This window comes from Carcharhinus amblyrhynchos, chromosome 17 (genome assembly GCF_965287045.1).
Source record: "Carcharhinus amblyrhynchos chromosome 17, sCarAmb.v2.hapA, whole genome shotgun sequence".
NCBI lineage: Eukaryota > Metazoa > Chordata > Chondrichthyes > Carcharhiniformes > Carcharhinidae > Carcharhinus > Carcharhinus amblyrhynchos.
This window is the reverse complement of record NC_137340.1, coordinates 30353466-30425554: the sequence shown is the minus strand read 5'-3', so window position 1 is coordinate 30425554 and position 72089 is coordinate 30353466.

Sequence of the window (72089 nt, the reverse complement as noted above, 5' to 3'; positions counted from 1 at the left end):
TAGTGGAGATGCTTCAGCAAACCCGGGGAATTGTGGATGGGCTTTCAGCAACTATGCTGCAACTGCAAAGCTGTTTAGAAGAGTCAAAGAGAGCACTGTCGTAGGAGGTGGTGTCAGCAGAGCGTGGTGACCAGGTCAACATTGCAAGGGTGGCATCCATAGTTGAAAATTTGGCTCAGAGATTTGTCCTCATGGGTGACAACGTGCAGGTCACCCTACAGACATAGCGGGCCATAGCAGAGACACGGTGGGCCACACGGACGGTGTCGCATAGGTCCGTGGCCACGGGAGCCGGGGGCACATTGGAGACACACTGACCATGGCTGAGGCTCGATCTTGGCTGTGGCCCTTATCAACTTAACAGTCACAGAGGCTGTAGGACTGCAAAGTTTATTTCACTCTCAATATGCTGTAGCAGAGGGGCTCCAGAGCTTGGTCTGGTCTCAGAGGGCCAGTGCTTCGGAATCACAGACCATGGACAGACGTATCTAAGCCTCCAGGACTAGTAGAGCCAGGTAATGTTGGAGCTTCTAGAGCTCAATCGAGCTGTCCTGGCATCCATTGGAATGTTCCCGAGGCCTATGCGCACCTTTGGGGAGGAGGAAGGGCTAGAGCACATACTGGGCCTTCCACCCAGTGGACATCCCCGGACCTTCTGATTCCCCCCTTCCTCACACCAGGACATCTCAGGGCCAGCTGGATGAACAGATTGGCACAGAAACATCAATGTCATCTGCAAGCTGGCAGGGGCCCTCCATGTCTTGTTTGCAGGGAATGTGCCTCAAGGGCATCACAGGCAACGGGACGCAGATCGCAATGGGGCGCAGATTATAGCTGGCACCTCCAATGTGCATCCTGCGGAAGCGCCTAGCCAAAGCAGTAGGCCACATAAGATTAGAAAGTTGTAGGGTCACTGAGAGGGCATGGATGAAGATCAGCAGTAGTCAGGGTGAGGGTTTTTGTCACCATTAAGGTTACAATTAAATGTTATTTGTACCTCACAGCTGTGACTAATCTGTGTCCGATCCTCCTCACAGAGCAAAATGTACACTAATTCCATGCATCACAGCACAGACTGCTGTGCAGCACAATGCTGATGCCTTGGCCAAAAGTTATAGACGCTCTGCCTACTTTCCTTCCCCCAGCATCCACTGGACCCTTGGTCAAACATCCCCTGGCATCGGCCCCCCACACCAACACAACACACCCCACCCCCCTCCATCCCCACCCATTGCCCCACATGCTTCTGTTCAAAACCTTGCAAGTATGTGGGCCCAGGTGCCAGTATGCAGTCAGAGAACAGGTCAGACTTAACTGGCACCAGGGGCATGATCCCAGTGTACATTGAGTCATCATCACCCTCCAGCCTTGACCAAAGACTCGCTACCATGGCCAGCCCAGGCCCATTACCCTGTTGTGACGTTACTCAGGCCTGGAGGTGGGGTGTGACAGAGGACGTGGCGGGTTAATGTGAAAGGGGGTGGGGGAGGTAAATCATGGAACTGTTGAATCTACAGTGCAGATAAACGCCATTTGGCCTATCGAGTCTGCACCGACCACAATCCCACCAAGGCCCAATCCTATAATCCTTCATATTTACCCCGCTAATCCCCCTGACACTAGGGTTAAATTTAGCACGGCCAATCAACCTAACCTGCTCATCTTTAGACTTTGGGATGAAACTGGATCATCAGGAGGAAACCATGCAGACATGGGAAGAATGTGCAAACTCCACACACTGACCCATGGCTGGAATTGAACCCAGGTCCCTGGTGTTGTGAGGCAGCACAGTTAACCACTATGCCACCATATGTACCTCCCCCATATCCTGCAGATGCCAATCCTCCTCATCCTGCTGTGAGATATTGTGCAGAAGGCAACACACAATTATGATGCGGGAGGCCTGTACAAGGCCATATTGGAGGGCACTCCACAGAGCAGTCCAGGCACCGGAACAGCATTTTCAAACAGGCCTCTACACCACTCAACAACTGACCAGTGGTAGCAGTCACTATAATGGGTCTCCACCTTGGTCTCAGGCCTCCACTATCCCAGCATCCCCTCCTCCCCAACCTCAATCGCTCTCTGGGACCAGTGCTTCCACTTCTGGATTCTGACAACAAACACAATCTGGGGTGCCATATGTTACCTGATTAGGTTGCCTGCCAACGACATCATGAACTTGGCAGGGAGGGCATATAGGTTGGTGTGCGGCCATTGTGCACCCTTAAGCCATTACCATGGGTACTACCACAGCATTCCCTTCCAGGCATGTGTTGCAGGTTAGGGACACAAGACAAGGACAGCCTCCTAAATATCAAAAGAATGGTTCTCATTCACTGCAGAATACATGCAGTGTAAGTTACTGTGTTAGCATTAGTGCCTCTGCTTGGAGAACCAGCTGCTTGAATTGATGAGCCCATCTCCATCCCTCCCTAAAACCCCAGCACTCAGTGCAGTCCCTCACCACACCTCAAAGCCAGAACAATGGGACATCCTTGTGCCTGGAAACAGCAGCCCCACCACTACTCAGTTAAATCCCCGACTCAATGGAACATCGCACTGCCTGGAAACAGCAACCCCAACAGTACTCAGCAGAGTCCACCGCCGCAACCCACAGCAATGAAACATCCCTAGAGACAACATTTCCAGAACTCCACCCCATCCCATCCAGAAAGTTTCCAGCCCCTGCCCCCATCTTTGATTTGATTTGCTTTGATATGAACCATCCTCCCCTGCATTATGGGGGCTGTACTCCATATAACTTACCTCCTTGTTTCTCTTCAGTGCTACCACGTTAGGTCCTGACTATTATAGCAAAGTTGTAAACACTGCCAGCGTGATGTCACATAGGAGAGGAGAGGGATGTTACTGGGGGAGGGGGGGTGGGGAAGGGGGGAACTTATTAGTGGACCCCCACTGTCAAATACGTCAAAAGTATGGTAGTGCACGTAAATTGCCGCCACGCTGATTTTCAGCACAAATCGGTAGGCGCCAAAAAACTTAGGCTGGGAGACATGTCCAGCAGGAATCCCATGAAATGGCTGCCGCTGATGTGTCCTAGCCTGCTGCACTACTCGAGCATCACAGCAGGCTGGGAAAATTGCCTCCAACATTCAAACATGAATTCAATGATCTTTACCATTCGTATGAGATCAATAAGCTTCTGTTTGCACTACATTCGGATCCTTAGGGTTACACTGAAGGTGTTGACAGCACTGGCTCTCTGCTCCCACTGCCTCCTTAGTGTCTGTCTTGAGAGTCTTCAGGCCTCTGTAGGAAAACAAATTCTCTTCTCATGTCCACCTCCTGCAGTGAATCTAGAGTGAGGCAGCGCAGAACCTTGGAACACATACTCTGCCCTGTTACACCATTTGCACTCATTTTCTTGGTCAAATCCTCCTCCAGTTCCACTGGCAGATGGAGGCAAAGTGCACTGTTTCTTTATGTAATGCACGCATGTTTCCATAGAAATCCACAGAATCCCTACAATGCAGAAGGAGGCCATTGGGCCCCATCAAGTCTGCAGCCACTCTCTGAAAGAGGATCTTCCCAGGCCCACACCCTGCCCTATCTCCATAACCCCACACATCTACCATGGCTGATTCACTTAACCTGCACATCTTTGGACTGTGGGAAGAAATCAAAGAACCCAGAGGAAACCCACATAGACGTGGGGAGAAAGTGCAAATTCCATTCAGTCACCCAAGGCTGAAATCAAACTCAGGCCCCTCGTGCTTTGAGGCAGCAGTGCTAACCATTATGCCACCGTGTCTCCCATGTGCAGGTTAGCTTTGATTGGTATTAACCTCCCATGTACTTGGGCTGTCAGGTTCAGTAACTGAAGTGTCTTCAGTGCTCAGCTATGAAACATTATTTTTATGTTCTGAAGGCAGCGCAAGATTCACACGCAGGCAACATGACAAAATGCAGGGATGGTTAATTGCACAATGCAGTTCCTGTGTTCATTATCAGACCTTATTCAATGTTTTATCCCTATGATTTCTATGTGATTCTATGATACAGTGAGAACTTGACAGCTGGCCAAAGAACTGAGCAGATTCATCACTCAAGTAATTGTTTTCCATTCTGAAATGTCTACATAAGGCAGATCATCATGACAATCATTTTTTATTAACAAAACCTCTTTTCTGTGGGGTAGACATCAATTTAGAAGTTCTCATCTGGAGTTTTGATGCCCCTTCAATAAATCCATTGGGAATATTTATTAGGCAATTAATACCTCTGACATTGTCCACAGTTGCCAAGATTATGTGGAAGCATAGAAACATAGAAGATAGGAGGAAGAGGAGGAGGCCATTTGAGCTTGCTCCATCATTCATCACGATCATAGCAGATCATCCAATTCAACAGCCTAATCCTGCTTTCTCCCCCTAACCTTTGATCCTATTTGCCCCAAGTGCTATGTCTAGCTGCGTGCTGAATACATTTAATGTTTTGACATTCACTACTTCCTATGGTAATGAGTTCCAAAGGCTCATCACTCTTTGGGTGGAAAAAACATCTCCTCATCGCCGTCCTAAATGGTTTACCCCAAATCCTCAGATTGTGATCCCTGGTTCTGGACTCCGCCACCATTGGAAACGTCCTCCTTGCATCTAGCCTGTCTAGTCCAGTTAGAACTTTATAAGTCTCTATAAGATTCCTCTCTCATTTGTCTGAACTCCACTGAAAACAATCCTAACCTAGTCGATCTCTCTTTACACATCAGTCCTGCCATCCTCAGAATCAGCCTGGTGAACATTTGCTGCACTGCCTCGAGTGCAAGAACATCCTTTTTCAGAAAAGGAGACCAAAACTGCATACAATATTCTAGGTGCGGCCTCAACAAGGCCCTGTATAATTGCAACAATACATCCCTGCTCCTGTACTCGAAACCTCTCGCAATGAAGGCCAAAATACCATTTGCCTTCTTTACTGCTTGCTGCACCTGCATGCTTACCTTCAGCAACTGGTGCACAAGGACACCCAGGTCCCACTGCACACTCCCCTCTCCCAATTTACAGCCATTCAGGTAGTAATCTGCCTTATTGTTTTTTATGTTTCTTACTGAATATTAATTAAATTCTGTTACTTACTGAATATGAATGAAATTCAACTTTATTTTTTCATCATTGTCCACAGATATATACCAGGTACATTTCAAATCATTTGGATACTCCTGTTGATAATTGGGGCTGGCTAAAGATCCACTATCATCATCAAGTTTTCCTCCACACTGTGCAACTAGTAACAATGATAAAATGAGTAGATGAGTAACATAAAATAAGCAGTATTTTTTACCCTCCAATATTACTGAAACGCCCCGTTACCACTGAGGACATTACAGCTATGTTTGTTCTTTTCTACCATTCACACTTCTGCAGTCCCAGTGGTTTGATTGGAGTGAGATCAGAAGAGGAAATTCTCGTTGGTTGCAATGTTCTTTTCTATCACTCACAAGAATGTGTAAACACACAAATAAATATTACAAATCCAACTGAACAAGCAAAATTGTTTGTCATATGACTAATGTAGAATGAGGTGTTTTGCAAGGAGAGAACAAAGTTATGTGCTGCTTTAACAGGCATCACATCAGTTCTTTCTATTTTGGTATAATAATCATTTAAATTGGGAAAATAGGGTAAACCATTGTCAATCGCAAAGTCACTGTTCGTGTGTAAAATACATCCGCTATTTTGGATAGAAGCAAATATTCAGTGGCTAAGATGTAAGATCACACCTTATTCAAATATAATCACCTATTATTCTTCATCATTTCTGATTGTGTTATAAGAAATTGTGAACACAAGGTCATACAACAATGCCTTTTATGTCAGAAGAAAGAAAACTTAATATTTATACTAAGTTTAAAAAATCCCTTATGCAATTGACCCAATTTGAGAACTGGTTACCTCCACCATGACCAGGACAATGAAGACAGTTCAGAAGTTAGACTAAATTCAATCCTGTGAGAGGCAAAATGGAAAGATGTTGATGTAGCCCTGTTCCTTACAATGTTCGTGTATTAAAATGAAGACATTAAATTCTATATCTATATATATTTAAGTAATGTAGGAATGGTTTGTAATATTAATATAATTTTAAATCAACATTAGTCTTCCTTTAATAGCTCATCTACCACTGTCTGTTATCTGCTGAATTTGTTCATTTATGTTTGGTTACAACTTTGCATATTTTTACTTCATTATTTAATCTGCATTTAATTTCTTGATTTAAGTCATTCTGCAATTCAGCCATCAGGCTGCGAATCTGTTCTTTCTTAAATACAATACCATCATTATTATTTTTATCTTTACAGACCCTCAGAATTGAAGATGACTTGCTTCCACTCTGGTTCAATGGGTCCTGAAATGTCTGATGAGTCCAATGATGATCTGCATACTGGGTCACATTTGGTGGTGATAGAGCTTATTCTTATTTCAATGACTGATGAACAGCTGCACCCTTTAAGCATTATTAAGGAGCTGATTATGCAGGGCCTCACATGCAAGATTGATCACCAGCAGTCATGTTCATTAACAGTGCAGCCTTATTTGAATAATTATATGTCAAGAGTTTAGCTATTGGCAGCAGTTTGCAATTAAAAGTGTTCCATCCTTTTATGTAAAGCCAAGATTTGTAAACAACAAATTAATAATTAGTAATTGTAATCCTTAACTTAATGTTTACTTTTGTTAGGTGATACCAGAAATAAAATCGATGAGCAAGTTCACCTATAGTACTTTACAGGGTTATAAAAAAAAAGCAATGGTCGGAATTCTCCAACCTCACCTGAGGCTGGAATTATCTGGTCCTGCTGCTATGAACGGAGATTTGGCCAAATTCTCCATTCTTGCTAGTGGCTGGAGCAGGGCATAGGAGACAGGGGAATTCCGGCTAATATGGGCCAAAATGTTATGCTCCACCATCTTGAAAACACAGGCCATGGATTCATATAAATTATTAAACATGTACTGCAGGGACATCATTTTTGCACCAACAAATTTGCCATACACAGTGAGAACAGCGGACAAACTTGTCAGCATATACTCTTTCTTCAAACATTTGCACGAAGTGTAATATTTTCATCTTTCATTAACATGATCTGATGGAGGAATTTTAACTCAGATTAATGAGCGAGTTTGGATGCGGATTTGGGGAGGATAAGCATGAGTAGGTCACAAAACCGATTCTCATTGCCCAATATAATTAAACGTTTAAACCGCTTGTGCACTGCTTGGGCGAGATGGGCTACCTGTTAAATTAGGGTAATGAATGAATTAGAGTAAACTTTCAAATCACTTTTAAATTTAATGGTTCATCCACAGGCTAGCAAAAATCTGCCAGTATAGCAAGGTTCAAGCACATTGGCAAGGGGGTTGATTCAAACTCATGGAAATACTGTAATAAATGCTCACTACCCACAAACATTTAATTTCCTGCCACTGTATAAGGATTTGTTCACAGGACTTTTACTGAGAACTTACTTTGTATGCTTAGGAGGTTTCCTGATTCACAGTCGAATGGCACACTGGCTGCCTGAGTTTAGACTAGTCTGTGTACTAATTTGACCAACACAAGCAGAAGCAACAACAGCAGCCTGTCCTGAGAGAGGTGTAACTACGCAGCAAACAGAGAACTAGCAAAGAGCGCGGCAACAGCCAGATGCAGCTCACGAGACACTATCCTCAACACAGTCTACACGCAAAAGATTCTCCCTGATCTGTCTGTAAAACACTCGCTTTTTTAAAGCAGCTCCTCAAGACCAACGGGAAAAGATAGGAACTGCTTCTTCCTGAAGGAAGCATCAGATGGTCCTTCCACTTGATCAAGGCAGCCTGGACATAAATGGCAGAGTGGGCACAAGTGGAATGCCTTTTGCAAGGGTAAGAGCCAGCACTGCATCTTCAACAAGGATTTCTCATGTAGTCATCAATGATGCGTATGTGAGAGTGGGCAGCAATGTTAGAAAAGCATGTACGTAATGACTGTGATATAAGAGTGTGTTAGACTCTCGCCGGAAACTTCCGACCTCACTCACGGATGTGATTCTCCAGTCCGCAGCAGTGAATGGAACTTTGGCTGTACGTCAAATTCTCCGTTCTCCCTGGCAGCAGTGATGGAGCGAATGAGACTGCAGAATTCCACCCTATATCTAACAAAGTTTAAACTGTAATAATTTCTGATGGCATAGAAGTAGGTGACATAGACTCATGATTGGGGAAGCTAGATGAAAATAACATGGAAAAAAGCTAGTGTAAGGAAGTGTTCTCATTACTCTAAATATGTTATAGTAAAACTAGAGTGTGTTGCAACAGACAATCTTCAAGGGTAATTGAAAATACTGCCAAATTCGGTTGAACGGAAGTTTCTTGTTCATGTTACAGATTGTTATGGTAGACAAGGGAATAGAAAGTTGTGAATCAAAGACAGATAAATGGAACTGAAGAAAAAAAAATCAACCATAGTCTAACTGAATAGTGGAAAGATTCAAGGGATTGATTCCTGTTGCTATGAAACATTTCTATATTGAATCATACATGTTGTTCCAGGGTTGAGTGTAGGGCCAGGAAGATGGCATCAGCTGTGGACCTGTTGAAGCAATAGACAAACTGTACTGGGTCCAGGCAATTTGGGAGTTGATGCGTGCCATGACTAACATTTCAAAGCACTTCATAATAATTGATGTCAGAGCCATCAGACAATAGTCATTAAGGCACGCTGCCTGGCTTTTCTTTGGTACAGGGATGATATTCGTCTTCGTGAAACAGGTAGGAACCTCAGATCGGAGTGAGGAGAGGGTAAGGATGTCTGTGAATACCCCAGCCAAGATCTGAATGCTTGTTTAGGTACCCCATCTGGGCTAGTCACTTTCTGTGGGTTAACTTTCCAGATGGTTGATCTGACGTCCGCAATGGTGACCTCAGATACTGATTTGACTGGGGCCGATGATGTCTTCTTGCTGACCTCATGCTCAAAACGAGCATAGGATGTGTTGAGCTCATTGGGAAGAGGTGCATTATTGCCGGCACTTCTACACATCTCCACCTTGTAGCAGAGGGGTTTATTTGGGGGTAAGAGTGGTGGGAGAGTGTGGGGGCATGTTGGCTGGTGGGGAATACGACACCCTGTAAAATCCAGTTCTTATTGTTTTTGCTAAGATCAGATAGAAACTGTGTCAATAAGATATTTTCTAAAGTCCTGTATGTTGTACTTGCTTTCACATTTTCTCCTCCTCCTCCTCTGAGGTTGCAGGAAAATCAGGTTCATGAGGTCCACAGTAATGGGAGCAACTGTGTAGACAGGGCAGGCATACATACGAAAACATACTCATTCGTGATTCTCATTCATTTAACAAATTAAGAAATTCCTTTAATCGGTGAGTTGTGCACAACATGAACTCCACCAATCCACAAATGTCCTTCTCCCAATTCAGATTTTCAGAAAAGCTGCACTTGAAAATAGACATTAAATTTATGGTGTATGTGTTACATTCCAAACCCGATTAACTTCCTCTCTTCACTCTCATGCTTGTCCGCATCACCCTTGATTCAGCCAACATAACTTTTCATTTCCCCCTATTTACCTTTGAGCCCCCACCCATTACCCTTGACTCTGTTATCACATCCCTGCACATGCCACCTCTCACCATTGTGCCTATACTTGTGATTCCCCAGTACCCACTCTGACCCCAAGCCATTGCATTATCCTCCCCCATGCTCTTGCCTGGTCCTGTAACCCATCCACTGGACCTTCCAAGACCCAACCCTAACTCTGGCCCTCTCATGCACCAAATACAAGATTTGACTGTACTTTCTGCATCCATTATCACCTTTGACTATCAATACCTACCATTGATAGTGCTGATCCCACTCTTTAACCCATCATCTATCTTTCAGTCTCTGTCTTGACGCCCACCCACCTTCACCCATGCAGGCTACCACACTAAGGATGCAAGCCCTTCCCTGCACCCGAGCATCAAACTTATAACACCCACAACTTGTGCCACAATATAAGCCAGCTCCTAATAAACCCAATAGAAAAATTTGCAGATGATACAAAGTTGGGTGAGAGGCTGAGCTGTGAGGAGGATTCAGGGATGCTTGAGTGTGATTTGGACAGGCTGAGTGTGTGGGCAATTCCATGGCAATGCAGTATAATGTGAATAAATGAGAGGTCATCCCCACTTCAGTAGCAATAATAGGTAGACAGATTATTACTTGAATGGGACTAAATTGAGAGAGGCGGATACGCAATGAGATCTTAGAGTCCTCATGCATTAGTCACTGAAAGTAAATGTGCAGGTACAGCAGGCAGTAAAAAAGGCAAATGGTGTGTTAGGCTTCATAGCGAGAGGATTTGAGTGTAGGGATAGGAATGTTTTGCTGCAATTGTATGAGGCATTTGCGAGGCCTCATCTGGAGTATTGGGTTAGTTTTGGTGTCCTTATCTGAGGAAGGATTTCCTTGTTATATAGGAAGTACAGCGAAGGTTTACCAGGCTGATTCCTGGAGAGACTAAGTCAGTTAGGATTACATTCACTGGAGTTTAGAAGGGTGAGAGGGGAACTCATAGAAACTTATAAAATTCTAACAGGATAAATAGGGTAGATTCAGTAAGAACGTTCCCAGTGGTTGTGGAGTCCAGTACTAGGGATCATAGTTTGACGGTAAGGGGTGACCCTTTTGGAACTGAGGTGAGGAGAAATTTCTTCATCCAGAGGGTGGTGAATGTGTGGAATTCACTACCACAGAACGCAGTTGAGGCCAAAACGATGTCCAATTTCAAGAAGAAATTAGATATAGCTCTAGGGGCTAAAGGATCAAGGGACATGGGAGGAAGGAGGGTATTAGGACGTTGAATTCGATGATCAGCCATGATCAAAATGAACGGCAGAGCAGGTTTGAAGGGCTGAATGGCCTACTCTTGCTACTAGTTTCTATGTCTCGAAGGAAACATTTATTTACTCAGAGAATGGAACGCACTACCACAAGAGATGGTTGAGGGGAGTAGCTTAGATACATTCTAAGGAAAAATAAATGATTTTATGGGAGTAAATGGAATAGAAAAAATGGTGAAAGGCTGAGATGAGGAAAATTTTCATGTTGAATATAAACAGAAACACAGGTTAGTAATGGCTGATTTCTATGTTGTATATTCAAAATAATTCTCTGTAAGAGCTTCACGACATGAAGCATAATGAATAGGGTCTTTAACAAATCCCTAGTGACTCCTTGAAAGTAGTCACACATGTTAAATTATTTTTATACTGCACTGATCAAGAGAAGTAATTTAACACTTACTTTGATTGGGAGCCACCTTGTTGTATTTTGCAGTAAAGCCAGGACCAGTATTTTGTGAATCAGATTGAAAACAAATAGTCATAGCATTGGACGATGATGTAAATTCACGGTTTGATCCAGCACATATTGTAGAAAGCTCTGGAGATTTTGTTGAAGGCCCGTCATATACTTTAACATAATCATTTGAGCAATATGGTGAATCTTCCAACCTGCAGAGAGAATGAATTTGCCTTTTCATATTTTTATTAATAATTTACTTTATAAATCATTAACTTTTTTAATTCTTAGATGTAAATATGTTACTGGCTAGGCTGCCACTATTACCCATCCCTAATTGCTCTCAAGAAGGTGGTGGTAAAGCTGTTTTCTTGAACCACTGCAGTCCATGTCGTGTCAGTATTCCCACAGTTCTGTTTGGGAGAGTGCCAGGATTTTGAGCCAGTGACAATGAAGGAATGGTGATGTATTTCTAAGTCAGGATGGTCTGTGACTTGGAGAGAACTTCTAGGTTATCCAATGCATCTACTGCTGTTGTTCTTCTAGATGGTAGTGGTCATGGGGTTATAAGGAGGTGCCTGAGAAATTGTGGTGAATATCCTGTAGCACATCTTGCAAATGATCAACACTGCTGCCAGTTTGTGTCGATGGAAGGAGTGAATGTTTTCGATGGATACTAATGAAGCTGTCTGCTCTTTTTGACATCAGAGATCAATTTAAAACCAATTATCCAGTCCCAATCTTTCCTCAAATCAAACACCAAATTGCCTTAAGATAAGTTACTTTAATTTATCTGAGCATCTAAGGGAGGAACAAGTGAAGCTAGTTTTCCTTAAAGCAGAGTAGTTTAAGGTAAGATTTGAAAGAGGTGCTCAAAATCATGAAGAGTTTTGATGGGGTAAATGTTGAGAAACTGTTTTCAAAAGGGAAATTAGTTTTAAGATAATTGGCAAAAGGAACTGAAGTGAAATGAGGAAAAATTATTTCTCAAGGTGAATTGTTATGATCTGGAATGCATGGCCTGAATGGATGGTGGGAGTAGATTCAATAATAAATGAGAAATTAATAGAGAGAAGTTACAGGCAGGTCGTCACATCAAGGCCACAGGAGGAAGACACGTGGGTCACGGTTAGAAAGGGTAAAGGTCACATACCAGAGAGTACCCCAGTGGCTGTCCCCCTTAATAGTAAGGGTAGGGTGACAGACAGGAGAGGGGAGGGGAGTGAGCAGTCAGTGGAGGGGTCCCATGTGGTTGTCCCCTCCAAAATAAGTGTACCATTTTGGATACTTTGGGGGGGGGAATGACCTTCCAGGGATAAGTCACTGGCACAGAGTCAGGCTCTGTGGCCCAGAAAGGAAAGGGGGGATTAGGAGAGCAATAGTGGTGGGGCACACAATAGTTAAAGGCACAGACTGGCAGCTCTGTGGGCACGAACGAAACTCCAGTGTGACAGTGTACAAATGAAGTAGTTGCCTGATGGGAAAAGTGGTCAAATATTTAGTATGAAGTAAGGTCAGCAGACCAAGCCATTTCAAAATGCCAGACCCCTGTAAAGCTGACTGACTCTGAACAAAGAAACGACTACAACCAGTGAAGGCCAAATGCTTGGTCTTCAGTCTATTTTGATGAGACTGACTTGCACAGCCTAGGTGAGACATGATTAACACCAGGAGAGCCAGCCTTTACACAGATGACTCCATATACCATGAGATAACATAAGACACATTAGATAAGGCCAGGAAGGAGGGAGTCACAGAATTTGTTCATTACAGAAAACAAGTCATAAAGGAGTTGCTGAACCAAGGTCGGGGATGAGGGAGTCACAGAATTTGTTTTGTTCAATGTACCACTGCTTGTATTGCTAACATCGTGTAAGCTGAGAAGAAAATGTATAATTATTGAATTGATCCTTGTAGTGGGCGCAGTCTTGGGATAGAAGCAGCAGTTAGTGTGGACTGCTCTCTATTTCCAAGATTTGGCTATATACTGCATGCAGTTTTGTGATAATATAAGCTAGTTGTTTTTTTGAAAGCAAACTTTGTTAAGTTTAATTATCACAACTCAAGAAACAAGAAATTCTCCAGTACAACACCAGGATGGTAGTCTGTCTCCCTGGTGCCGGGGTCCTGGATGTCTCTGAGAGGGTAGGAAGCATACTAAAAGGGGAGGGTAATCAGACAGATGTCATTGTCCACATTGGTGCAAATGACGTAGGTAGAAAGAGCAGGGGGAGGGGTTCCTACGAGAGCAATTCAGGGAGTTGGGTAGTAGACTAAAAAGTAGGGCCTCTAGGGTAGCAATCTCTGGACTACTCCCAATGCCTAGTGCTAGTGAGATTGTACAATTGAATGCATGGCTAAAGGACTGGTGCAGGAGGGAGGGTTTCAAATTCGTGGATCACTGAGAAGTCTTCAAGAGAGGATGGCACCTGTACAAGAAGGTCGGGTTACACCTAAACTAGAAAGGCATGAATATCCTGGCTGGGAGATTTGCTAGTGTGGTTTGGGTGGGTTTAAACTAATGTGGTGGGGGGGGGCGGAGAGATCAGAACAAAAGGTCGATAAGCATAGAGGCTGGGGACGAGCTTGGGAGCCAGGACAAGGCTATCTAAGAGGAACAGCATTCTGGGGGAGGATGACCTCAGTGGGCCTGGAGCTCTGGAGTGCATCTGCTTCAATACAAGGAGCGTAACGGGCAACACAGACAAACTTAGGGCCTTAGATGGATGTGGTTGCAGTGACGGAGACTTGGTTAAAAGAAGGACAGGACTGGCAGCTGAATATTCCAGGGTATAAGTGTTTTAGGCGAGACAGAAGAGAGGCTAGAAGAGGTGGGGGAGTAGCAATACTGGTTAGGGAGCATATTACAGCAGTGCAGAGGGTGGACAATTTAGAGGGGTCATGTAATGAGTCACTGTCGGTGGAGCTCAGAAACAGGAAGGGTGCAGTCACTATGCTGGGGGTATACTACAGGCCTCCCAACAGCCCACGGCAAGTGGAGCAACGGATATGTAAGGAGACTCTGGATAGGTGCAGAAAAAATAGGGTTGTTGTACTTTAATTTCCCTTGTATAGACTGGAAAGTGCTTAGGGCTGGGGGTCTGGACGGGGAGGAATTTATAAAATGCATATAGGAACTTTGGAACAATACGTTGATAGTCCAACTAGAGAGGGAGCTATATTGGACCTAGTACCGGGGAATGAGCCCAGTCAGGTCATCAAAGTTTCAGTAGGGGGCCTCGGGGTCCTTGTGCATGAGTCGCAAAAACCCAGCCTGCAGGTGCAGCAGGTGGTCAGGAAGGTGAATGGGATGCTGGCCTTCATAGCGAGGGGGATTGAATATAAAAGTAGGGAGGTCTTGCTGCAACTGTACAGGGCACTGGTGAGGCCGCAGCTGGAGTACTGTGTGCAGTTTTGGGCGCCGCACTTACGCAAGGATATTTTGGCCTTGGAGGGAGTGCAGAGGAGGTTTACTAGGCTGATACCGGAGTTGAGGGGGTTGAGCTATGAGGAGAGGCTGAATAAACTAGGCTTGTACTCGTTAGAGATCTCATTGAGACATATAAGATGATGAATGGGATGGATAGGATAGAGGTGGAGAGACTCTTCCCGCTCAGAAAGGACAGTAGGACTAGAGGGCACAGCCTCAAGATAAAGGGGAGGCGGTTTAGAACGGAGTTGAGGAGGAACTTCTTCACTCAAAGGGTGGTGAATCTCTGGAATTCTCTGCCCGTTGAAGTGGTGGAGGCTGCCTCACTAAATATATTTAAGACGCGGGTAGATAGGTTTTTGGTAGGCAAGGGGTTTAAGGGTTGTGGGGAGAAGGCGGGAAAGTGGAATTGAGCCACGATAGATGGGCCATGATCTTATTGAATGGCGGGGCAGGCTCGAAGGACTAGATGGCCTACTCCTGCTCCTATTTCTTATGTTCTTATATTAAAAGGAGAGCTAGCTAGATGGGTGGAGAACTGGCTTGGCCATAGAAGACAGAGGGCAGCATTGGAAGGGGCTTTGTTCGGCTGGAGGTCCGTGACTAGTGGTGTTCCGCAGGGCTCTGTATTGGGACCTCTGCTGTTTGTGATATATATGTATATCATATATATATATATATATATATATATATATATATCATATATATATGTTATATATATATATAAATGATTTGGAAGAAGGTATAACTGGTGTGATCAGTAAGCTTGCAGATGACACAAAGATGACTGGACTTGCAGATGGCGATGAACATTGTCAGAGAATACAGCAGGATATAGATAGGCTGGAAAATTGAAATGGCAGATGGAATTTAATCCAGATAAATGCAAAGTGATGCATTTTGGTAGAACTAATGTAGGGAGGAGCTATACAATAAATGGCAGAACCATTAAGAGTATAGGCACACAGAGGGACCTGGGTGTTCAGGTCCACAGATCCTTAAAGGTGGCAGCACAGGTGGAGAAGGTGGTGAAGAAGGCAGATGGCATGCTTGCCTTTATGGGACGGAGCACAGAGTATAAAAGTTGGCATATGATGTTGCAGCTATATAGAACGTTGGTTAGGCCACATTTGGAGTACTGTGTCCAGTTCTGGTCGCCACACTACCAGAAGGACGTGGAGGCTTTGGAGAGAGTACAGATAAGGTTTTCCAGGGTGTTGTCTGGTATAGAACACAAGGGGGCACAGGTTCAAGGTTTAACACAGATGTCAGAGGGACGTATTTTACACAGAGGGTGGTGGGGGCCTGAAATGCACTGCCAGGCAAGGTGGTAGAGGCGGACACGCTGGGATCGTTTAAGGCTTATCTGGATAGCCACATGAACAGACTGGGAATGGAGAGATACAAACAAATGGTTTAGTGGACGCATGAGCGGTGCAGGCTTGGAGGGCCGAAGGGCCTGTTTCCTGTGCTGTATTGTTCTTTGTCCTCTCTAAGATGACGGGAAGAGACAAGAAATAAATTCATTTTCTGACTAGGCTGTCCATGATTGTCCCATCTGAATATGATTACATTGTGTGTAACCCAAAATCCCCACTCTACTATAGTGGCATCCAGACCATCCCTTTGTCACTGATCACCTTTTGATCACAATGCTGGAATAAAAGTCACTCAATCAAATCAAGGGTCATATTATAGGGAAGGCAACCAGGCAAAATAATATGTGACATCTTCGCAGAGAAAGGGGTTAAGTGAACTGCAAGGCGATGGATGCCTGACTACTTTCAGCACTGGAACCATGTCTTCAGAAGGCCAATTGCCTGTTTGATGGGAAACCTCTTGAGCAGATGGTTGACTTTATAAGGCCTTGGTGCTTCCTTGTTGTGAAATTGTAAGGAGGTGAGTAGCCAATTCCTCACGGGACGCCTCCTGCTTCCCAGAATCTATCCACAGAATGGGGTGATGAACCTTTTGTTCTGGTCACAATCAAGCTGAATGCTGAGGAAATTAAGAATTTTTCTGTTGATGAATCTGACTAGTCAGCACTCATTGTCTTGAGGGCATCATGGGTGAAATTGATTCCTGCACCTGAATTCAGAGATTGTGGCAATTACCAATGCCCTTCGTGCTTGGGGGGCATTCTTTGTCTGGAATGGAATGCATTGCACAGGTCTTGCAAATAGGACATCTTTGACCTGTGTGACGCAGTGGTGTGCAGCTACTTGTGAGTCACCACTAAGATTTGCAGCAGATCTTTGGAAAGAACCAGAGATGAAAAAGTTGAAGATCACAGTGACTATGACAGTACTGATCGGGCACATTGAGCAGTGCTGTAAGGTGTGGGGTTTTCTGCAGCAAAGACACAAATCTCTATAATTATCTGCCCGGAGAATCACTGTTGCCTCCAGCAATGGTTCCCAATCATCTGCATACACTCTCCTGTGCATTTGGCTTTTTTGATTACGTATTCAGCCACTTAGCAACACATTTAGACCTTGGCTGTGCAAAACTACTCATATAATGAGCAGGCAGCACAAGTACACGCAGCCAGCATCACAAGAAACATGCAAGGGTTAACCGCACATTACAATCCATGTGTCCATTATCAGACCTTATTCAATGCTTCCCCCTATGATTCTTCTGTGATTCTATAATACAATCAGATGATGAGTGGTGGATGGCTAGTGTAAGTTTTAGGGTTTCTAGAGATTAAAATCTCTAAGTTATGATTTCAGAATTTTTAATAATGGGGTCCTCGGTTTACCTAACCCAACAAGATAGGAATAATTGGTATTTATGAAATCAAGTAGAATTTATTAATCAAGATTTACATATACTTAACAAAAACAGCGAGGACAACTTGAGAATTCCTCATCCTTCAAATTCCTAGGAATCCTCAAGCATTGCCAACACAGATACTGGGCTGAATTTTCTGTTTTTTGCACCGAGTGCTGACTGAGGTGAGAAAGCTGGCATACAGCTCACCGGCTGTACAGCTAAATTTCCAAACCACATTGTGCAGCACTCTCTACAAAAAATAATGAGGCATGGCCCACACCATCACGCTGGTGGAGTGGGATTGGAAAGATCCAGAAATGTTGGGAGGTCTAGGAGTACGCGTTCATAGCTGCTTGAAAGTGGAGTCACAAGTGGGTAGAATGTTGAAGACATTCAGTATACTTCGTTTCATTGGTCAGAACATTGAACACAGAAGTTGGAACGTCTTGCTGAAGTTGTACAAGACATTAGTAAGACCATATTTGGACTACTGTGTACAGTTCTGGTCACCCTATTATAGAAAGAATATTATTAAACTAGAAAGAGTGCAGAAAAGGTTTGCTAGGATGCTACCAAGGCTTGATTATTTGAATTATAAGGAGAGACTGAATAGACTGGGACTTTTTCCCTGGAACACAGGAGGATTAAGGGTAATCTTATCGAGTCTATAAAACAACGAGGGGCATAGGTAACGTAGAGAATCAACATCTTTTCCCAAAGGTAGGGGAGTCTAAAACTAGAGGGCACAGGTTTAAGGTGAAAGGGGAGAGATACGAAAGGGTCTAGAGGGGCAGATTTTTCACTTATAGGATGGTGAGTGTCTGGAACGAGCTCCAGAGGCAATAGTAGAGGCAAATACAATTTTGTCTTTTATAAAGCATTTAGACAGTTACATGGGTAAGATGGATATAGGGGGATATGGGCCAAATGCATTTAGGATATCAGTCATCTCTTATGGATCCACACATTGATGACCTTGGTGATCCTTAAGATGCCTTACTCTCTCCCTAGTTACCCTCTTGCCCTTTATGTATTTGTGGAAGCTCTTTGGATTCTCCTTTGCCTTATCGGCCAAAGCAATCTCGTGTTCCCTTTTTGCTCTCCTGATTTCTTTAACTCTACTCCTACACCCTCTACACTCTTCAATGGATCCACTTGATCTCAGTTGCCTATGCACATCATGTGCCCCCTTCTTCTTCTTGACCAGGGCCTCCATATCCTGAGTCATTCAGGGTTCCTTACATCTGCCAGCTGTGCCCTTCGCTCTAAAAAAAAGTGCTTACCCTGAGCCCTGGTAAACACCCTTTTGAAAGCCTCCCACTTACCAGTTGTCCCTCTGCCTGCCAACGGACTCCCCACTCAACTTTTGAAAGTTCCTGTCCAATACCATCAAAAATTGGCCTTGCTCCAATTTAGAATTTTAACTTTTGTGCCAGGCCTCTTGTTCTCCATAGCTATCTTCAAACTAATGGAATTAGTTTAACACTTCTGTCACCTGCCCTCCCTTATTTCCCAAGAGGAGATCAAGTTTTGGCCCCTGTCTAGTCAAGCCATCCACATACTGAATGAGAAATTCCTCCTGAACACACACAACAAATTTCTCTTCATCCAAGCTTCTAACACTAGGGTCTCCCAGTCAATGTTGAGAAAGTTAAAAGTCCCCTACTAATTCCACCCTATTTTTCTTGGCACTATTTGTAATCTCCTTACATATTTGCGCTTCAATTTCCCACTAACTATTTGGTGCCTATAGTACGATCCTATCAAAGTGACTTCCCCCTTTTTTCTCATAGTTCTACCCACTTAGACTCAATTCTACCCATATAGCATCTGTACCTTGGAACTTTGAGTTGCCAGTCCTGATCCATCCTCAGCCATGTTAGGGTAATAGCTACAATATCCTAGTCCCATGTACCCATCTGTGCCCTGAATTCATCTGCCTTGACCATCAGGCCTCCAGTTCTTTATTCCAGAATCATTTCTTCAGAAATAATCCAAATAAATCTCTTCCATTAGCTTGGCGTGTGATTCATTTGGTGTCACCCCAAGTAGAATTATAAAGACTAAAGACAAATGTCCATCCTTTGGGCCTCTAAAGTTTACATTCCATTGTGAACAAATTCTACATCCTTTAAATGCAAATTGCTAAAATATAAATAATGTCATATCCTCTTGATATTAGTACACCTATCACAAACATTCACATCAACATATTCCCATAAATATTAAAACCATTAAGAACAAATGTTGAAAAGAAATCTCTTCCCATAATGTCAAAAAAAGTCTTCCTCAAAAGGGTAAATTTTGGCTGACAAATTCAGCTAATCAGTTAAATCAATTTGTGACATTTGTTTAAAGATAGTGTCAGCCCACATTCAAGCTTAGCCATTTCTTCAAACATAGAGTTGCAAAATCCAGACTCTCAGGCATCTTCAAAGTCATAAACCATCTCACGAGCAGTCTCCCCGTTCCTCAACTAGCAGAAATTCAAACAGAACCATTTAAAAAGTGGTTAGGGCAACAAAATCCATCAATGTTATAGACCAATTACAAACCTTAACAATTGGTATGATCAAAATCTTACACCATAGAGAAAGTAATCAGATTCATCCCTCGAGTAATATTTTTCCATCCTAAAATGTTTATATAAAACAGATCACCATGATCATTTTTCAGTGAAAGAACATCTCTTCTGTGGAGTAGACATTAGTTTAGAAGTTCTCACCTGGAGCATCGATGCCTCTTCAATAATTCCACTGGCCATAGTTATTAGGCAATAGATACTTCTTACATTACCCACAGTTACAACGAATAAGTGGAAACACTTACTGAATATCAATGAAAATTAACTTTACTTTTTCATCATTGTCCATAAGTATAGTCCAAATACAAATCACATTATTTGGATAGTTCCATGGATAATTGGGACTGGTAAAAGATCCTCTATCATTGCCAAGTTTCCCTCCACATTGTGTACCTAGCAACAATGATAAAATGAGAAAATAAGTAACACTTAACAGACAGTTGGAATGATTCTCCCATCGCGACCTGCAAGTTTTCTGGTGGATCAGGTCAAGAGATGCATGTGCTGGCCATTTCGCAGGATTTACGCAAGTGTTCCCAATGGATGCATTCCCGGGAACACATACACGTCTCCCAGAGCTGGAGGACAGTAGCAGTCGGGACCGCACTGGAAACCGGCGGGAAGAGAGACAAGTGATTGAAATCTTTTTAAAATGTATTTTAAGTCTATATTAAATGTGATTATCGGGTCCAGCATGGAACTTGCCGGACCCGGTCGCATCTCCCACTCTTCCAGGACTGAAATACTCTGACAGGGTTTAGAGTAGCTCCTAACGTTCAGGGAACTAGTGGGAGACCCCATCAGACTGAAGGGGGTGCAATTAGGGCCCCCCAGGGAGTCAGGCAGTGGGGAGTGGTGCCCCTTGGGCATGGGCATGCTGACAGTGCCAACTTGTGCCCCACAAACTGCCCCAGGGGCAAAGTGTGCATGGCATTGTCCATCGGGCGATTGGTGGGAGTTGGGGGTGGGGGGGCGTTCTGCTGCCACTCTGCATGGGGATCAATCTGGGCTGGAGGGAGGCCAGCAATCGGGGCAGGCTGGGGGTGGCTGGTGGTCTGCTGGGTGAAGTGGGTTGGGGGGGGGGGGGAGCGGGGTGCTGCCTCCTGGGGCAGGTCTGCCTCTGGAGCGGTTTGCCGCGGTGAGGGGTTGGGGCGAATCACAACTGCTGGGTGCTGGACATCAGGGCGGAGGAGTGTTGGCCTGGGAATTGTTGTGGGGGCCACAATCAGGCCATGGCGTGGGCTGGAGAGGCAGCACTGTGGGGGTCTCAGGCTGGCCAACAAATGGGAGACTGACAGATCAGGCCACTACGCATGCACAGAGCTCTGGAGCTGTCAGACTCTGGCATGAATAGCCTCCCTCCCACCCTGCACCCCCCCCTCCCGCCCACCCCACCAGGTTTTTATTGGTATTCATGATGAAATGACCTCCGCATTGCACAGGGTGGGGAGATCCAGATCTAAAGTTGCACTGAGAAAACAGTTATGATCTAGACCAGTTTTCTTGCCAATTCAGCACTTTTGGGAGAATTGTCCCCAGTACTTTTGTTCTTCAATATTTCTCTCTTCACTCCTAACAATTTGTCCCTTCAGCTTCAAAATAATTTGACGACCAATAAACGTCATTTAATTCATTAATACTTATTTGCCAAGTGACAGTTGGTGCTGATGCACTGTTAGTGTTGGAGACACTGCAGCTAATTCTGGTGTTATTATTTTTTCCTTCCATATATCTGAAGGCCCAGCACCTTAAATGGATAGAGATCAGAAGAGGAAATCCTAATTGTTTTTCATCTAATACCCAGAAGCGTTGAATTATCTATTACTTCTTATGGAATAATTATTCAGGCCCATTTTAATAAGACAGATACAGGAAGCACCAATTTGTATCGCTCCATCAACGTGAGTATTGACACACTATTTCATTGCTGGGGACTTCACATCTGAACAGAAATGTTCCACTGAGATATCAAAGAACTCCAAAATGTCATGTTCATATTTTCTCTCCAATTAGACAAAAACGATCAGTTTTATCCTGGTTGAAGAAGAACTGTTTACAATGGAGTATGGATTAAATTTCAATTTCTGAAAAGCTGAAATACTGCATCAAGTGCCAAACCTGAACACAATCTAATGCTTATCTGTTCTCCTTGGCTTATTTCACTTTCATTATTCAAATCCATTTTCTAATTTACATTTGTAACAGTTACAATATCACCAGCACATGGAATAGGGGCATTTGTATAACATTTATAAATTTTCAATCTTCATTGTTTAATTATGTTTAAACTGTGTTCTGAGATTCCCTGTATTGAGCAGTTGAACAATGCTCAGTGTTCAGACTTACTTGCAAAGAAAGGCCACTTGTAAAAGTAGCAAACGATTGCTGTCAATATGGGATCATATTGTAAATCACTAGTTTCACGAAAGGAATCAAATGAGGAAAATGTTATATGAAGATTACATGAAAATGAGATGACTGCATTCAATTTCATAAAATTATATTGTTGCCTGTGGTTCATTACAATTGTTAAGTGTGGAAATTGAATACAGATGAGTGGCATTTAGTTTCTTTACTGAGTGTGATCTACTGAAAAAAATAAACATTTTCAAATATTCGAGTACAATGCTGGATGATCAAGAGCAAATTACTTTGCAGAGATATGCAATTAATTTGTATAACTAAGAAAATTTCAGTCGTGGCATCTTGATGTCATCAATCATTGCAAGGTTTTAGCCTATGTAAAAAGAAGACAATGTAAATTAGAGATACTATGAATATTTTTCTCCTCCTCTGGCATTTACTCCTTTGCAGGGTCTGAAGCTATTGAGGGTGGTTGATCTCAGAGCTCAGGTTAATCAACAAAGGATGTCCAAAACCTATCTTTCTTGTTGAATCATTATTTCTATAATGTCCCTAAACAACACAGATCATGTGATAATCAACATAACTACTATGTTGTCGGGTTCACAATGACCTTAAAGTTCCCACATAACCTCACTGATCTATTGGTCTTCGTGACTGAGACTATGGTGTGACCCCCTCACCCGTGGCCACTGGTTCCAATACCCCCAACTCTACCAATCTTTCCAGTTTGGCTTCCACCTTGGGTCTAATCGCACTCAAGGATCACTACACCATCCAGGACAATGCGTCCTACTTGATTAGCCTCCCATCCACAAAGATCCACCCCTCCATCACTAATGAGCAGTGGCAACAGTGTGTACCGAATACAAGATGCACTACAATAAATCACCAAAGCTCCTTAGTTAGCACTTTCTAAACTTCTGACTGCTACCATCTCGAGGCATTAGGTCAGCAGATGCATGGGAGCACCGACACTTGTAAGTTTCTCTCCATGCTATATCACTGTTCCTTCACTGTTGCTGGTTGAGCTGGTGACTCCTACATCCCATGAATGAATTCTTAAAAATGCATCTTTTGAATTACAGTATTCAAACTTTTCTGGTCAAACTATCAAACAAAAAATCCACCAAAACAACTTGCATCACAAGACCATGACTGGGACTATGGTGGGCCCATTCACTCGTGGCCACTGGTTTCAATACACTCAACTCTAACAATCTTTCCAGTTCAGCCTCCACCTTGGGTTTAATTGCAAGAGCTTTCACACTCCTGGGGCAAACTCCTGGTTTCTGGTTTCTCCTTCACTCCTTTCATCTCCCCAAGGGTTCCATTAAACACCTTCTGGTAGCTTCCCAATATCTCATTCAGGCCCGAATGAGCTTCTATTAGTCTGTTTAACATTTCCAATTAAGTCTCAATTGTTTCATCCAAGCTGTTGTGAACAATGCAGAGTAATTCCCTTTTATGAATTATCAGGTTGATGTGCACACTGGTCCCTCAGAAATATCATTGTAAAGACATAATCCTTTAAAGGAACCACCTGATCCATATATGTTCTCAGGGTGGTATTTAAGGGTTTCAAGGGGAGATGATTCACCTTATCTTATATATGGACTCAGGAATCAACAACACCACTGCCCCTGTGTCTACCTCCATCTTCACCATCTTCCCTTCTACTCCAAAACAGCTCTGCATCACCTTGGACCAACAGCACATTAGGCTTAAATTTCATTCTCTCTATCGGGTCTCTTTCATCCATGGATCCTGTTGACCACCTTGCCCCCTGAAGCAATGTACTTGCCATGGTCCCTCAATAATCCACGGTGAAGAAAGAAGAAATCCTTGTTCCTTTCTCACAGTCGTGGAATCACAGCACTAACTGTCGTTGCCAGTGTTAAAACAGGAACTACCGACGTGGGGGAAAACTCACACGAAAGCAAGCCACAGGAACAAACAAGGGATTATTTACCAAACTGCTCTCCTACCTGGCCTCTTAAAGGAGCTATGCCCTGCATACATAACAGGGATGTTCTTCTTTTAGAAATGGAACATGGAAAACCTGATAAAGATCTTTAGTATGATAAATAATTCGGGCAATGCAAATATTAGATAAAACAATAACAAGGACCTAAAATACAAGCCAGTTCCCAATAACTCCAATGGAAAATAAGGCAAAAATTCTTTACTCAGACTGCGATACGCAACAAGAGGAGATGGCAGAGGCACATACCTCAGATACATTCTAAAGAAAAGTAAGCAACTCCCTGGGAGAAAAGAGCATAAATATATACATTGAAAGGCTGAGATGAGAGAGATAGAAAAGGAGAAGCCTCAAGTAAACTATAAACACCAATACAAATTAGTTTTGGCCTATTTATATACTGTATATTGTATGCAATTCTCTGCAACATAATCATGGAGCATAATGAATGGGGATATTGGCAAACCCCGAGTAGTTATCTCAAAATAATTACACATGTTAAATCATTTTCCAACCATTCCAATTTCAACTGCATTGATCAAGAGAAGTAAGTTAACACTTACTTTGAGTTACAGGCACCTTGTTGTAATTTGCAGTAAAGCCAGGACCTGTATTTTGGAAATCAGATTGAAAATAAACGGTCATTGACTGAGACGTTGATGTAAATTTATGGTTTGTTCCAGTACATACTGTGGAAAGCTCTGGAGAGTTTGTTGAAGGCCCATCAAGTATTTTAACATAATCTTTTGAGCAATGTGGTGACACTTCCAACCTGCAGAGAGAATTATTTTTCCATTTAATTTTTTTCAGTAAGAATTTACTTCTTAAACCCTGCACCAACTATCAGATATCAATTCAAGCATAAGGGAGTATAGAATGAGTATCAACCAGTCAGTTATCCAGCCCCAATCTTTCCACAAATCAAACACAATTTGCTATAAGGTGAATGTAATGGAATTCATTTGATCAATCAAAAGAGAAACAAGAGAAGCCAGGCTGGTTCTCCTTAAAGCAGAGTGGTTTAAGGCAAAACTTGAAAGAGGTGCTCAAAATCCCGAAGGGTTTTGTTAGGGTAAATAATGGGAACCTTTTCTTCAGAAGGTCGTTGAGCTTTTTTCCAGCACTTGTTTCCATGTCAGTGCCCCCACACTAATAGACATGGCCACCACCTCCCAGGCTGCTTTACCATCCCTTCCCCCGGTGCAACTTCTCTCTGACGGGAATAGAATCACCCGTCTAACCTCCACCGCCTCCAGCGGTCTGGCTAGCTCAGCATCAGATAAAGGTGGGGCTGTCTTTCTGGAGGCCATCTTCCTTCACTGCCTGCCTGTCTGCCCGCCCCTCTTTGGGGCTTTTATGGAGCTCTCCCTTGTTAGGATAGATCAGTTGCAGGCAGTTTGGATGAGTCATGCACCCATTACAGCACTCCAGTGAGATTAATGCAATTTGCCTTGTTGTGATGGAGGGAAAGCCACTCAGCAATCAGAGGCCAGGGCTAATGAGAGTAGCTGTGTGTGAGGGGATCAGTAATGTGAAAGGGGTCCCCGGTGTCCGTGGGGGGGATGGGGAGGCTGCATCAGTTCTGGGTGTGAGGGTGGTATGTCAGGAGAAGTGGCATTTTGGTGCTTTTTTTGTGCACGTGCATTTTGTGGCTCCGATCGGAGCTGCAGGCTTGCTGGACAGTTAAGCCCCTGCCTCTTGTGGCTAGAAACAGTCTAAGTTGACATTGTCTAAGACATCACTCTGAATCTTATGAACTTAGACAAAGACTCATCCAGAAAACAGTTCTGAAACTCTCCCCTGTTCACGCTAGCTGGACACTTCAAATTTTTCTTGTAAATTTCGCCCTAGCTTTTTTATACAGATGGTCAGTATGTCTGGTGGGAATACAGCTCTGATGCTGGCAGAACAGAATATTTACTCATTTCAACCTTGCAAGTGGTTATTTTGAGTAGAGTTAAATTCCCCTGGGATTTCAGACTGGCTAATTGACAGGGTCATGTGATTTTGTGATTTATATGCAGTCCTGGATTTATGTGCGGTCGTGGATTAATGTACAGAAAGAAATGGGCTTTTGCAGGAAATGAGTTGGATTTGGCTGTTCAATTTAAAGTTACGAGAATTTTGCAGGCTTCTGCAGCGTCCAACAGAGGGCAGCAGAGCAGTGACACTGATTGGCTGTTGCAGGGAAGATTTGCATTGGCACAGTCACTGCTACCAGAAGTTGTCTGTGAAGGAACTGTTGTAAATGGACAGTTAAACGCCAAACACTATTTCAGTGCACAGGGCACGTGCAAAGGCCTGGAACTCTCGGCCTTTTGGCTAAGAACAAGTGTAGTATTGGCATCCTGCACTCGACAGAAGCCAATGAGATTACACTGGGGCTTCACCTGAAGAATTTTTTAAAACGGCATCTAGGTGTTTTGGCTAAGATGCAAATGAGATCAAGTACTGGAGGGGGTGCCATGTCTGCTCCTTTCAGCTTGGATCATGTAGATCAAGCCCAAGACAGAAAGAGGCTTGCTTGTCTTGGCAGCTTGGATTTATAATGTCTCTCGGTTGAGACTTTGATTGGATATAACTAAACAAAAACTGTCAATCCCCTGAGCTGTTGATTATATTGTGATCTCTGCATTGCACAAAGTGTGGTCGATTCGAGTGTAAAGTTGCACTGAAAAAAACTAATGTGATTTGCACCAATTTTCCTGTGAATTTGAACTTTTTTGGGAGAATTGCAGCCATAGTGTTCAATTCTGGTCGCTGCACTACCAGAAAGATGTGGAGACTTTGGATAGGGTACATAAAAATTTACCAAGATGTTGCCTGGTATGGAGGGTCATGAGGAGAGGTTGGAGAAACTTGGTTTGTTCTCACTGGAACGATGGAAGTTGAGGAATGATCTGATAGAAGTGTACAAGATTATGAGGGGCACGGACAGAGTATAGTCAGAAGATTTTTCCCAGGGTGAAAGAGTTAATTAGAAGGGGGAATAGGTTTAAGGTACAAGGGGCAAGGTTTTAAGGAGATGTACAAGGCAAGTTTGTTTACACACGGGGTATGGGTGCCCTGAACTTGCTGCTAGGAGAGGTAATGGAAGTAGATACAATAGTACTTTTAAGGGGTGTCTGGATAAATACATGAATAGGATGGGAATAAAAGGATATGGTCCCCAAAAGTGTGGGGTTTGAGTGCAGACAGGCAGCATGGTCGATGAAGCTTGGAGGGCAAAAGGGCCTGTTTCTGTGCTGTAATTTTCTGTTCTTATTTACAGTGGGTTCTAAGTCTGAAAAGAATGCTGTTTATTTGGAACCAGAATAGTGATATGTTAGAGATTAGAGTTTTTATTTACGTGTTTAAAAACTGCTCAATTGATACGAGTTAAGCTGTTTCATTTTGTTAAAGTTATACTTAAACTCTGCTATGAATAAAGCTTGTTTTGATAAAAAAATCTTTAATTAGTCAGTGGAATTACTCCTGGAATGAAGCATCAGTTTCTTACATTTATGCCAAAGTAGAAAAATTGTTGGTGTCTAGTTGGACTTCATAATATACCTTGGGATTCGCATCCTGGACCCAAACATATAAAAGCTCATCATTTTTGAACAGTAAAGGAATTAAGGTTATGGTGAGCAAGTGGGTAAATGGACCTGAGTCCACAAAAAGAAGAGCCATGATTTTATTGAATGGTGGATCAGGCTCGTGGGGCCAAATGGCCTACTCCTGCTCTGAGTTCTTATGTTCTTATTTAAATGGTGAGAGGTTGTAGAGTGTTGAGAGAATGCTGAGGGATTTGAGTGTCCTAGTGCATGAATCACAAAAGGCTAGTATACAGGTACAGCAAGTAATTAGGAAAGATGATAGAATATTTCTGTTTATTGTGAGGGAAACTGACCACACAGTGGGGATTTTATGCTTCAGTTGTACAAAGTGAGACCATGTTTGGTGTATTGTGTACGGTATTGGTCACCTTAATTAATGAAAGATGTAAATGTGTTAGAAATAGTTCAGAGAAGGTTTACTAAATAAATGCCAGTTACTATATGGGGATAGGTCAGAAAGGTTATCTTTGAATCCACTGGAGTTTAGAAGAGCAAGAGGTGACGTGATCAAAACCTTTTAGATCCTGAGAGGTATTGACAAGGTGGATGTGGAGAGGACATTGCCTCTATTCAGAGAGCCTAGAACAAGCAGTTATGTTTCAAAAATAGGGGCCACTCATTGAAGCTGGAGATTAGGGTAATTTTATTCTCTCAGATGGTCATGAGTCTTTGAAATTCTCTTCCTGAAAAGACTATGGAAGCAGAATCTTTCAAAAATGTTAAGGTAGAGCTAGATAGATTCTTGGTTGACAAGGGGATGAAAGGTTATCAGGGGTAGGGAGGAATTTGGGATTGAGGTTACAATCAGATCTTGCAGCTTATTGAACAGTAGAGCAAGCTCGAGAGCTTGAATGGCCTACTCACGCTTCTAATATGTTTATAATCTGAGGGAACAAACTTGAAGAAAATTGGCAAAAGAACTTGAGGTGGGATGAAAAAAATGATTGTCTTCTTCTTGACCAGATGTTTGTAGAAAGATCCTATAATGTGGCTTTTCCAGGATAGTAGCTTTACACTTGATGCACAGCGCCACTAATTACATGCATGTGACTTTAAGGGCACTTCTAAATGCTGAGAAGTGCTGTAACTTTCAAAAAATGGAATCTTCTAAAGTACTGTTGGTGTGTAAAGGTGACTGTTATTCTTGCAGCAGACATGATGCAATTATACTGCACAAGTCTGTTGTTTGTTCAGTATTTATGACATCAAACTAGAGATTGGTTGCTGGGCTACAAGGACTTGATTCTTGACTCCCAACATGCAACCCAAGCACACATGCTTACAACGAGAGCTACAAAAAGTTGGGATGTTCAAGTATTGGCTCAGTTTCCTGGATCACAATGCAGGAGCCCTACTGTACTCCCTCAAATGTGTGTTCTGATTCATTGTGGTCTGCTGTGACTTGGATAACATTGTCATATTAGGTAAAATTAAAACAGAAAATGCTGGAAAATCTCAGCAGGCCTAGCAGCATCTGTAAGGACAGAAAAGAGCTGACGTTTCAAGTCCTATGTTAAAGCTACAAAGTATAGAAAGTGGAAGATATTTATACTGCAGGGTGAAGGAATGGAAGGTGAGTCATAGCCACAAAAATAAGGGGAAAGACTTAATGACAGTCCATAGAGAGAATAAAAGGTGTGAATGGTCAAATGGCAGAGAAGCTGAAATCAGAGGGTAAGCTGTGACAGATGATGTGGGGAGAGGGGCGGGATGGGTAGGAAAGAGATAAAATCGGGGGAAAGGGGAAGCAAAAGGGGAAAAAAGGAAAGGAGGGATTACATAAGGGGAAGAGTTGGAGAGAAAAGAAAAATAAAGAAAGACAATAAAATAGTAAAAGGTAGAGAACAGTTAAAAAGAAAATGAAATTAAAACAAAGGTATCAAGGTGGGGTAGAGCTAATTATCTGAAGTTGTTGAATTTGATGTTGAGACTGGAAGGCTGTAACATGCCTAGCTGGAAGATGAAGTTTTGTTTCTCCAGTTTGTGTTGAGCTTCACTGGAACATTGCAGGAAGCCGAGGACAGGCATGTGAGTATGGGAGAAGGATCATGTGTTGATATTGCAGGAAGGTCAGGTCCTGATTGCACATAGGTTGGAGGTGCTCAGCAAAGTGATCACCCAGTCTATGTTTAGTCTCTCCAATATAGAGGAGACCACATTGGGAGCAGCGAATGTAGTACACCAAATTGGAAGAGGTGCGAGGATTGCTTATCCTGGAATGAGTTTTTTGGACCTTGGATGGTAAGCATGGAAGAGCTAAAGGGGCAGGTGTTACACCTTCTGCGTTTACCTGGGGAGGTGCCATGAGTAATGGGAGAGCTATTGGGTATAGTGGAGGAGTGGACTTGGTTATTCCTGAGGGAACGGTCTGTGTGAAATGCTGACAGAGGGAATGAAGGGAAGATCTGTTTAGTGGTGGCATCACGCTAGAAAGGCACTAATGTTGTCATATTAGCATCTTTCATCTTTCCACCAGGAACAAGCAGCTGAGAGGAGGAGCAAGGAGGGGGGAGAAATCAACAAACAAATCCCCTTTCAGACTGACTGCCCATGATTGTCTCATTTGACTATGACTCCATTGTGCATAACCCAAGATTCCCATTCTATGATCATCCCATCCTTACCTTCCCTCTGTCACTGATCAGCTCTTGGTCTCAATGCCGAAATAAAAGTCACTCCATTATATCAAAACAAACTGAGATCCATATTATAGAGAGTACTGCAGACCAACACAATACTTAAAACCTTTTCGGGGTGTACTGCAAGGCACCATATGATCACTCCAGCTCTGAAATCACATCTTCAGAGGTCCAATGTCCTGCTCATCAGCAGATAACCCTCATGAGAACTGTTATACAAGATACAAGCTTGAAGGATTCAGAACGTTTAACGGGGAAGCCAAATAAAGTAAATCCTAAATTAACGAACTGAAGAATAAACTAAAAGGCAACCCCATGAGTGACACTGCAAAGTAAACAGAATTGCAAAGGAAACTTGAAACATCAAAACAAAATATAATTAAAATAGTTGATAAAACACACAAGTCCTTGTTGTGCCCATTGGCATGGAAAGACTCAATCATGCTAGAAAACACTGCATGTTCCCTTGCCAGGAAACCCAGCAGCAAACATAGCCGCAGTAGAGGGACAGACAGTGAAGATGGAAAACACGTTCGACACTCTCTGAGTGGACCTATTAATAGCCAGCTTGGCCAAGCCCAGAAGCAAACCCATGAGGTGGCTTTCCTTCCTGCTCAGTCCCCACTACACTGCATGCCTGAAGATCAGGAGTGTGGGACTGAAGTGCAACCAACAGATTTTTCTAAAAAACATTAAGGGGGTGTAGCCTAGGACAACATATACATGCGTGGTCAACTCATTTGGGCATCTTGGGAGTCCATGAAACAATGCAACTAATGGATGTATGGGAGTACTCCATGCAACACACACGCTCTCTCTCAGGTCACTTCTTCAAAGACTCTGGGGAGCGTATAGAGTCACCATTGAAGTGATGTGCTCGCCAAACAGTGATGTGCATTAATCTCCCTGGCACAGGCTCCTTGACCCTTAAGATCTCCTGGCTGAAAATGTGGGGCCAACAAGATAGCCATCCTGCTGAAATTTGAGGCCATAAGACATAGAAGCAGAATTAGGCCACTCGACCCATCAAGACTGCTCCACCATTCAATCATGGCTGATATTTTTCTCATCCCAATTCTCCTGTTTTTTCCCCATAACCCTTGATCCCCTTATTAATTGAGAACCTATCTATCTTTGTCTTAAAGAACTCAATGACCTGGCCTCTACAGCCCTCTGCGGCAAAGAATTCCACAGATTGCGGACTGAAAAAAATTCTTCCTCATCTCTGTTTTAAAGGATCTTACTTACAGCCTGAGATTGTGCCATCTGGTTGTAGTTTTTCCTACAAGGGGAAACATCTTCTCCATGTCCACTCTATTCAGGCCTCGCAGTACCCTGTAAGTTTCAATAAGATGCCCCCTCATTCTTCTAAACTCCAACGAGTACAGACCCAGAGTCCTCAACCATCCCTCATACGACAAGCTCTTCATTAGTTTTGTGAAGCTTCTCTGGTGCCTTTCCAAGGCCAGCACATCCTTCCTCAGATACGGGGCCCAAACTGCTCACATTACTCCAAATGGGGTCTGACCAGAGCTACGTACAGCCTCAGAAGTACATGTCTACTCTTGTATTCTAGCCCTCGTGACATGAATGCCAACATTGCATTTGCCTTCCTAACTGCCAGTTGAACCTGCACGTTAACCTTAAGAGAATCTTGAACAAGGGCTCCCAAGTCCATTTGTGCTTCTGATTCCTAAGCATTTTCCCATTCAGAAAATAGTCTATGCCTCCTTCCGAAGTGCATAACCTCACACTTTTCCACATTGTACTCTATCTGCCACTTCTTTGCCCATTGTCCTAACCTGTCCAAGTCCTTCTGTAGCTGCCCTGCTTCCTCAATGCAACCTGCCCCTCTACATTTCTTTGTATCATCTGCAAACTTAGCAACAGTGCCTTCAGTTCCTTCTTCCAAATTGTTAACGTATATTGTGAAAAGTTGTGGTCCCAGCACTGACCCTTGAGGCACACCTCTAGCCATTCTGAAAATGATCCCTTTTTCCTCACTCTCTGCCTTCTGCTGATCAGCTAATCCTCTAATCATGTCAGGATCTTACTCTTAACACCATGGGCTCTTGGCTTATTTAACAGTCTCTTATGCAGCACCTGTCAAAGACCTCTGGAAATCTAAATAAATCATGTCCACTGGTTCTCCTTTATCTAACTTCCTTGTTACCTCCTCAAAAAACTGTGAAGCCTCGTGGCTCATATGGATATCGCCTCCGCTCCACAAACGGAATGAATTTCCGGTAGGAAAGGAAGAACACCACAAATTCACAAATCAATATGCCTGGGTTAGGTGACTAGGCAAAAATTTGGCAGAAGGAATTTGAAATGGATAAGTAAGTGTGAAGCTATCCATTTTGAGCAGAGGAATAAAAGGGCAACTTTTATCTAAATAGAGAGAAACTTCAAAATGCTTCAGTGCAGTGGGATCTCTGCAGGGATTCCCTGGTAGAAGGATTTAGTTGTGCTTGTGCATGAATCGCAAAAAGCTAGTGTGCAAACGGAGCAGGTGATAAGGATTTGTTGCCAATGGATTTGAATATAAAAGTCAGGAAGTGCTGTTGTAACTGAAAGGATGTCCCGAAGCATGGTACACTGGGGAGACCATGCAGACGCTACGACAACGGATGAACGAACATTGCTCGACAATCACCAGGCAAGACTGTTCCCTTCCTGTTGGCGAACACTTCAGTGGTCACGGGCATTCAGCCTCTGACCTTCGGGTAAGCATTCTCCAAGGCAGCCTTCACGACACACGGCAGCGCAGAGTCGCTGAACAGAGACTGATAGCCAAGTTCTGCACACGAGGACGGTCTCAACAAGGATCTTGGGTTCATGTTGCACTATCGGTAACCCCCATGACTTGCCTGGGTTTGCAAAACCTCACTTACTGTACTGTCTGGAGACAATACACATTTCTTTAACCTGTGATCAGTGCTCCTTCCACTCACATTGTCGGCCACTTTAAGACTTGAACAGCAGGTTAGGTGTAAAGATTCGCATTCTAATCAGTAATCTGTAAACTGTCTGTGCTTTATATGCTCTGTCTGAGGCCAGAACTCTCCATTCACCTGACGAAGGGACTAACCCGAAAGCTCATGAGTGTACTATCAAATAAATCGGTTGGACTTAAACCTGGTATTGTCAGACTTTTTACTGTAACTGCACAGGGCAGTGGTGAGATGCATCTGGAGTACTGAGCACAGATTTGGTGCTTTTACTTGAGGAAGGGTATAAATGCATTAGAGACTGTTCAGCAAAGATTCACTACATTGATTACAAGGATAGAAGACTTATTATATGAAGTGAAGTTGAGAACTTTAGGCCTATACTCGCTGGAGTTTTGAAGAATGAGAGGAGATCTAATTGAGGGATATAAATATGCTAAAGGGGAGTGACAGCATAGGCGTAGCAAGGGTGTTTCCCCTTGTTGGGCATTCTGAAGCAAGTGACATAGTTTTAGTCCAAGGGGGCGACAGCTTTAAAGCAAAAATAAGGAGGAATTACTTCACTCAAAGGGTTGTGAATCTGTGGAATTCTCTACCTAGGAGTGCAACAGACGCAACACAAAACAAATTTGATAGATAAGTTTTTAATTAGTAGAGCAATGAAAGGTTATGGGAAGTGGAAGGTTGGGACAATATCAGCCACGTTCATATTGAATGGTGGAGCAGTCTTGAAGAGCTGAATTGCCTATTCCTGCTCATAGTTCTTATGGTCTAGGAAGGGCTGAACAAACTACTAATCCCACGTGGATGACTCTCATAGGCCCGTCCACTGGTGAAGGTGATGTCAGCATTGTTGGTTTTATGTGCTATGCCCACCCCAACTTAAGATAGATATATTGTTATATGTGGTAAGGGATTGTGAGTAAAAGGGGAGAGTAAGAAAAGAAAGAGAGAGCGAGAGGGGAACAGGTTTGGTAGGTACCTCTCAGGGGTTGCATTGGTGTTGAAAGGTGTCAGTGAGGGCGGGCAAGGCAGGGTAGGGATTTCTCCACAAGGCTATAGTTCTTCACAGCCTTCCCTCTGAAATGTACCAGCATCTGGCTTCAGCAGCTACTGAAACTGGAAGAGGACCTGAGCAAGAAAAAGAGTGAAAATAGTATAACAGGGCAGTGAATATGTTCCATGCCCCTCCCCCACCCACCCCCTTCAGCCTTGCAGCCTCAGGCCTCGCTCTGCGCAGTAGCAGCAACAGTGCAGGGACAGCAGCAGTAGCAGATTTCTACAGAGTAGTAAATCCAGCAGCAGAAATAGGCTCACTCAGAGCTGTTTCTCTGCTCAATTAGCAAAAGTCAAACTAAGACTGGATCACATGACAAATTTCCCTTCTAGTGATATAATGCTGCTCTCCATTAATATCATATTACAACATGTGTCAGCACTGTTTCTCTGCTTTCACTGTCTCTTTGCATCTGTCCAGCAGGCTTGCAGGTCCCTGTGGAAAGAAAACCTCTCTCTTCATGTCCACTTGCTACTATGAGTCCTTCGGTGAAGCAGCAGAAAACCTTGGAACATAGTCACTACCCTGTTATACTATTCTCACTCTTTTTCCTGCTCAGCTTCTCCTCCAGTTTCAGTAGCTGCTGAAGCCAGAAGGCACTGTCCCTTTAAGTAACATGGGCTGATTTTAACTGTAGTAATATATTTTTGGGCCCTCTATCTATGGGTACAACCACTAAGCAGTGTGCTCACTGATCGGCTTCATTACTCTTATCATGAGCAGGCAGCCCAGTTTCACATGCTGCCCGCATCACAAGAAACAGGCAAGAGTTAATTGCAAATTGCAATCCCGGTGTCCATTATCAGACCTTAGTCAGTGTTTCCCCTATGATTTTTCTGTGATTCTATGATACAGTAAGATGCTGAGTGACTGCTGGCCAGAGAAGAACTGACCATCACTCAAGTACCTTTTTTACTATCCTGATTACTTAAGGCAGATCACCATGACAATCATTTTTCACTGAAACATAATCTTTTCTGTGGGGTAGACATCAGTTTAGAAGATCTTACCTGGAGCATTGATGCCTATCCAATAAATCCATTGGGAATATTTATTAAACAATAGATACCGCTGATATCATCCACAGTTACAATGAATACGTAGAAACAATGTTACTTACTGAATATTAGTGAAATTCAAATTGATTCTTTCATTACTGTCCGCAGATATATACCAAATACAATTCACATTGTTCGGGTAATTCTGTGGATAATTTGGGCTGGTAAATGATCCACCACCATCATCAAGCCTCCCTCCACACTGTGTAGGTGGTAACAATCCTGAAATGAGTAAATGAGAAGCATAAAATAAACAATTTTTTGTCCTCCAAATTTCTGTCTTCACTCTTCCTAAGAATGTCCTCCCTTAGTTTTGGTGTAATTTGATGAACAATGTCCTTCACTTCAATAACTGGTAACATAACCCATACTAGAATAGTTGTGACATTAACAGTTAAGAACGGAGAGTTCTGGTTTTTCTTAAGATGAATTCGGGGTTGTGTAATTTCAGTCTGATTTGTATGTCTAAAAGTGTTTAGAAAAAATGCTTGAACTTGTGACTCAGAAAAAATGCTTGAACTTGTGACTCAGAAAAAATGCTTGAACTTGTGACTCAGCTGAGCCTTCCAGAAGCAAGAAGGTCATTAGCTTGCTATTGGAGAAAATTCCTAATGGCAGAGCTATGCTCTAAAAGAAAAGTTTTGTTTCCTTTATAAAAATAAGCAATTGTAAGATAACTGACCTAGAGAATGCAGGTTTCCCTTCTGTTATGTTTAACTAGAGAGCTCAGTTGCGTGTGTTCAGAGAGGATAAAATGGAATTCTAGGAAATTGGATGGGATCAAGCAGCTTAGTAAAGAGTGGAGAGGCGATGTTCTGGTGGCATTATCACTAGACTATTTTATTGCCCATCCCTTGTTACCCAAGGGCATATGAGAGTCAACCACATTGCTATAGCTCCAGAGTCACATGTAGGCAAAAGCAGATAAGAACAAGATTTCCTTCCCTAAAGGACATTAGTGAACCAGATGGATTTTTCCAACAATCGACAATAGTCTCATGGTCATCAGTAGATCTTTAAATTCAAGATATTTTTTATTGAATTCAAATTTTTAAGTCGGTCCACCTCGTGTCCAACAAGGGGCATACACACGATGGGTTGTACTGGGGCTGCCCTTGGTTGTTACTGTCCTGACTGGAGACAATACACATCTCTTTGATGTATGCTTAATGCTATCTCCACTCACATTGTCTGCACCTTTAAGACTTGGTCAGCTGTAAAGGCTCGCATTCTAATCAGTATTATGTAAACTGAGTTTGTTTCTTTATATGCCCTGTTTGTGATCAGAACTCCCCACTCACCTGATGAAGGTGCAGCACTCTGAAAGCCAGTGGCATTTGCTATCAAATAAACCTGTCGGACTTTAACTTGGTGTTGCGCGATATCTTATCATGTGACTACATACATCAGTCTGTAGATGACACCACTCTCCAGCCACACTGACCCTTGCTCTGGTGAGCATCTTACATTATAATGCATGCAGGCGTTTATGTTTTCGAATCGCTGATTATGCAGCTCATGTCAATGTTTTTACTTCTTCAGTTAACTTTTCATTGCCAAACTTTCTTTCTTCAAGATCTAATTCTCCCAATTCAACTCTTCATTGGACCTATTTTTTATACAGTGCTTTTCATAGAGTTCACCTTATTCAACACTGTCTCATTAATTTGTTCTTCTTCACCATTTTGTAATTTCTTCTGCAACTTCTTTATTCTCCAAGTTTGCTGTTAGTCATTTCATCTTGTTTTAATGTCTGCTCTAGAGCTTTAATTCTTTTTTGCTGATTCCTCTTTATAGTTCAAATAGTTCCTAGTTTCTATTGAAGTGTTTAATTTCTGTGTTTCTACCAAGGAGAATCCATCATGTTCTTAATGGACATGTACATCGCAGTGGGAGATGCACATCTGCGACCTTGAACAGAGATTTGCGCGTGCTCTCCCAAAGCCGGCAAGCAGTCACTGGCCAAACCACACTGGAAACCGGTGAGAAGGCAGGTAAGTAATTTAAATACGTTTTAATCTATTTTGGATACATATTTTTGGGACCTTTCAGGTCCCGATTCAATTTCCCAACACACCAAGAGTACTTCATTCTGGCAGGGTTCAGACGAGCTCCCCACTTTTGGGGAACTATTGGGAGATCCTGCAAGAATGAACAGTGGGATAATTAGGTCACCCAGCAGCCAGGCGATGGGGGCTGTTGCCCCCTGGCCATGGGAACACAGGCAGTGCCCAAGGTGCAAAGTGCCCATACCCAGAGGCACCTTGGTACTGCCCACAGGCATCAAGCAGTGCCAAGGGGGTGGGGCTAACTATCAGTGAGGGTGGGGGTCCCATTGCCATTCTCCATAGGGATCAGTCTGTGATGGAGGGAGGACACTGATTAGAGTAGGTTGGAGGGATAGTCTGCCGGGGAGATGAGGGTTGCCTCCAGGGGGGTTCTATCCCAGGGGGTGGGGTATCACCACTGCTTGTGGAGGGGGGGGGCTGTGCATCGGGGTATCAAACTCCAGCACGAATAGGCCCTGCCTCCCTGGGTTTTAATAAGATTCCCGACTGCGACCAGTGCGCAGAGTGCGGAGATTCAGATGAAAAGCTGAACTGACAAAACAATTGGGATTTGGAACAGTTCTCTCACCAATTCAGCACTTTTGGGAGAATTGCAGCCTTTGTTTCTACTTGGTCTTAAGTTCAACCAAACACTTTTGCTTTCACTGCTGCTCACTTATGTCTTCAATTGACTTGTTCCATTCTGCAATTCTCTTGTTGCCCTCCTTCTGGGTCTTCTTTTGCCCACTTTCTGTGATCTTCTATTTCCTCGTCTTTGTTGCCTCCTCTCTTGGAGGCCTTTTCCACATACAGATCTTCAAGAGTTGCCCTCTATCTGGGTCTTCTCTAGATTTCCTGTCCACAGTCATTTGTTCCTTCTTGTAGTTGCCAGTTAAAGTGGATTGCTGTTTAAACATATTACCTCTTTAAGGGTATTGCTCCTTTAAACCTGTATAGCAGTGCAGTTTCCCCATACAAGCTTGGGTCACTCATATACAGTTCAGTTATATTTCCATTTGCTGTTATATTTTACAACAAATATACAATGCAGGTACAGAGTGTCTCACTATTTCGCCTTCATCTTCCCTTTGTAATTTTTCTACAACATCTTTATTCTCCTAGTTTGCTGTATTTAATGTTTGCTCTAGAGCTATAATTCTTTTTTGCTGATTCCTCTTTATGCTCGATAGTTCCTTGTTTCTTTTGAAGTGTTTAAATTTTGTGTTTCTACCGAAGAGAATCCATTATGTTTTTACTGGACATATACATTTCACAAATGGAATCTTAGGGGAATTGTGGGATTCTCCCAAAAGTGCTGATTTGGTGGGAAAACTGTTCTAGATCACGAGTGTTTTTCCAGTGCAGCCTCTCACTCAAATCTCCCCACACTGTGCAACGCAGAGGTCCCAATCATGTATGTCATTAAAAATCCTGGGGACAGGAAGGAGGGCGCCTATTCACACTGGAGTCTGACAGCTCCAGGACTCTACACATGTGCAGTGGTCCTGATCTGTCAGTTTTCCCATTTGCTGGACAGTTCAATTGCTGGCCAGCCCGGGGCCCCTTTACCTCCCCTTCATGGCCTGATCACGATCCCCACAACAATTCCCGGGCCAGCCCTGACTCCCCTTACCCCAGAGCACCCCGATGTCCAGCCCAACCCTCCCCGCCAAGCAATGGCGATTCCCCCCCACGACCCTCACCCCAGTAGACCCTCCCACCCTGGGATTCCGACTGCCCTCCTTCATTCTGGTGAGGTCTCCCACTGGTTCCTCAATGTGGGGAGCTACTCTAAACCCCGCTGGAATGAAGTACTCCTGACTGGGTGTGAAATGCGATCAGGGCTGGCATGGAACGGTTCCAATTCCTAAATTTAGCAACGCAGGTACTCAGGCTTTTCTTTTTGTTTCCTCTTAAATCTGCAATACTACTTTCTAGTGCCATCTGGATTTTTTGAAGCTTTAGAACTTTTTTTAATGCAGCATTTTTTTGCCTTATATCCAAATTCCTTCTTTGAGAATTTCCCTGCTTGAGCAGCTCAATTTGGCTTTTTTTATACTTAAAGCACCACTTTCTGTATGCTCATTTAAAAAAAAACTTTGCAGCAACTCGTTTTTTAAACTTTTGTTCCATCTTTTAAAACTTGCCACAGCTCTTATTTTGCAGGGTTATTTTTTCCAGTTTTCTTTTTTCAGCCTTTGACTATGATGGCTAATTTCACATGTTTGTTTTTCTACGTCTGTCTTTCAGTTTCTTTAATGCACTGATCTACAGACTGCACTTGATCTACAATGTGAGTGGACATACATTTCTAGATTTCACTCACCCTTATTGTGGATTCTATTTCAGGCATCTTGCCATTTTCTCTCTGCTGCTCAGCAATCTTGAAACTGTCCATGTTTTCTGGTTTTATATTACTCAGGGTCTAGCAATATATCAAATGGGTAAATTCCCCCAAAGAGATTTCTTTTTCACAGACTTTCATTAAAACAGGATACTCACAAGTGTTGGGCCAGAGGCACTGTCATGATAATGCATCATTGTTATCAGATGTAAAGATGCATTTTCACAGATTTCAATTAACACAAAAAGGATTAATTAATAAGAATTGTTCAGCAGCCTCATGGCTAGAACTATTGACTACATGTCTCATTGCCTAAGAGACTATCTCAATACAGGTGATGCCAAACTCTGAATCCAGATTGGTCACACAGGCCTTAATCTGCTCGGCATTACGACAGCATAGCACAAGGAACCATGGTTAGATTCCGGCCTAGGCTGACTGTCTCTGTGGAGTTCACACATTCTCCCCGGGTTGGCGTTGGTTTTCTCCAGGTGCTCCAGTTTCCTCCCACAGTCCAAAGATGTGTAGGTTAGGTGGACTAGACATGGTATATGCATGGGGTTATAGGGACAGGGTTGGGGGTGTGGGCCTGGGTAATCCAGAGAGTCAGTGATGGACTGAATGACTTCCTTCTGCACCATAGAGATTCTATGGTTCTCATCCTGCCTCCATCAAAACCATTAGTGCTTGGGTTAGTTTCTCCTAAAATCCCAACCAACACAAACCCACCCAAATTTGGGGCATTAAAAGTACTCACCTGAGTTCTCTTCCTCAACTCCAAATTGCCCCTCATTCCATTTTTAATTTATCCTTTAAAATACTAGTGTTGTGATCATTTCATATAGGTTTTTGTCACATCTTTATCAGGGCCATTGCTTTGGTAAATTTGGCAAATTACAGTTTCTAGTGCACTAATTATAACAGCATTACAGTTACAAAAATTGAATCAAATCAAAATTTTGTCATCCAAGGTAGCACAATCCAGGGTAGAGGTAATAAAGGTACTAGTATTTTTTATTTATACATCGACATGGGCATTGGGGAATATGCAGATAAGATGTACAAAAGATGCCAGAACCTTGCTGTTGTAAAAACAAGAAATACTGTTCAAACAGGGACTCTTTCCAGCACCAGAAAACTTTAAGCTTATAATTGATTTTGATAGGCGAGGTACAGAGAAAGCGTTTTCACTTGTGGGGATACCAAAAATTAGAGCTATAAAAATAAGATAGTCATTAATGAATGAAATAAGAAATGAAGGTGTAACGCCTCTACCCAAAGATTGAGTAGAACATGAAAACTTCTGCCACATGAAGTTGCTGAAATGAATAACTGAAGTGATGTAGTTCAGGGAAAAATATTAGAATCTACACTACCGAAAGTGACAGAAGAACAGCTGGAGAAATAAACCATAATTGCAAATAATCACATAGATTCTGAATTGCTGTGTCCTGCTTTTCAAACATCTTCAAGAATGTACCACAGTTAACTCACAACAAAATTAAGCAGTCAGGGTGCAATTAGCTAGATGAAAATTAAATTAGCTAGAAAATAGAAAGTGAAGAGTGAAATAGAGGACTGTGCTTAAATTGGGGAATGATTGAAAGCAATGTTCCACAAAATTTTGTTTTTCCATAAAAATGAAATCTGGGATAACTGATGGAGGTCTTTAAAATGATAAATGTTTTGGGTGGAGTAAATAGAACCCAAAAACATGAACCCAAAATACCAGTCAGTTCCTAATAAATCCAATACTGAAATAAGAAGAAATTCCTTTACTCAGGGAATGGAACACATTGCCACAACAAATTGCTGAGGCACACAATTTTGATATTTTGTAAGGAAAAGAAGATAACTACATGAGAGAAAAGAAAATCAAAATACCCATGGTAAGACTGAGATGAGAGAGATGGAAAGGAAGAAGTCTTGAGTAGACTATCAACATTAATACAAATTAGTTTTGGCCCAGATCTATGCTGTATAATCTATACAATTCTCAGTAATAACATCATGATGTGAAGCATAGTGAATGGAGGTTTTAACAAATCTTTAGCGACTCTTTGAAGGTGGTCAGATATATCAAATCATTTGCCTCCCATTTTAATTTGAACTACACTGATCAAGAGAAATAATTTAGTAATTTAACACTCACTTATACGTGCAGGTACCTTGTAGTAATTTGCAGTAAAGCCAGGACCAGTATTTTGATTATCTGATTGGAAATAAATAATCATAACATTGGACGATGATGTAAATTCATGATTTGATCCGAAACATATTGTGGAAAGCACAGGAGAATTTGTTGAAGGTCCATCATATATTTTAATAAAATCTTCTGAGCAACGTGGTGACGCTTCCAACCTGCAGAGTGAATGAATTTTCCATTTCATTTCTTTCATTTAAACCCTGCGCTATTTCAGACATTAATTCAAAACATAAGGAAGCATGGAATAAGGATTGACCATTCAGTCTTCCAGCCCCTACTTTTCCTCAAATCAAACACAATTTACCTTAAAGTGATTGTTACATAATTTATTTGATCACCTGAGAAAGGCACAAAAGAAGCTGGGCTGGTTCTCCTGAAAGCAGATTTGATAGAGGTGCTCAAAATCATGATGGGTTTTGATGGGGTAAATAATGAGAAACCATTTGCAAAAGGATCAGCAACCAGAGGAAATAAATTTGAAGATAACTAGCAAAAGAACCGAAGATGAGATGAGGAAAAATGATTTACCATAACAAATTGTTATGATCTGGAATGCATAGCCTGTGGGGGTAGGTTTAATAATAACTTTTATAGACTAAGCAGAACATAATGAGGCAACTACCTAAGGGGTTGTGTGACTGAAGCATGAGAGTTTTCCCCGAGAGTGCAGGTGCAGTACAAGTATTGAAAGAGTGGATAAGCTCCTGAATAAAATTGAAAATCATTGGTGTCATTAATTCAGAAATCCACAACATCGACATGATGCCAGGAATTGGCAATTGGTTTTTGCTGCATTGACATATGGGTCCTGGAGAAAAATATTGCAGGTAATTGGGAAATGTTTCATAATCCTAGATAAACATGCATTCAATTCAATAAACCAAAGGGCAAATGAAGCAATACAATTTTAAGAACATAAGAAATAAGAAATAGGAGCAGGAGTAGGCCTTCTAGCCCCTCGAGCATTTTACGAATTTTACACAGTCACCCTGAAAATATTGGTAAATGTGCATTTAGAACTCTCACTGATGAACTAATCAGGGATCAAAGGTTTGTGGAATTCATAGCAACTCAGTCTGCAAACAGCTGCTGCAAAAGACGTGGGGGGGTGGGGTGGTGGATTCTCCCACCCCGCTGTGCTAATAGCGCAGCGGGTTGGGAGAATCTAGAACTCAGGAATGTGTGGGATTCACGCATGTGTTCCCGCCACGAGCACATCGTCCAGCGCCAGATTTCTGGTGTTGTCAGATCTGCACCGGAAGCCAGGAAGACCAAGTAAGTAATTTTAATCTATTTTTAATATAATTTAAACGTAATTAGCAGTCCCAGGATTGAATTCTCCAGGTCCATTAGCCTCCGCCAGCCCGCAAGAAAGTTTCACGTTAGCCAGGGTTATAGTAGGTCCCCACTTTCGGAGAACTATCAGGATGACCTTGCTGGAGCGAAGGGTGGGGGTCGGTTGGGGTCCCCCAGGGGATTGGGCTGCAGCGAGGTAGTGCCAGCCTGTGTCCCCTGGCTGGGGGCATTTTGGCACTGCCCATCAGGCATGGGGTAGTCCCAAAGGGTGGGGTCTGATGGGGCAGGGCCTGGTAAGGGAGGGATCCAGGGGCAATCGGCGGAGGGGTGGTGGACCTGCTGCCACCCTCATTGGGGATCTAGGGGCTGGAAGAAGGCCTGCGATCAGGGCTGGCTGGGGTCTGCCAGGGAGAGGGGGGGGATCAGCTGGGGATGGTCGGGGGGGGCCGTGTTGGTCTGCCACATGAGGGGCTCTGCATTGCATGGAGTATGGAAGATTCTAGTGTGAACTCCCACTGGAAAAAAAAGTGAAAATTACTTCCGTTTCTCTATGAATTCAACACTTAGAATATTTCTGGGAAAAGTCCATCCTTAATCTTAGTGGCAGCTATTAGTACTTATATGTTAAGCAATCAAAAAAAAGTAGCAGAGATCCTGGTCAGGAAACAGAAGTATTTGCAGTACAGGGCATGCCATGCTCCAACTGCAAAGCACAGCAACCTTCGAACTAAACAGTTTGCCCTGCATATGGTAAAAGATGCAACAAATGTGAAAATAGAATCACTCTGCTAAATGCTGCAAATCAAACCCACACCAGCCTTTCCCCACCACCAGTAACATGGAAATGGGTTGCTTCTCCACAGGTAAGGCAGTGAGGTGGATGAATTGGAGCTCAGCCAAAGCAGTGAAACTATAGAGCCTTTAACATTCCATGGCAAAAGTACTGACACCATCACAGAAAGAGGTGATATCTTTCCTACCCTCAACAAAACTATCTGCACCAAAGGCATAGTTATCCTCCACCCAAATTTCAAGTTGCAAATAGTTGACCAGAATGTAAAGCCACTAGATCTCTGGGGCAGCATTAAACTGAGGTTCTAATTGGTCATGACTGCCAAGGTAATATTCTCTTCTGCCTTTTCCCCATAACCCTTGATCCCCTTATTAATTGAGAACCTATCTTTGTCTTAAAGACACTCAATGACCTGGCCTCTACAGCCTTCTGCAGCAAAGAATTCCACAGATTCATCACTCTCAGGCTGAAAAAATTCTTCCTCATCTCTGTTTTAAAGGATCACCCCTTCAGCCTGAAATTGTGCCCTCTGGTTCTAGTTTTTCCTGCTAGGGGAAACATCTTCTCCACGTCCATTCTATCCAGGCCTCACAGTATCCTGTAAATTTCAATAAGATCCCCCCTCATCCTTCTAAACTCCAATGAGTACAGACCCAGAAACCTCAACCATTCCTCATACAACAAGCTCTTCATTATTCTTGTGAAGCTCCTCTGGTCCCTTTCCAAGGCCAGCACATCCTTCCTCAGATACGGGGCCCAAACCGCTCACATTACTCCAAATGGGGTCTGACCAGGGCCATGTACAGCCTCAGAAGTACACCTCTGCTCTTGCATTCTAGCCCTTGCGACATGAATGCCAACATTTTATTTGCCTTCCTAACTGCCAATTGAACCTGCATGTTAACCTTAAGAGAATCTTGAACAAGGACTCCCAAGTCCTTTTGTGCTTCTGACTTCCTAAGCATTTTCCCATTCAGAAAATACTCTATGTCACCTTCCAAAGTGCATAACTTCACACTTTTCCACATTGTATTTTATCTGTCACTTCTCTGCCCACTCTCCTAACCTGTCCAAGTCCTTCTTCCTCAATGTGACCTGCCCCTCTACATTTCTTTGTATCATCTGCAAACCTAGCAACAGTGCCTTCAGTTCCTTCTTCCAAATTGTTAACGTATATTGTGAAAAGTTCTAGTCCCAGCACCGACCTTGAGGCACACCTCAAGCCATTCTGAAAAAGACCCCTTTATCCTCACTCTCTGCCTTCTGCCGGTCAGCCAATTCTCTAATCATGTCAGGATCTTACTCTTAACACCATGGGCTCTTAACTTATGTAACCGTCTCCTATGCAGCATCTTGTCAAAGACTTCTGGAAACCTAAATAAATCATGTCCACTGGTTCTCCTTTATCTAACTTCCTTGTTACCTCCTCAAAAATCTGAAGCCAAGTGGCTCACATAGATATCGCCTCGGCTCCGCAAATGGAATGGATTTCTGGTAGGAAAGGAAGCACACCACAAATTTACAAATTGATACGCCTGGGTTAGGCGACTGGGCAAAAATTTGGCAGAAGGAATTTGAAATGGATAAGTAAGTGTGAAGCTATCCATTTTGATCAGAGGAATAAAAAGGCAGCTTTTATCTAAATGGAGAGAAACTTCAAAATGCTTCAGTGCAGTGGGATTTCTGCAGGGATTCCCTGATAGAAGGATTTAGTTGTGCTTGTGCATGAATCGCAAAAGACTAGCTTGGAGCAGGTGATCAGGAAAGCAAACTGAATTTTGGCATTTGTTGCTAATGGAATAGAGTATAAAAGTCAGGAAGTGCTGTTGCAACTGCACAGGGCATTGGTAAGACTGCATCTGGAGTACTGAGCACAGATTTAGTACTTTTACTTGACGAAGGATGTAAATGTATTAAGGAGTGTTCAGCAAAGGTTCACTACATTAAATCCAAGGATGAAAGACTTATTATGTGAAAACTGGTTGAGAAGTTTAGGTCTATACTTGGAGTTTTGAAGAATGAGAGGCGATCTAACTGAGGGATATAAAGATGCTAAAGGAGAGTGACAGCATCGGCATAGCACAGATGTTTCCCCTTCTTGGGCATCCTGAAGCAAGAGACCATAGTTTTAGGCCAATGGGAGACAGCTTTAAAGCAAAAATAAGGAGGAATTACTTCACTCAAAGGGTTGTGAATCTGTGGAATTCTCTACCTAGGAGTGCAATAGATGACAGAACACAAAACAAATTTGAGGAGGAGATAGACAAGCATTTAATTAGTAGATCAATGAAAGGTTATGGGAAGTGGAAGGTCGGGACAATATCAGCCACATTCATATTCAATGGCGGAGCAGTCTTGAAGGGCAGAATTGCCTATTCCTGCTCATAGTTCTTACGGGCTAGGAAAGACTGAACAAACTACTAATCCCATGTGGATGACTCTCATAGGCCCCTCCACTAGTGAAGGTGATGTTGTCATTGTTTGTTTTATGTGCTATGCCCACCCCAACTTCAGCAAGATAGATATATTGTTATATGTAGCAAGGCATTGTGAGTAAAAGGGGAGAGTAAGAAAAGAAAGAGTGAGTGAGAGGTTTGGCAGGTGCCTCTCAGAGGATGCACTGGTGTTGAAAGATGTCAGTGAGGGCGGGCAAGGCAGGGTAGGGATTTCTCCACAAAGCTTAGTTCTTCACAGCCTTCCCTCTGAAATGTACCAGCATCTGGCTTCAGTAGCTACTGAAACTGGAAGAGGACCTGAGCAAGAAAAAGAGTGAAAATAGTATAAGAGGGCAGTGAATATGTTCCATGCCCCTCCCCTCCCAGACTCTGCCCACCCCCTGCAGCCTCAGGCCTCGCTCTGCGCAGTAGCAGCAACAGTGTAGGGATAGCAGCAGTAGCAGATTTCTGCAGAGTAGTAAATCCAGCAGCAGAAATAGGCTCACTCAGAGCTATTTCTCTGCTCAATTAGCAAAAGTCTAACTAAGACTGGATCACATGACAAATTTCCCTTCTAGTGATATTATGCTGCTCTCCATTAATATCATATTACAATATCTGACAACACAGTTTCTCTGCTTTCACTGTCTTCTTCGCATCTGTCCAGCAGGCTTGTAGGTCCCTATGGAAAGAATAATGATCGGCTTCATTATTCTTATCATGAGCAGGCAGCCCAGTTTCACGTGCTGTCTGCATCACAAGAAACAGGCGAGAGTTAATTGCAAATGCAATCCCTGTGTCCATTATCAGACCTTAGTCAGTGTTTCCCCTATGATTTTTCTGTGATTCTATGATACAGTAAGATACTCAGTGGCTGCTGGCCAGAGAGGAACTGATCAAATTCATCACTCAAGTACCTTTTTCTCTATCCTGAAATGTTTACTTAAGGCAGATCACCATGACAATCATAAGAACATAAGAACATAAGAAATAGGAGCAGGAGTAGGCCATCTAGCCCTTCGAGCCTGCCCCGCCATTCAATAAGATCATGGCTGATCTGTTGTGGCTCAGTTCCACTTTCCCGCCCTCTCCCCATAACCCTTAATCCCCTCTCTTATCAAGAACCCATCAACCCGCTTCTTAAAAATATTTAGCGAGGCAGCCTCCACCACTTCAACGGGCAGAGAATTCCAGAGATTCACCACCCTTTGAGTGAAGAAGTTCCTCCTCAACTCCGTTCTAAACCGCCTCCCCTTTATCTTGAGGCTGTGCCCCCTAGTCCTACTGTCTTTTTTGAGCGGGAAGAGTCTCTCCACCTCTATCCTATCCATCCCATTCATCATCTTATACGTCTCAATGAGATCTCCCCTCATTCTTCTAAACTCTAACGAGTACAAGCCTAGTTTATTCAGCCTCTCCTCATAGCTCAATCCCCTCAACTCCGGTATCAGCCTAGTAAACCTCCTCTGCACTCCCTCCAGGGCCAAAATATCCTTGCGCAGGTGCGGCGCCCAAAACTGCACACAGTACTCCAGCTGCGGCCTCACCAATGCCCTATACAGCTGCAGCAAGACCTCCCTACTTTTATATTCAATCCCCCTCGCTATGAAGGCCAGCATCCCATTCGCCTTCCTGACCACCTGCTGCACCTGCAAGCTGGGTTTTTGCGACTCATGCACAAGGACCCCGAGGTCCCTCTGCACCGTCGCCTGCTGCAGTTTTTCGCCACGTAATTAATAGTCCTTCCGACCATTCTTCCTTCCAAAGTGGACCACCTCACACTTGCCAACATTAAATTCCATTTGCCATTTCCTGGCCCATTCGCCCAGCCTATCTAGATCCTTCTGCAGACTCTCCACACCCTCCGCACAATTTGCCTTTCCCCCAATCTTGGTGTCATCAGCAAATTTCGACACCCTGCACTCGGTTCCCTCCTCCAGATCATCTATATAAATGGTAAATAGCTGAGGCCCCAGCACCGACCCCTGGGGCACCCCACTAGTCACCAACCGCCAATCCGAATAGCACCCATTGACCCCCACTCTCTGCCTCCTATTTGACAACCAATCCTCTATCCACGCTAACACCCTACCCCCAACTCCATGTCCCCTGACCTTCTGCAATAACCTCTTGTGAGGTACCTTGTCAAACGCCTTCTGAAAATCCAGAAAGACCACATCCACCGGCTCTCCTCTATCCACTGCCCTAGACACATCCTCATAGAACTCCAGTAAATTTGTCAGACACGACTTCCCTTTAATGAAACCGTGTTGCGTCCGCCCTATCAAGCAATTCCCTTCAAGATGCCTCGCAATTTCCTCCTTAATGACGGATTCTAACATTTTACCTACCACAGACGTTAAACTAACCGGCCTATAATTCCCCGCCTTTTGCCTGGCACCCTTCTTAAACAACGGCGTAACATTAGCCGTTTTCCAATCTTCCGGCACTTCCCCAGAATCCAGCGACGTCTGGAAAATAACCACCAAGGCATCCACTATAACCTCCGCCATTTCTTTCAGAACCCTCGGATGCATTCCATCCGGTCCTGGGGACTTGTCCACAATCAGCCCCTCCAGTCTGTCGAGCACCACCTCTCTAGTAACAGTAATGTCATTAAGACCCTCCATTCCTACCACCTTTCCATCATTTTTCATTGAAACATAATCTGAGAGTTAGACATCAGTTTAGAAGATCTTACCTGGAGCATTGATGCCTACCCAATAAATCCATTGGGAATATTTATTAAGCAATAGATACCTCTGATATTATCCACAGTTACAATGAGTAAGTGGAAACAACGTTACTTACCGAATATCAGCAAAATTCAATCTTATTCTTTCATCAATGCTCGCAGATATATACCAAATACAATTCATATTATTCGGGTAGTTCCATGGATAATTGGGGCTGGTAAATGATCCACTATCATCATCAAGTGTCCCTCCACACCGTGTATCTAGCAACAATGATGAAATGAGTAAATGAGAAGCATAAAATAAACATTTTTTTTGCCCTTCAAATTTCTGTCTTCACTATTCCTAAGGTTTTCCTCCCTTAGTTTTGGTATAATTTGATGAACAGTGTACCTCATCTCACTTACTGGTAATATAACCCATACTAGAATAGTTGTGACATTAACAGTTAAGAATGGAGAGTTTTGGTTTTGCTTAAGATGAATTGGGGGTTGTGTAATTTCAGTCTGATTTATATGTCTAAAAGTGTTTAGAAAAATGCTTGAACTTGTGACTCAGCTGAGCCTGCCAGAAGCAAGAAGGTCATTAGCTTGCAATTGGAGAAAATTCCTAAGGGCAGAGCTATGCTCTAAAAGAAAAGTTTTGTTTCCTTTATAAAAATAAGCAATTGTAAGATAACTGACCTAGAGACTGCAGGCTTCCATTCTGTTATGTTTAACTGGAGAGCTCAGTTGCGTGTGTTCAGAGAGGATAAAATGGAATTCTAGGAAATTGGATGGGATCAAGCAGCTTTGTAAAGAGTGGAGAGGCGATGTTCTGGTGGCATTATCACTAGACTATTTTATTGCCCATCGCTTGTTACCCAAGGACAGTTGAGAGTCAACCACGTTGCTGTGGCTCTGGAGTCACACGTAGGCCAGACCAGGTAAGGACAACAGATTTCCTTCCCTAAAGAACACTGGAAAAACTTGCTTCACTAATGTTCTTTAGGGAAGGAAATCTGTTGTCCTTACCCGGTCTGGCCTACATGTGACTCCAGAGTCACGGCAATGTGGTTGACTCTCAACTGACCTTGGGTAACTAGGGATGGGCAACAAATGCTTGCCAGCTAGTGATCTCCAGGTCCCATGAATGAATAAAAAAAGAGAGAAGTTCAGCTGTAGAATAGGTGCCCAGGAAATGATTAAGCTTGGCTAAGTGTAGCATTGATTTTAATTTAGAAACTCATATTGTTTAGAATCATTCGGAGGAATTCTCTTTTTTTTGTCTAAGTGTGGCGGCAGACTTCTGAGGTGAGGCTGTTGAATTCTTCCTCTACTTTTAATAATGGTTTAAGTAATTAAATGATTTCAATTGTTTCCTGGACACTGCATTCTCTGTCCTGTGTAACTGACCTGGATCCTGTCTACTGTAGTGGCACCAACAAATATCATCTCAAGAGGGAACCCAATAGCCCAGCTTAGTGGCCCTCGCACACAGCCTCATACCCCTCTGAGGTAGAACCGATCTTACTTTCATTTTTGCACAATGCCATTGTTCTGAGACCTCAAGGTGATGCTGCTACACCTGCACTACAGGACCGAGTTTGAGTCTCCCTCCCTTACTACCTGCATGCCTTAGATTTACCTGGAGCCTCAAGATGCACAGGTAGGATTACCCAGTGTTATTCTCCAGCCTCCCCCACTAATATTGGATTCCATCATCATGAACATTCTGACCCCCAGCCCCGAACCCATCACCTGTGAAATATCCATGCCTTACGTGGATTTCCATCCACCTCATTGGGAAGCTGTGTCCAGAGTAGTGTCATCACAGTAAGAAGTCCAACAGACTTATTTGATAGTAAATGCCACAAGTTTTCGGAATGCTATTCCTTCATCAGGTGAGCGAGAGTTCCGATCAGAACTGATCAGAGAGTTCAGAACAGAGTTCAGAACTGAGAGTTCTGACCAGTACTGTCCTGTCTGGAGACAATACACATCTCTTTAACCTATGCTTAATGCCATCTCCACTCACATTGTCTGCACCTTTAAGACTTGAATACCAGATTAGCTGTAAGGATTCACATTCTAATCAGTATTCTGTAAACTGTGTGTGCCTTTATATGCCCTGTTTCTGATCAGAACTCTCCAATCACCTGACGAAGTGACAGCGTTCTAAAAGCTTGTGGCGTTTACTTTCAAATAAACCTGTTGGACTTTAACCTGGTGTTGTGAGACTTCTTACTGTGTTAACATCTTCGTGCACACGCTCGAACAAGACTTCTTCACCGCATAGGACCTTCAACTGATGCAATTCACTAGATAATTTGATGACATTTTCTTCCTTTGGACTTGTGGTGAACAATCACTGAAACAACTATATGATGACAACAACAAGTTCCATCCCACCATCAGACTCACCATGGATTACTCTCCAGAATCGGTTGCATTCTTGGACACATGCATCTCCATTAAGGACGGTCACCTTAGCACCTCATTGTACCGCAAGCCCACGGATAACCTCAAGATGCTCCACTTCTCCAGCTTCCACCCTAAACATGTTAAAGAAGCCATCCCATACGGACAAGTCCTCCGCATACACAGGATCTGCTCAGATGAAGAGGATCGCAACAGACACCTCCAGATGCTGAAAGATGCCCTCATAAAGAACAGAATATGGCGATCGGCTGATCGCAACAGGAAAGGATGTCCCGACACATGGCACATTGTTGCAGCATCTGCATGGTCTCCCCAATGGTTGAATGAACACCACTCGACAATCACCAGGCAAGACTGTTCTCTTCCTGTTGGCAAACACTTAAGCGGTCATGGGCATTCGACCTCTGATCTTCGGGTAAGCATTCTCCAAGACGGCCTTCACGACACACAACACAACAGAGTCACTGAGCAGAAACTGATAGTCAAGTTCCGCACACATGACAGCGGCCTCAACTGGGATTGTGGGTTCATGTCACACTATTTGTAACCCCCACGACTTGCCTGGGCTTGCAACATCTCACTTACTGTCCTGTCTGGAGACAATATACATCTCTTTAACGTATGCTTAATGCTAGCTTTACTCACGTTGTCTGCACCTTTAAGACTTGGTTAGCTGTAAAGGCTCGCATTCTAATCAGTGTTATGTAAACTGAGTTTGTGCCTTTATGTGCCCTGTTTGTGATCAGAACTCCCCACTCACCTGACGAAGGAGCAGCGCTCTGAAAGCTAGTGGCATTTGCTACCAAATAAACCTGTTGGACTTTAACTTGGTGTTGTGAGATGTCTTATCATGTCTCTACATACATCAGTCTGTAGATGACACCACTCTCCAGTCATACTGACCCTTGCTCTGGTGAGCATCTTACATTATAATGCATGCAGGCACATAATCCGTTTATGTTTTTGAATCGCTGATTATGCAGTTCATTTTTTTTTTACTTCTTCAGTTAACTTTTCATTGCCAAACTTTCTTTCTTCAAGTTCTAATTCTCCCAATTCAACTCTTCATTCGACCTGTTTTTTTTATAGTTGCTTTTCATAGAGTTCAGCTTATTCAACACTGTCTCATTAATTTGTTCTTCTTCATCATTTGATAATTTCTTTTGCAACTTCTTTATTCTCCAAGTTTGCTGTCAGTCATTTCATCTTGTTTTAATGTCTGCTCTAGAGCTTTAATTGTTTTTTGCTGATTCCTCTTTATAGTTCAAATAGTTCCTAGTTTCGACTGAAGTGTTTAATTTCTGTGTTTCTACCAAGTAGGATCCATAATGTTCTTAATGGACGTATACGTTTCACAAATGGAATCTTCAGCTGCAATTCTCCCATTGTGACCCGCAACTTTTCTGTAGGGCCGCAGTGGGAGACGCACATCTGCGGCCTTGAACAGGGATTTGCGCATGCTGTCCCAGAGACGGTGAGTCGTCACCAGCCAGATCACACTGGAAACCGGCAGAAAGGCAGGTAAGTTATTATAAATCCATTTTTAATCTATTTTAAATATGTATTTTTGTTAATTATTGGGACCTTTCAGGTCCTGATTGAAACTCCAACATACCAGGAATACTTTATTCTGGCAGGGTTCAGACTAGCTCCTCACTTTCGGGGAATTAATGGGTCACCCTGCAGGAATGAACAGCAGGTCAATTGGGTACCCTGGGGGTTGGGCGGTGGGGCTGGTGCCCCTTGGACAAGGGCACCCTGGCAGTGGGAGTCTGTGCCCAAGGTGCAAAGTACCCATGCCTAGAGGCACTTTGGTACTGCCCACGGACATCGGGCAGTGCCAAGGGCACAGGACCAACTATCAGTGGGGGTGGGGGTCCTGTTGCTACTCTGCATAGGGATCAGTCTGGGATGGAGGGAGGACACCAATTAGGGTAGGTTGGAGGGATGGTCTGCCAGGGGAGATGAGGGTTGCCTCCAGGGGGGTTCTATCACTGGGAGTGGAGGTCAGCAGTGAGCTGTGCATCGGGGTGTCAAACTCCAGCGTGAATAGGCCCCGCCTCCCTGGGTTTTTAATGAGATTCCCGACTGGGACCGCTTCAGTGCACAGAGTGCGGAGATTCAGATGAAAAGCTGAACTGACAGAATGGTTGGGATTTAGAACAGCTCTCTCACCAATTCAGCACTTTTGGGAGAATTGCAGCCTTCGTTTCTATGTGTCTTAAGTTCAACCAAACACTTGCTTTCACTGCTGCTCACTTGTGCCTTCAATTGACTTGTTCCATTCTGCAATTCTCTTGTTGCCCTCCTTCTGGCATCTTTCATTGCCCTCCTTCTAGATCTTCTTTTGCCCACTTTCTGTGGTCTTCTATTTCCTCGTCTTTGTTGCCTCCTCTCTGGGAGGCCTTTTCCATCTACGGATCTTCAAGAGTTGCCCTCTATCTGGGTCTTCTCTAGATTTCCTTCCATAGTCATTTGTTCCTTCTTGTAGATGCCAGTTAAAATGGATTGTTGTTTAAATATATTATCTCTTTAATGGTATTGCTGCTTTAAGCCTGTGTAGTAGTGCAGTTTCCCCACACAGGCCATGGTCACTCAGATACAGTTCACAGTTATATGTCCCTTTGCTGTTATATTTTACAACAAATATCACAATGCAGGTACAGAGTGTCTCACTATTTCTCCTTCATCTTTCCTTTGTAATTTTTTTCTGCAACTTCTTTATTCGCCAAGTTTGCTGTCAGTCATTTCATCTTGCTATGTTAAAGTTTGCTCTAGAGCTTTAGTTCTTTTTTGCTGATTCCTCTTTATGCTCGATAGTTCTTCTCTTCGTTTGAGGTGTTTAATTTCTGTGTTTCTACTGAAGAGAATCCATTACGTTTTTACTGGACGTATACATTTCACAAATGGAATCTTAAGGGGTGATTCTCACAAAAGTGTTGATTTGATGGGAAAACTGTTCTAGATCATGAGAGTGTTTTTCTAGTGCAGCCTGTCATTTGAATCTCCCCACTCTGTGCAATAAGAGGTCCCAATCATGAATGTCATTAAAAATCCTGGAGACGGTGGGGAGGGTGCCTATTCGCACTGGAGTTTGACAGTAACTGGACTCTACACATGCGCAGTGGTCCTGATTTGACAGTTTTCCCATTTGCTGGACAGTGCGATCACTGGCCAGCATGAGACCCATTCACCCCGCCCCCCTTCACGGCCTAATCCTCGTCCCCATAACAATTCCCAGGCCAGCCCTGACATCCCCCTGCCCCAGAGCACCCCGATGTCCAGCCCAACCCTCACCCCCAGCAATGGCGATCCCCCCCCCAGACCAGAGTCAGACCAGAGACTCCCCCAGCAAACCAACCTCTCCCCTCCACCCCCATCCACCCAGCCCACACCGATTGCTGTCTTCCCTCCAGCCCAGACTAATCCGCATGCACAGTAGCAGTGGGACATCCCACTCCTACCAATTGTCCCTAGGCCACTATAATAGTCCTGCCCCACACCCCCCCCCCCCCTTGGGAGTGCCCTCTAGGCTTGGGCACTTTGTCCCTTGGGCAGTGCCAGGGATGACAGGCTGGCACTGTCAGAGGATCCACGCCCAGGGGTCACTAACACCACGTCGCCTGACCCCCCCAGGGATCTGATTGCCTTCCTTCACTCCAGTGAGGTCTCCCACTGGTTCCCTTAATGGGGGGAGCTACTCTAAACCCTGCCGGAATGAAGTACTCCTGGCGGGACGGGATATGCTATCAGGGCTGGCACAGAATGGTTCCAATTCCTAAATTTAGCAATGCAGGTACTCAGGCTTTTCTTTTTGTTTACCCTTAAATCTGCAATACTGCTTTCTAGCGCCATCTGGATTTTTTGAGGCTTTTGAACTTTTTTTAATGCAGCAATTTTTTGCCTTTTATCCACATTCCTTCTTTGAGAACTTCCCTGCTTGAACAGCTCAATTTGGCTTTTTTTATACTTAAAGCACCACTTTCTGTGTGCTCATTTAAAAAAAACTTTGCAGCAACTCGTTTTTTTAAACTTTTGTTCCATGTTTTAAAACTTGCCACAGCTCTTATTTTGCAGGGTTATTTTCTCCAGTTTTCTTTTTACTTTGTATGTTTTTTTTTTAAACCTTTGACCACGCTGGCTAATTTTACATGTTTATTTTTCTACATCTGTCTTTCAGTTTCTTTAATGCACTGAGCCTCCCAGATTGCACTTAATCTACAATATGAGTGGACATACATTTCTAGACTTCATTCACCCTTCTTCTGCATTCTGTTTCAGGCATCTTGCCATGTTCTCTCTGCTGCTCAGCAATCCAGTAAGTGTCCATGTTTTCTGGTTTTATATTAGTCAAGGTCTAGCAATATATCAAATGGATAAATTCCCCCAAAGATAGGCGTCCAGGTGAGTATTTCTTTTTCACAGACTTTCATTAAAACAGGATACTCAAGTGTTGGGCCGGGGCAGTGTCATGATAATTCATCATTGTTATCAGATGTAAAGATGCATTTTCACAGATTTCAATTAACACAAAAAGGATTAATTAATAAGAATTGTTCACGGCTAGAACTATTGTCTACATGTCTCTTTGCCTAAGAGACTCTCTCAACACGGGTGATTCCAAACTCTGAATCCAGATTGGTCACGCAGGCCTTAATCTGCTCGGCATTACGGCAGCGTAGCACCACGAGCCTTGGTTCGATTCCGGCCTAGGCTGACTGTCTCTGTGGAGTTCACACATTCTCCCCAGGTCGGCATTGGTTTTCTCCAGGTGCTCCAGTTTCCTCCCATAGTCCAAAGATGTGTAGGTTAGGTGGACTAGACATGGTATATGCATGCGGTAATTTGGTACATTTGGCAAAGTACGGTTTCTAGTGCACTAAGTATAACAGCATTACAGCTACAAAAATTGAATCAAATCAATATTTTGTCATCCAGGGTAGCACAATCCAGGGTAGAGGTAATAAAAATACTAGCTTTTCTTATTTATACATCTACACGGGCATTGGAGAATATGCAGATAAGATATACAAAAGATGCCAGAACTGAGCTGTTATAAAAACAAGAAATACTGTTCAAACAGGGACTCTTTCCATCACCAGGAAACTTTAAGCTTATAATGGATTTTGATAGGCTAGGGACAGAGAAAATGTTTTCCCTTGTGGGGAAACTAAAACTTACGGCTACAAATATAAGATAGTCATTAATGAATGAAATAGGAAATGGAAGTGGAATCTCTCTACCCTAGAATTGAGTAGAACATGAAAACTTCTGCCACATGAAGTTGCTGAAATAAATAATTGAAGTGATGTAGTTGACGGAAAAATATTAGAATCTACACTACCGAAAGTGACAGAAGAACAGCTGGAGAAATAAACCATAATTGAAAATAATCACATAGATTCTGAATCGCTGTGTCCTGCTTAACTAAACCTGAGAGAAAACTTTGAAGGAATTTCAAACATCTTCAAGAATGTACCACAGTTAACTCATAACAAAATTAAGCTGTCAGGGTACAATTAGCTAGATGAAAATTAAATTGGCTAGAAAATAGAAAGTGAAGAGTAAAATAGAGGATTGCGCTTAAATTGGGGAATGATTGAAAGCAATGTTCCATAAAATTTCATTTTTCATGAAAAATGAAATCTGGGATAACTGATGGAGGTCTTTAAAATGGTGAATGTTTTGAGTGGCGTAAATAAAACCCAAAAATACAAACCCAAAATACCAGCCAGTTTCTAATAAATCCAGTAGTGAAATAAGAAGAAATTCCTTTACTCAGGAAATGGAGCACATTGCCACAACAAATTGCTAAGGCACACAACTTTGATATCTTGTAAGGAAAAGAAGATAACTACATGAGAGAAAAGAAAATCAAACTATCCATGGTAAGACTGAGATGAGAGAGATGGAAAGGGAGAAGTCTGGAGTAGACTATCAACATTAATACAAATTAGTTTTGGCCCAGATCTATGCTGTATAATCTATACAATTCTCAATAATAACATCATGATGTGAAGCATAGTGAATGGAAATTTTAACAAATCTTTAGTGACTCTTTGAAGGTGGTCAGATATATCAAATCATTTTACTCCCATTGTAGTTTGAACTACACTGATCAAGAGAAATAATTTAGTAATTTAACACTCACTTATACGTGCAGGCTCCTTGTAGTAACTTGCAGAAAAGCCAGGACCAGTATTTTGATTATCTGATTGGAAATAAACAATCATAACATTGGACGCTGATGTAAATTCACGATTTGATCCAAAACATATTGTGGAAAGCACAGGAGAATTTGTTGAAGGTCCATCATATATTTCAATAAAATCTTTTGAGCAACGTGGTGACGCTTCCAACCTGCAGAGTGAATGAATTTTCCATTTCGTTTCTTTCATTTAAACCCTGCGCTATTTCAGACATTAATTCAAAACATAAGGAAGCATGGAACAAGGATTGACCATTCAGTCTTCCAGCCCCTACTTTTCCTCAAATCAAACACAATTTGCCTTGAAGTGATTGTTACATAATTTATTTGATCACCTGAGAAAGGCACAAAAGAAGCTGGGCTGGTTCTCCTGAAAGCAGATTTGATAGAGGTGCTCAAAATCATGATGGGTTTTGATGGGGTAAATAATGAGAAACCATTTGCAAAAGGATCAGCAACCAGAGGAAATAAATTTGAAGATAACTAGCAAAAGAACTGAAGATGAGATGAGGAAAAATGATTTACCATAACAAATTGTTATGATCTGGAATGCATAGCCTGTGGGGGTAGGTTTAATAATAACTTTTATAGACTAAGCAGAACATAATGAGGCAACTACCTGAGGGCTTATGTGACTGGAGCATGAGAGTTATCCCCGAGAGTGCAGGTGCAGTACAAGTATTGAAAGAGTTGCTAAGCTCCTGAATAAAATATTCTTCCTTGAAAATTATTGCTGTCATTAATTCGGAAATCCACAACATCTACATGATGCCAGGAGTTGGCAATAATGGTTTTTGCTGCATTGACATATGGGTCTTTCATAAAAATATTGCAGGTAATTGGGAAATGTTTCATAATCCTACATAAACATGCATTCAATTCAATAAATCAAAGAGCAAACAAAGCAATACAATATTACATAGTCACCCTGAAAATATTGGCAAAGAAATGCGCATTTAGAACTCTCACTGATGAACTAATCAGAGATCGAAGGTTTGTGGAATTCATAGCAACTTAGTCTGCAAACATCTGGGGGGGATTCTTGCTGCCACCCTCATTGGGGATTGGTTGGGGCCAAAAGAAGGCCTGCGATCAGGACTGGCTGGGGTCTGCCAGAGAGAGGTCGGGGGTGGGGGTGGTTCTGCATTGCACGGAGTGTGGAAGATTCTAGTGTGAACTCACACTGAAAAAAAAAGTGTGAATTACCTCCATTTTTGTGTGAATTTGACAGTTAGAATTTTTCTGGGAGAATTCAGTCCTTAATCCCAGTGGCAGCTATTGGTGGTGCAGAGCCTGGTAGGAGAGGAATCTAGGGGAAATTGGCAAGGGCGGGGGAGGTGGTGTGGAGGACCTGCTGCCACCTTCATTGGGGATCTCGGAGTTGGAAGAACAGCTGCGATCAGGGCTGGCTGGGGTCTGCCAGGGAGATGTGGGGGGGGGGGGCGATCAGCTGGGGATGGTGGGGAGGGGGGTGCGGTGTGGTCTGCCACCTGGGGGGCTCTGCATTGCATGGAGTATGGAAGATTCTAGTGTGAACTCCCAGTGAAAAAGAAAGTGAGAATTACTTCCGTTTTTCTATGAATTCGACACTTAGAATATTTCTGGGAGAATTCCGGCCTTAATCTTAGTGTCAGCTATTAGCACTTCTATGTTAAGCAATCAAAAAAAAGTAGCAGAGATCGTAGGCAGGAAACAGAAGTATTTGCAGTACAGGGAATGCCATGCTCCAATAGCAATGCACAGCAACCTCGAACTAAACAGTTTGCCCTGCATATGGTAAAAGATGCAACAAATGTGAAAACAGAATCACTCCACTAAATGCTGCAAATCAAAACCACATCAGCCTTTCCTTACCATCAGTAACATGGAAACGGGTTGGTTTTCCTCTGGTGAAGCAGTGGGGTGGATGAATTGGAGCTCAGCCAAAGCAGTGAAACGATAGAGCCTCTAACGCTCTAGAGCAAAAGTGCTGACACCATCACAGAAAAAGGTGATATCTTCCCTACCCTCAACATAACCATCTGCACTAAAGGCATAGTTATCCCCCACTAAACTTTCAAGTTCCAAATAGTTGACCAGAATGTACAGCCACTAGGTCTCTGGGGCAGCATTAAACTGAGGTTCTAATCGGTCATGCCTGCCAAGGTAATATTCTCTTCTGCCTTTTCCCCATAACCCTTAATCCCCTTATTAATTGAGAACCTATCTTTGTCTTAAAGACACTCAATGACCTGGCCTCTACAGCCTTTTGTGGAAAAGAATTCCACAGATTCATCACTCTCAGGCTGAAAAAATTCTTCCTCATCTCTGTTTAAAGGATCACCCCTTCAGCCTGAGATTGTGCCATCTGGTTCTAGTTTTTCCTACTAGGGGAAACATCTTCTCCATGTCCATTCTATCCAGGCCTTGCAGTATCTTGCAAGTTTCAGTAAAACTCATCCTTCTAAACTCCAACAAGTACAGACTCAGAATCCTCAACCATTCCTCATATGACAGGCTCTTCATTATTCTTGTGAAGCTCCTCTGGGTCCCTTTCCAAGGCCAGCACATCCTTCCTCAGATATGGAGCCCAAACCGCTCACAATACTCCAAATGGGGTCTGACCAGAGCCATATATAGCCTCAGAAGTACACCTCTACTCTTGTATTCTAGCCTTCACAACATGAATGCCAACATTGCATTTGCCTTCCTAACTGCCAATTGAACCTGCATGTTAACCTTAAGAGAATCTTGAACAAGGGCTCCCAAGTCCTTTTGTGCTTCTGACTTCCTAAGCATTTTCCCATTCAGAAAATAGTCTATGCCTCCTTCTGAAGTGCATAACTTCACACTTTTCCAGATTTATTCTATCTGCCACTTCTTTGCCCACTCTCCTAACCTGTCCAAGTCCTTCTTCCTCAATGTGACCTGCCCCTCTACATTTCTTTGTATCATCTGCAAACTTAGCAACAGTGCTTTCAGTTCTTTCTTCCAAATTGTTAACGTATATTGTGAAAAGTTGTGGTCCCAGCACCGACCCCTGAGGTACACCTTTAACCATTCTGAAAAAGACCCCTTCATCCTCACTCTCTGCCTTCTGCTGGTCAGCCAATCCTCTAATCATGTTAGGATCTTACTCTTAACACTATGGGCTCTTAACTTACGTAACAGTGTCCTGTGCAGCACCTTGTCAAAGACCTCTGGAAATCTAAATAAATCATGTCCACTGGTTCTCCTTTATCTAACTTCCTTGTTAACTCCTCAAAAAACTCTGAAGCCAGGTGGCCAGTATAGATACTGCCTCGACTCCACAAACAGAATGGATTTCGGGTAGGAAAGGAACCACACCACAAATTTACAAATCAATATGCCTGGGTTAGATGACTGGGCAAAAATTTGGCAGAAGGAATTTGTAATGGATAAGTAAGTGTGAAGTTATCCATTTTGATCAGAGGAATAAAAAGGCAACTTTTATCTAAATGGAGAGAAACTTCAAAATGCTTCAGTGCAGTGGGATCTCTGCAGGGATTCCCTGGTAGAAGGATTTAGTTGTGCTTGTGCATGAATCGTAAAAAGCTAATATGCAAATGGAGCAGGTGATAAGGAAAGCAAACTGAATTTTGACACATGTTGCTCATGGGAGAGTATAAAAGTCAGAAAGTGCTGTTGCAACTGCACAGTGCATTGGTGAGACTGCATTGGAGTACTGAGCACAGATTTAGTGCTTTTACTTGAGGAAGGATGTAAATGCATTAGAGACTGTTCAGCAAAGATTCACTACATTGATTATAAGGATGAAAGGCTTATATGAAGAGAGGTTGAGAAGTTTAGGTCTATACTCGCTGGAGTTTTGAAGAATGAGGGGAGATCTAATTGAGGGATGTAAAGGTTTTAAAGGGGAGTGACAGGATAGGCGTAGCATGGATGTTTCCCCTTCTTGGGCATTCTGAAGCAAGAGACCGTAGATTTAGGCCAAGGAGTGACAGCTTTAAAACAACAATGAGCAGGAATTACTTCACTCAAAGGGTTGTGCATCTGTGGAATTCTCTACCTGGACGTGCAATGGATGCCAGACACAAGACAAATTTGAGGAGATGGATAAGTTTTCAATTAGTAGAGCAAAGAAACGTTATGGGGAGTGGAAGGTAGAGACAATATTAGCCACGTTTATATTGAATGGTGGAGCAATCTTGAAGGGCTGAATTGCTTACTCTTGCTCCTTGTTCTCATGATCTAAGAAGGGCAGAAGAAACTACTAATCCCACGTGGATGACTCTCATAGGCCCCTCCACTCGTGAAGGTGATGTCATTTGTTTTATGTGCTATTAAGCAAGATAGATACATTGTTATACGTAGCAAGGCATTGTGAGTAAAAGGGAGAGTAAGAAAGAAAGAGGGTGAGAGGGGAACAGGTTTGGTAGGTGCCTCTCGGAGGATGCATTGGTGTTGAAAGATGTCAGTGAGGGCGGGCAAGGCAGGGTAGGGATTTCTCCACAAGGCTATAGTTCTTCACAGCCTTCCCTCTGAAATGTACCAGCATCTGGCTTCAGCAGCTACTGAAACTGGAAGAGGACCTGAGCAAGAAAAAGAGTGAAAATAGTATAACAGGGCAGTGAATATGTTCCATGCCCCTCCCCCACCCACCCACCCCCTGCAGCCTTGCAGCCTCAGGCCTCGCTCTGCGCAGTAGCAGCAACAGTGCAGGGACAGCAGCAGTAGCAGATTTCTACAGAGTAGTAAATCCAGCAGCAGAAATAGGCTCACTCAGAGCTGTTTCTCTGCTCAATTAGCAAAAGTCTAACTAAGACTGGATCATGTGACAAATTTCCCTTCTAGTGATATTATGCTGCTCTCCATTAATATCTGACCTCACTGTTTCTCTGCTTTCAAATCTGTCTTCTTTGCATCTGTCCAGCAGACTTGCAGGTCCCTGTGGAAAGAAAACCACTCTTTTCATGTCCACTTGCTGCTAAGAGTCCTTTGGTGAAGCAGCGGAAAACCTTGGAACATAGTCACTACCCTGTTATACTATTTTCACTCCTTTTCCTCTCAGATTCTCTTCGAGTTTCAGTAGCTGCTGAAGCCAGAAGGCACTGTCCCTTTAAGTAACACGGGCTGATTTTAACTGTAGTAATATATTTTGGGGCCCTCTATCTATGGGTACAACCACTAAGCAGTGTGCTCACTGATCGGCTTCATTATTCTTATCATGAGCAGGCAGCCCAGTTTCACATGCTGCCCGCATCACAAGAAACAGGCAAGAGTTAATTGCAAATTGCAATCCCGGTGTCCATTATCAGACCTTAGTCAGTGTTTCCCCTATGATTTTTCTGTGATTCTATAATACAGTAAGATGCTGAGCGACCGCTGGCCAGAGAGAAACTGATCAAATTCATCACTCAAGTACCTTTTGCTCTATCCTGAAATGTTTACTTAAGGCAGATCACCATGACAATCATTTTTCATTGAAACAATCTCTTCTTTGGGGTAGACATCAGTTTAGAAGATCTTACCTGGAGCACTGATGCCTATCCAATAAATCCATTGGGAATATTTATTAAGCAATAGATACCTCTGATATTATCCACAGTTACAATGAGCAAGTTGGAACAACGTTACTTACTGAACATCAGCAAAATTCAATCTTATTCTTTCATCAATGTCTGCAGATATATACCAAACACACTTCATATTATTCGGGTAGTTTCGTGGATAATTGGGGCTGGTAAATGATCCATTACCATCATCAAGTATCTCTCCACACCGTGTATCTAGTAACAAGGCAGAAGTGAGTAAATGAGAAGCATAAAATAAACAATTTTTTTGTCCTCCAAATTTCTATCCTCACTCTCCCTAAGAATTTCCTCCCTTAGTTTTGGTATAATTTGATGAACAATGTCCTTCACTTCAATAACTGGTAATGTCACTACTATTCTAGTATGGGTTATATTAACAGTTATGAACGGAGAGTTTTGGTTTTGATTAAGATGAATTGGGCGTTGTGTATTTTCAGTCTGATTTGTATGTCTTTGGTGACTAGTGGAGTGCCCCAGGGGTCAGTGCTGGGGCCTCAGCTATTTACCATTTATATAGATGATCTGGAGGAGGGAACCGAGTGTATGGTGTCGAAATTTGCTGATGACACCAAGATTGGTGGAACGGCAAATTGCGCGGAGGGTGTGGAGAGTCTACAGAAGGATCTAGATAGGCTGGGCGAATGGGCCAGGAACTGGCAAATGGAATTTAATGTTGGCAAGTGCGAGGTGGTCCACTTTGGTAGGAATAATGGTAGGAAGGACTATTACTTACGTGGCGAAAAACTGCAGCAGGCGACGGTGCAGAGGGACCTCGGGGTCCTTGTGCATGAGTCGCAAAAACCCAGCTTGCAGGTGGTCAGGAAGGCGAATGGGATGCTGGCCTTCATAGCGAGGGGGATTGAATATAAAAGTAGGGAGGTCTTGCTGCGGCTGTATAGGGCATTGGTGAGGCCGCAGCTGGAGTACTGTGTGCAGTTTTGGGCGCCATACTTACGCAAAGATATTTTGGCCTTGGAGGGAGTGCAGAGGAGGTTTACTAGGCTGATGCCGGAGTTGAGGGGGTTGAGCTATGAGGAGAGGCTGAATAAACTAGGCTTGTACTTGTTTGAGTTTAGAAGATTGAGGGGAGATCTCATTGAGACGTATAAGATGATGAATGGGATGGATAGGATAGAGGTGGAGAGACTCTTCCCGCTCAGAAAGGACAGTAGGACTAGGGGGCACAGCCTCAAGATAAAGGGGGGGCGGTTTAGAACAGAGTTGAGGAAGAACTTCTTCACTCAAAGGGTGGTGAATCTCTGGAATTCTCTGCCCGTTGAAGTGGTGGAGGCTGCCTCGCTAAATATTTTTAAGACGCGGGTTGATGGGTTTTTGATAAGAGAGGGGATTAAGGGTTATGGGGAGAGGGCGGGAATGTGGAACTGAGCCACGACAGATCAGCCATGATCTTATTGAATGGCGGGGCAGGCTCGAAGGGCTAGATGGCCTACTCCTGCTCCTATTTCTTATGTTCTTATGTTCTTAAGTGTTTAGAAAAAATCCTTGAACTTGTGACTCAGCTGAGCCTTCCAGAAGCAAGAAGGTCATTAGCTTGCAATTGGAGAAAATTCCTAAGGGCAGAGCTATGCTCTAAAAGAAAAGTTTTGTTTCCTTTATAAAAATAAGCAATTGTAAGATAACTGACAGAGACTGCAGGTTTCCATTCTGTTATGTTTAACTAGAGAACTCAGTTGCGTGTGTTCAGAGAGGATAAAATGGAATTCTAGGAAATTGGATGGGATCAAGCAGCTTTGTAAAGAGTGGAGAGGCGATGGCCTGGTGGCATTATCACTATTTTATTGCCCATCCCTTGTTACCCAAGGGCAGTTGAGAGACAACCACGTTGCTGTGGCTCTAGAGTCACATGTAAGCCACACCAGGTAAGGACGCCAGATTTCCTTCCCTAAAGGACATTAGTGAAGCAAGTTTTTCCAACAATCAACAATAGAAACTCAGCTAAGGCTCTGGGCACCCGGGTTAAAATCTCACCATGGCAGATGGTGGAATTTGAATTCAATATAAAAAAATCTTGAATTTAAAGATCTACTGATGAGCATGAAACTATGATCAATTGTTGGAAAACCCATCTGGTTCACTAATGCCCTTTAGGGAAGGAAATCTGTTGTCCTTACCTGGTCTGGCCTACATGTAACTCCAGAGTCACAGCAATGTGATTGACTCCCAACTGCCCTTGGGTAACTAGGGATGGGCAATAAATGCTTGCCAGCTAGTGATGCCCAGATCCCATGAATGAATAAAAAAAAAGTTCAGCTGCAGAATAGGTGCCCAGGAAGTGTCTACATATATCTGGTGAGTCATGATGTCTGAGAATTGGCAACCCTTATACTTGGACCAGAAGGTCATATTGATAAGGATATACCATAGACAGGAACTGTGACCTGTGCAGCCAGTCCCAGAGGGAAAAAAGGAATTGCTATCCAGAGAATTAATATGTTTAAAAACTACTCAGACTGAAGCCATTGGCAAATGATTAAGCTTGGCTAACATTGATTTTAATTTAGAAACTCATAGTGTTTAGAATCATTAGGAGGAATTCTCTTTTTTTTTGTCTAAGTGTGGTGGCAGATAATTCTGGCAGCACCATTCCTGCTGACTGGAAAGGTGTGAACTATACCTGATTCCACACTTGGAAGCTCAGTGTCCTTCATAGGACAGGATGGTAGATGTGATGCAGCTCTGCCCCTCCACTATTTACTTCTCTTCAAGACTGCATTTCTTCCTTATACTCTCAAAATCGAGACTTTTGGGGTGAGACTTGAAATCTTCCACTACTTTTAACAATGGTGAATTAAATGATTTCAATTGCTTCCTGGGCACTGCATTCTCTGTCCTGCGTAACTGACCTGGACCCTGTCTACAGTAGTGGTACCAACAAATGTCATCTCAAGAGGGAACCCGATAGCCCAGTTTAGAGGCCCTCGCACACAGCCTCATACCCCTTTGGGGCAGAGCTGATCTTACTTTCAAGTTTGCACAATGCTGTTGTACTGAGACCTCAAGATGGTGCTGCTACACCTGTACTACAGGACCGAGTTTAAGTCTCCCTCCCTCACTACCTGCATGCCTTAGATTACCTGGAGCCTCATAATGCACAGGTAGGATTACCCAGTGTTATTCTCCAGCCTCTCCTACTAATATTGGATTCCATCATCATGATGATTCTGACCCTCACTCCCTCCCCCAGCCCCGAACCCATCACCTGTGAAACATCCATGCCTTATGTGGATCTCTATCCACCTCATTGGGAAGCTGTGTTCACAGTAGTATAAACATAATATGAAGTCTCACAACTCCAGGTTAAAGTCCAACAGCTTTATTTGATGGTAAACGCCATAAGCTTACTGAACGCTGTTCCTTCGTCAGGTGAGTGGAGACTTCTGATCAGAACTGATCAGAGACTTCAGGACTCAGAGTTATGATCAGTACTGTCCTGTCTGGAGATAATACACATCTCCTTAACCTATGCTTAATGCTAAGTCCACTCACATTGTCTGCACCTTTAAGACTTGGTTAGCTGTAAAGGCTCGCATTCTAATCAGTGTTATGTAAACTGAGTTTGTGCCTTTATGTGCCCTGTTTGTGATCAGAACTCCCCACTCACCTGACGAAGGAGCAGCGCTCTGAAAGCCAGTGGCATTTGCTACCAAATAAACCTGTTGGACTTTAACTTGGTGTTGTGAGACATCTTATCATGTGACTACATACATCAGTCTGTTGATGACACCACTCTGCAGTCACATTGACCCTTGCTCTGGTGAGCATCTTACATTATAATGCATGCAGGCACATAATCCGTTTATGTTTTTGAATCGCTGATTATGCAGTTCATGTCAATGTTTTTACTTCTTCAGTTAATTTTTCATTACCAAACTTTCTTTCTTCAAGTTCTAATTCTCTCAATTCAACTCTTCATTGGACCTGTTCTTTTTATACAGTTGCTTTTCATAGAGTTCAGCTTATTAATTGTCTCATTAATTTGTTCTTCACCATTTTGTAATTTCTTCTGCAACTTCTTTATTCTCCAAGTTTGCTGTCAGTCATTTCATCTTGTTTTAATGTCTGCTCTAGAGCTTTAATTGTTTTTTGCTGATTCCTCTTTATAGTTCAAATAGTTCCTAGATTCTGCTGAAGTGTTTAATTTGTATGTTTCTACCAAGTAAAATCCATAATGTTCTTAATGGACATATACATTTCACAAATGGAATCTTCAGCTGCGATTCTCTCATTGTGACCCGCAACTTTTCTGTAGGGTCGCAGTGGGAGACGCACATCTGCGGCCTTGAACAGGGATTTGCGCATGCTGTCCCAGAGACAGCGAGTCGTCACCGGCCAGATCACACTGGAAACCAGCAGAAAGGCAGGTAAGTTATTATAAATCCATTTTTAATCTATTTTAAATATGTATTTTTGTTCATTGTAGTGACCTTTCAGATCCCAATTGAATCTCCCAACACACCAGGAGTACTTCATTCCAGCAGGGTTCAGATTAGCTCCCCACTTTCAGGGATCTAGTGGGAGACCCTGCAGGAATGAACAGCAGATTAATTGGGTGTCCCGGGAGTCGGGCGATGGGGGCTAGTGCCCCCTGGGCATGGGCACCTTGGCAGTGAGAGCCTGTGCCCCTGGCACTGCTCAAGGGGCAAAGTGCCCATGCCCAGGGCACCTTGGTACAGGCATCAGGCAGTGCCAAGTGGGTGGGGCCAACTATCAGTGGGGGTCCCTTTGCCAAGCTGCATAGGGATCAGACTGGGATGGAGGGAGGACACTGATTAAGATGGGTTGGATGGATGGTCTGCCAGGGGAGATGAGGATTGCCTCCACAGGGGCTCCATCACAGGGGGTGAGGTCAGCAGTTGGGGGCTGTGCATCGGGTGTTAAACTCTGGTGTGAATAGGCCCCGCCTCCCTGGGTTTTTAAATGAGATTCCCGACTGGGACTGCTTCAGTGCGCAGAGTGCGGAGATTCAGATGAAAAGTTGAACTGACAGAACGGTTGGGATTTGGAACAGTTCGCTCACCAATTCAGCACTTTTGGGAGAATTACAGCCTTCATTTCTACATGGTCTTAAATTCAACCAAACACTTTTGCTTTCACTGCTGCTCATTTCTGTCTTCAATTGATTTATTCCATTCTGCAATTCTCTTGTTGCCCTTCTTCTGGCATCTTTCATTGCCCTCCTTCTGGATCTTCTTTTGCCCACTTTCTGTGGTCTTCTATTTTTTGCCTTTGTTGCCTCCTTTTTTGGAGGCCTTTTCCATCTACGGATCTTCAGGAGTTGCCCTCTATCTGGGTCTTCTCTAGATTTCCTGTCCATAATCATTTGTTCCTTCTTGTAGTTGCCAGTTAAAGTGGATTGCTGTTTAAATATATTGCCCCTTTAAGGGTATTGCTGCTTTAAGCCTGAGTACAAATGCAGTTTCTCCATTCAAGCTAAGGTCACTCAGATACAGTTCACAGCTATACTTCCCTTTGCTGTTATATTTTACAAGAAATATACAGTGCAGGTACAGAGCGTCTCACTATTTCTCCTTCATCTTCCCTTTGTCATTTTTTCTACAACTTCTTTATTCTCCAAGTTTGCTGTCAGTTATTTCATCTTGCTATGTTAATATTTGCTCTCGAGCTTTAATTCTTTTTTGCTGATTCCTCTTTATGCTTGACAGATCCTCGCTTCTTTTGAAGTGTTTAATTTCTGTGTTTCTACTGAAGAGAATCCATTATGTTTTTACTGGACATATACATTTCACAAATGGAATCTTAGGGGGCGATTCTCCCAAAAGTGCTGAATTGGTGGGAAAACTGTTCTAGATCATGAGCGTTTTTCCAGTGCAGCCTCTCACTCGAATCTCCCCACTCTGTGCAATGCAAAGGTGATGATGTGGAGATGCTGGCGTTGGACTGGGGTAAACACAGTAAGAAGTCTGACAACACCAGGTTTGAGTCCAACCGATTTATTTGATAGTGAGTTTACTATCAAATAAATCATTTGGACTTAAGCCTGGTGTTGTCAGACATTTTACAATGCGGAGGTCCCAATCACGAATGTCATTAAAAATCCTGGGGGTTGGGTGCCTATTCGCACTGAAGTCTGACAGCTCCAGGACTCTACGCATGCACAGTGGTCCTGATCTGTCAGTTTTCCCATTTGCTGGACCGTTCGATCGCTGGCCAGCCCGGGGCCCCGTTACCCCCCTTCATGGCCTGATCATGGTCGCCACAATTCCCGGGCAGCCCTGACTCCCCCCTGCCCCAGAGCACCCCGGTGTCCAGCACAACACTACCCCCCAGCAATGGTGATTCCCCCCAACCCCTCTTACCCCAGCAAACCACCCCACCCCTCCCCAATGAACCCCGCTTCCCCTGAAGTCAGACCCGAGACCCCCCCAGCAAACCAACCTACCCCCTGCCATCCACCCAACTCACACTGATCACTCTCTTCCCTCCAGCCCAGACTAATCCGCACGCAGAGTAGCAGTGGAACATCCCAGTCCCACCAATTGTCCCTAGGCTCCAGCCATAATAGTCTCACCACCTTGGCACTGCCCGATGCCCAATGGGCAGTGTCAAAGGTGCCCCCTAGGGGTCACCAACCCTACACTGCCTGATCCCCCACCCCCGATTGCCCTCCTTCATTCCGGTGAGGTCTCCCATTGGTTCCCTTAATGGGGGGAGCTACTCTAAACCCTGCCGGAATGAAGTACTCCTGGCGGGACAGGATATGCTATCAGGGATGGCACAGAACAGTTCCAATTCCTAAATTTAGCAATGCAGGTACTCAGGCTTTTCTTTTTGTTTACTCTTAAATCTGCAATACTGTTTTCTAGTGCCATCTGGATTTTTTGAAGCTTTTGAACTTTTTTTCATGCAGCAATTCTTTGCCTTTTATCCAAATTTCTTCTTTGAGAATTTCCCAGCTTGAGCAGCTCAATTTGGCTTTTTTTATACTTAAAGCACCACTTTCTGTATGCTCATTTAAAAAAAAACTTTGCAGCAACTTGTTTTTTAAACTTTTGTTCCATCTTTTAAAACTTGCCACAGCCCTTATTTTGCAGGGTTATTTTCTCCAGTTTTCTTTTTACTTTGTATGTTTCTTTTTACAACCTTTGACTACGCTGGCTAATTTTACATGTTTGTTTTTCTACGTCTGTCTTTCAGTTTCATTAATGCACTGAGCCTCCCAGACTACACTTGATCTACAATGTGAGTGGACATACATTTCTAGATTTCATTCACCCTTCTTGCAGGCATCTTGCCATGTTCTCTCTGCTGCTCAGCAATCTTGTAACTGTCCATGTTTTCTGATTTTATATTACTCAGGGTCTAGCAATATATCAAATAGGTAAATTCCCCCAAAGAGAGGCATTCTGTTGAGTATTTCTTTTTCACAGACTTTAATTAAAACAGGATACTCACAAGTGTTGGGCCAGAGGCAGTGTCATGATAATTCATCATTGTTATCAGATGGTAAAGATACATTTTCACAGACTTCAATTCACACAAAAAGGATTAATTAATAAGAAATGTTCAGCAGCCTCATGGCTAGCACTATTGACTACATGTCTCATTGCCTAACAGACTCTCTCAATACAGGTGATTCCAAACTCTGAATCCAGATTGGTCACACAGGCCTTAATCTGCTTGGCATTCTGGCAGCATAACACCAGAAACCTTGGTTCAATTCCGGTCTAGGCTGACTGTCTCTGTGGAGTTCACACATTCTCCCCAGATCGGCGTTGGTTTTCTCCAGGTGCTCCAATTTTCTCCCACAGTCCAAAGATGCGTAAGTTAGGTGGACTAGACATGGTATATGCGTGGGGTTATAGGGACAGGGTGGGGGAGTGGGCCTGGGTAAGATGCTCTTCCAGAGAGTCAGTGTAGATGTGATGAACTGAATGGCTTCCTTCTGCACCATAGGGATTCTATGGTTCTCATCCTGCCTCCATCAAAACCATCCTTGCTTGGGTTGGTTTTTCTTAAACTTCCAACCAACACAAACCCACCCAAATTTGGGGCATTAAAAGTACTCACCTGAGTTCTCTTCCTCAACTCCAAATTGCCCCTCATTCCATTTCTAATTTATCTTTTAAAATACTAGTGCTGTGATCATTCCATATAGGTTTTTGTCACATTTTCATCAGGGCCATTGCTTTGGTAAACTTGGCAACTTACAGTTTCTAGTACACTAATTATAATAGCATTACAGCTACAAAAATTAAATCAAATCAAAATTTTGTCATCCAGGGTAGCGGTAATAAAGATACTAGTATTTTTCATTTATACATCTACACGGGCATTGGAGAATATGCAGATATGACACACA